Here is a 72,089-nt window from a genome sequence, read left to right as displayed (position 1 = left end):
AAACTTCTTACTAAAGAAACCAACATACCTTCATTTTTTTATTTAAAAGAAAGGAAGTCTCCACTTAACAATGGCCTTTTGGAATCGTTAACAGTTGCATCCAGAATCACATCACTGAGTAAGCATATTTTAACACTGCAAAGAGCTGATTGAAATGCTTGAGACCCCGACTTTGCCTGAAATTAGCAGAACCTATTAAACCATTAAGTGCGTGAAGGCAAGAATATTGAACACCTCAAATGGTCGTTGTGTTTAAGATGTTTGAAGCAGCACCTTTGTATTGACTCCTATGGCAAACGGTTAGAGCTGTTTGCAGGATGTAGGTGATTGTTTGTGATAAGTATAGCTGATTTAAGCTTACTTTTTCAGTGCAGTAACGTGTCTGGCCGCTTCCCTGCATGAACAATGTCCAAGAGCAGCAATAAAATATATATAAAAACACTTGTTTACCTGTTGTATTGTCTGGGGGGGAATGCTGGCCTGGATGTGAGAGCTACTCTGTTCTTCATCAATGTCTGCATAATCCATAATTCAGGCCTTAGTTTATCAGTTTATCTGAAAGGTATCAACTACAAGAATACAACACCCCTCAGTGCTGCACTGGAGTCTCAGTGTGGGTTATGACCTTAAACCCTTTTAATGGGGCTCAAGTTTGCAACCTTGTGACCCAGAGGTAAGCGTGCTACCAGCTGAGCCTCGCTGACACACAGATTGTTAGTGGGTTAGGAAAGGATGTCAGGGGCATAAATGATTATTTCAGAGTCTGTTCTCTTCATCTTTTCTGGAGTTATGAAAAACATATTCTAATTGCATTGTTCACATTTTCCCTTTGTCAACGTTACATCCAATTTCATGAGCTCCATTGTTCGAATTGATAGAGGAAAGGGAAGCAATTCCTCCCTATGGTTAGTGTTATCCGGTAAATCCTGAAGTTTCAGATCATAATCCACACTAACACTCCAGCGCAGCACTGATGGGGTGCCGTATTCGTGGAGGTGAAATCTTTCATTTAAAATGTTAAACTGAGGCTTGTCTTATGGACTATGTTGACATTGATAAAGAATAGCTTAAATACCACTTTAATTTCAAGGATACAAATTATTGCTTTCTGTTGTAACTGAGGGAAGGGGTGAGCAGAAATTTCTCTTACATATTAATGAGTTCTTATTGTTGATCTAGAATAAGTTCACTCAGGGTCTGCTTATACAATGGCGAGGCAATCAGCCATAGTGCTTGCAGTCTGTAGAGAGTACTAGAGGGATGAGGTTGAATGTGAAACATCGGACACTAAATGAAATCGTTAGTTGGATTTGGACAGCACTGTGTCAGGGTTCATCCATTCTTTGTAAGTGAAATTGGTAAATTTCAGCAATCATCCAGGGGTACACCTAGGTAATACGTTTTCCTTTAAATCACATTATGCAAATTGATCAGCAAAATTCATTTCCGTTATGCGTATTAACAACTGCCTGAACAAAAGCCAGCTCTGACTTCGGACAGCATTCAAACTCATGTTGTTCTAGGACCGGTCTGTCAGGAACATGAACTGTGAGATACAGTACATTCAGTTACAGGCAGGAGAGGGAGACAGCACCCGACTGTCCATAATCAGTGTGGTTTAATTCAGATAAAGCTGAGGCGTGTTCCCAAACCCCCGTGGTCGATTGTTATAAAAGTCACTCGCAGCAGAATTTTCATGGATTTTTAAATCAGGAGTACTCTTTATTGGCATGCAGTTTCCCCAGCAGTGTTTATGGCAACTTCACACACACCAAATACAGGCAAGAAAGATACAGTAAAAGAAAGGAGTTTCACGTAATACAAAATTAAAACTAAACAGAATTGTTAACAGTTCATGGGTTTGTAGGAGTCCAGTGAGAGGAGCTTTTCCACTTGGGAACTGAAGTTCAGACGAGTTCAGATAGCTGAAGACAGGAGTTTCTTCGAAATACGAAATGTACAGCAAGTAGACAGTCTTGATAATACTTGTAGCTCGGGGACCAGTTTCCCTTTTCCAAGCAAACCCAGGATCTTTCGGAAACAGGCTTTCAAGGAGGCTTTAAAACTTTAAGCCTTGTGGCTTGGTAGATCGCTAGATGTTATAACCTGATCTCAGCAGTGATGTTCCTTTTGAAGTTATTCCTGTATTCTGCAGTCTGCTGCAAAAAAAATCAAGCAGGACTTTATAATAAAAGGCTTTCAAAAATCAAAGAGCTTTAGTTATGAGATGGCTGGCCATTGATACACAATGGAAAGCAATCGATAGTATGGTTATATTAACGAAATAGTTTCCATCTCCCATGGTCAGACCCATCAGTGTACAATAGAGGTCCTCAGCATTTCCTTGTGCAAGATCAGTTTCATTAGATCTCCTTTATTGCCTGACAGATCGGGAGTCAGAAAGTCTGAAGACTTGTCCTTGTTCTTTTGAAGTAAATCCGGACAGTGGCTGATGTGACATTCCACAAGAATGTTGCATAGACATGTTTATTGTAATCCACTTTTAGAAGCTTCCAGAGGCTTGGCCAACATGCATTTCTAAACATCAGGTGATCTGTGGTAGCCATCTTAAAGATCCTTTTTGAAGAGGACATACAGGTTTTTTAAAAATTTGTAATGTCCTCATGTTTGACATTTCCAAGCACAGTTATATTTGATCAATTCTTTGTCAAAGCTGTTTTAATCGGACCAGGATTTCGCCAGGTTGGATATATGTTTGGATAAATATGCGAATGTGTGTCTAATTCTAATTATCTCAATCCAAATTCATAGTCCATTTTTAAAGTTGCTTAGATAGGATTTTGTAGTGGTAATGATGGTGAAACTGATGGCAATGTCTGGAATCCACACATGTGTACAATAACATGGAAATCTAGAAGTTGTTCTCAGTAAATCTCTGCTTCTCTGGAAGGTGTGCTGTGAATTGATGAGGACTTCCATACTTATACTGTTACTCTCACTGTAAACCTCCTGAAAAAGTTACACTTTGTTGGATGAGATGTTTCGAAGGGTGTACTATTCATATTTACTGCTAAATCCTCTTACTAGCCCTAAAAAGCTAATTTCACATTTGTGGAACATCAATTTTTTCCATTATGATAAACAAATTCTTTATATTAAAAAAAACCTTTGTGTGTGATATTTTAGCTTCCATCTTAGTCGAATCAGAATAATTTATTTCACTTTCTGAAAGTTCAATATAAAAGTGAAGGATAGTCAGTGCTATTAACTTCCTGATTTGCAATGTGTGAGATTACTTCAGTGTGATGGCCACTTACTTGCTTGCAGACACCAGCATGCCAAGAGGTCTCCTTGACTTGGAGTCAAATTTAAATTGCTGTCAGGAAAGAGAACCTCTCACCACAGAGATTGTTCAATCTGTGTGGACAGGTTACTTCAATGTCAGTAGCAATTCAATTCAGCCACGTCCCCTGTCCAGACTCGATGGGCCGAATGGCCCCCTTCTCCACTGTAGGGATTCTATGATTCTATCAGCAATATTAAACTTTTACAGCGGGCTGTGGAAAGAAAGAACTAATTTAATCTATTTGAGGGAAAAAAAAGTGTACAGCATAGTCATAGAAGTTGTCATTGATGGCATTAGCTACAGGGGCTCAGTATGGTTGGTGATGCAGAAATTTAGACTGAAGGAATTTGAAAAGGGATGAGCACGTTAGGTGTGCATCCAGCTACATCTTCAATGTGCAACACTACCAGTTAGCTTAGGCCCCCTCAGGAACTTATTGGGAGCACAGCGTGAACCCCTACCATACCTTCTTCATCCCTCTTCCTGAAGTTAAGATCGGTCCTTAAAAAACAGTGATTGCTTTTTACACAGAATAAGCCAATCGTGAACCACTCTAACTCCCCAATGCTATGAATGTAGAGGTAATACTGCCTCCATAGCTTTCTCTTTCTCTAACCAGGCTTTACAAGCACAATGCACAAGTGATCACATTTCTCAGGTGGGAAGGCGGAAGATCATGACCACAATTTCACACCACACTGAATGTGAAAGAGTTGGTAGGCCTGAATGTATGTTGGGCCACCACAATGATGTTGCTGCTCTTTGGTATTTGGTGGATAAGACTGGCACTTGGTTATTCCTTCTAAGTACATCAGATACGTGATTAATATATTTTCTGTCAACAAAGGCGCACCAGCAGGGAAGTTGCATTTATAACTGTGTTGTGTAAGTTTAAGTTTATTTATTAGTGTCACAAGTAGGCTTACATTAACACTGCAATGAAGTTACTGTAAAAATCACCTAGTCGCCACACTCCAGTGCCTGTTCGGATACACTGAGGGAGAATTTAGCATGGCCAATGCACCTAACCAGCACGTCTTTTGGACTGTGGGAGGAAACTGGAGCAGCCCTGGAGGAAACCCACGCAGACACGGGAAGAACGTGCAGATTCCATACAGACAGTGACCCGAGCTGGGAATCGAGTGTGGGTCCCTGACATTGTGAGGCAGCAGCATTAACCACTGTGTCGAAGTTTATATGGTCATACTGGTGAAATTATCTTTATGGAAGGAAAGCAAATGGGATTTCCTGCAAAACTCTTAATTTTTTTGAGATTTTGTTTTCTATTCAGCAGAATATATCAGCAAAGAAGTTCCATTGGACAGTTTTTAGTTCTACCGGGGTCACTGAGATACCTGAAAGTAGTCCCAGGAGATCTGCCAAGTAATGCAAAATTTCTCTTTGATTGAGGTTAATGATCCCGCTGATGACCATTTTAAGGGTCCACTATTAAATAGTTTTCCAGGCACTTGATCAGGGCCATACATGCTCCTAATTAGATGTCACTTCCTTACTGATGAAAAAGACTGTAAAATAAGGGCATTTATTATGATGCCTATGTGTGCCTTGTCCTGATGGGTTTCACAATTATAAAATGCAGAAGTGTTTCCATTAGTATCATTATTGCTTTAACAGAGTCAGTTTCTATGGAAATGAATAGGGAAGAAGAAATAGCTTTTGAACAACAGAACACCTAAACAGAGTAAATATTTTGCTGGTGCACTCAGGATAAGTGAATTTACTCACGATAAGATAAATTTAGCTCCGGTACGAAGGAAAGCTTTGTTTCCCCTATTTTTTTCCATCTCCACCTCTCCATGAGGATATCCAGTAGGAAGCTAAATGTGTGGATTTATGGGAGGAGGCAATGTACTTACCCAGATGAGGGGAGAACATAGAAATGCAAAATAGGGTGGTTCCCCAAACTGCCCTCCATCCCCTCCATAGCTGATAGCTGTGTTCATGTAAAATCATATAGCATTGATATTATCCATGTGTACTTGTGTTTTGTGTTAAAACAATCTCATTGAGGTAGCAGCCCAGAGAATCAGTCATATTTTGCAAAGTAGTGGCTATTTTTCCAACAAGACTAATGGTGCATCAGCTTAAGGAGAGCTGTTTACATGCATTCCTCCCACAGGGAAGAGTTAAAATTAATTGTATGGGTTACAGGATTGCACACTCAATCCTTTTTACCTCACTGTATTGGTAAATTTGCCTCATTTAGTGTGTAGCATCCATAAGGAACATTGCACAATTCCTGTGCAATACCCATTGCACAAAAGAAAACTGGAATTCATTTGTGTCTGCTTTTGGCAATTATTTTTGCCTTTGCACTCTTTAAGAGAAAAGCAGAACATCTTTGTATATACATTTAATGGAGCAGGCTACAGTATTTTTTATACCAAGGTTACGGTGTTCCCTTGACTATGAGAATAAATCCTGAAACCGGCAATTTATTTTGTACTGCAAGCTATGACTGAACCTTGTGAAACATTTTCAGTACTTCTCGACTCTTTCCATTTTCAATATCGTTGCTTGAGTGCTTGTCAATGGTGCATGTAGTTCACTAAAGTGGCTATTTCCTTATAATCCACCGAGTCCAGTTACAATGTTTGTTCAGGTATTAAGGAAGAATTGTCATTTATGCTCAAGCCCCTAATTACCCAATTTGTTATATAAATTGTAACTTTTCCCATTTTGTGTTGATGACAGAATCATTTAGAGGACGTTTGAAGTGCAGATGCTGAAAAAAATTGATTCCATACTCTTACCCTTTGGTTGAGTTTCTTAATAGTCCCTAGAGTGAAAGCAAGACAAGTTCATTGCAGGTTTCCGCAAAAGTTATTTTTTACCATCTGCTTGTATGAGGATGCAGTTGTGTATGTTTAAACAGCACAGTTGAGCACCCTTCGGGGCTGACTCTGCCTTGCCGCTTCCCTCTACTTGGAGCCAATCACAATATGTCAGGAACCTTGGACATTTCCTATTCCAACACCCCTAATAATTCTCTTCCTCAGCTGTCGAGGGCTGTTTTTGTTAGGAAGTCAACAATGAGTGGGTCGAGGCTGGCCTGGAATCTGCCCTGTTTAAGAGAATAAACGACCCCTCCCCCATACACCTTTGTAACACTGATATGTGGAGGTCACATCCGCCAAATCACACATTTGTGACCCCACCATGGAACACTTATGATATTGCGAACACTTATGACAGGCTCTGTGTCTGTTTCGATTCGAATGCTCGCTCACCTTGTTGATATACTCTTAGCAGAAGCTGTATGCCTTCACTACATGTTTGGATTTCAGTAATTAACTGTGAACAAGCAGAAATGTAAACCGATCACAAAACAGCCCCTTATCCTCTGGGTGCTGTGCAATAGGAGTTGTTTTGATTTTTCAAAGTGCAAAGCATTTGCTAAAAAAAACGCACTTATCGCAGCACTGGCTGCTGACAGCTGTATGAAACTAGAGCATAAAAGCTCGTTTATGTCTTTAATGACCCACATAATGATGGAGCAAGTAAGTTATTCACAGTAACATACCATGGAATAATCTGAATACCCTAATGTATGGTGCCGGTAGATTAAGAAACATCTGTTCTTACCTTGAAAATAATGTGTTCTTAGTAGGTCTTTGGTTACACTTACTGCAGTTGGGAAGTTTTAATCCAATCAAAGGGAACAATGCTTTGAACTGGATTTACATAACTGAGAAGTGATGCATTTTAACTCCTAACGACTTGCAACGTGAAACAGTTCAGATTGAAATGCAATTTTAAGAACAAATACTTTTTGTGAATTTTAAAAAAGATAATTTCACAGTGTGTCCCACAGAAGTGTTAACTGTTCTATCTTGTAACTGAATGAAATGGTAAGAACATTTATTTCTTTGTAAGTTTCAATTCATGAAGACTTATTAATGAATTTACTGGATGTGTATGTCTGTACATTAGTACTACTTGATGATAGCATTTCACAGATTGCAAGAGCGATTTCTAATTCTGGGATAAATTTTGACAAGGGTCAAACAGTTTGAATTTTTGGGATTTGCGCTACCCTCAATTTTCCTCTACCCCGTTCCTTTTTTTTACTTATGGATTTTTCTTTATTCCCATTTCGAGAACAGCTAGGACCATGGTATGCAGTAATTAAAGAATCAGATCAGGAAGCACTTAAGGAAAGTATGAGAGTAGAAATTTGTAGAGAAAATTTCAAGTGGAAATGTGTAAGGGGAAGTTTAGGGAATGGCAATGCATCAGGAGGAGGCTCACAGTGGACATCGGTAGAGATAAGTGCAGAAATGTGCTAAAGGACAGCTGAGAAGGAAGGATGAAATTGGAATTCTCTGAAGGTAAAGGGAAAATGTGTCATGGGACTGCTTAAAGTGAGGAATGTGTGCGGCTTATGAGTGGAAGGGAGGATGGAGAGTGGAAATGCTTATAGTGAATGCTAAGAGAGAAAAACGTGTAGAGCAGAGGCTGAGAATAGGGTATGTTTCATGGAGAGTGGGAAATGTTGAAGGGAAGCCTGAGAGTGATATAAAGATAGAATTTAGGTGTACAACATGTATACAAAGGTGAGTCAAATATTTGGGGTTGAGAGATAAGAGTGGGAAATATGCAGAGGAAATGTGAGTGTGTGACACATTTCGAGGGAGAGCAGACAATATGTGGAGAGAAGATAGATAGCAGAAATGCATGGCAAGAAGGCTGGCAATGGAAACGTGTAGAAACAAAGCCAAATGTGGGAAATCTGTAAGAGGTAAAATTAAGAAAAAGAACTTGCAGGAGAAAGGTTTAGATGGGGAAATATTTATTTGTTAGTGTCACAAGTAGGCTTACATTAACACTGCAATGAAGTTACTGTGAAAAAGGAAAACTGAAATTAGGCAATGAGCAAAAAGGATTTTGAATGTGAAATGTCTCGAGAAAAAATAGACTATGGATATGTGCAGAGGGAAAGCTGAAAATGAAAAAGGGTAGAGAGGAATTGTTGAGAGTGAGCTTATGCAAAGGAAAAGCTGAAAGTGGCATAGGCATAATTTTAAAGTCTTCTGCCCGAGCTCCATAAGCCCACCCCCACATCAAGGCGTTGTGTTTAAAAGAGTTCCTAGGCTTCACCAGAAATTTCAGCCTGTAAAAAGCCTTGAAAGGCTTACGTGGAACTCACATTTTCCAAGAGGCCTTCTCAAATGTTGGAAAGCATTACTAGGCTACAGTAATCAATCAGGGATGGGTGGATCCTTGAATTGGCTGGGGTTAGTGGGCTAAGGGAGCACCATAGGCAGAGCGAGTCTGGTTTCAGCTCCTTACAAGAGTAGATCAGGGCTGAGTTAATGTGTCAGGTTGATGATGACTCCTTATCAGATCCCAGAACAGCTGCCATTACTGATGTCCTTGCAGATACTGGTGGCTCACTCTGAGTATGTAAATGACCAAGAATTTGGGACAGCATCGAGCAGGAATTTCACGCCATTGCATTTGTGACAGTGAAGTGCAACCTCTAGAATTTTGAGCCACGATATTCACTTTTGGGATACTTCCATGTAAATGCCACAAAATTGAATTTAATTATAAAAGTGCTTCAGGGAAATATTGAGTCAATCTTTATCAAATCCCCATTCATTGGTTACATAATTTTTCAATTGTTCTTAATTGTTGTATGAACTAGTTTGCCTTTGTTTATAATGTGTGAGTCATGCTTCTGAATCTCATGTTTCCTTAAATCATCGGATTTTTACGATAACAAGATATTGCTCATAGGTAAGCTCTAAAATTAATCTACAGGCAGAATTTCAGATATAGGCCTGGATTTCCATCCTCGAGATGGGAAGCGCTTGTCAGGAAAAACCCCAGCTCGGTGTGCCCGCCTCAGGAGAAAGTGTCCACATAGGCAGGATGTTCATTGTTGGGCAGAGGAGTGTATGGACTGGGCCAGCAGACCTGGGAACAGGTTTGGAGGCAGCCACAAGGGCTATTGGCTATCGAGACGGGCACTTTAAATGGTTTATGCTGGTGCTTTGGAATTTCATCCCAGTTAAAACAAAAACACAAAGGCCCTCGTGCTCCAAAAATTCCCCATGTCACCTCCTGCCCCCCATCCACCCCTTATGGCCATCATGCCCCCTATGCCAATCTATGGTACTTCCGTACCCATTGACCCATCATATAGTGAGAACCAATAAACCCTGTCATGACTGTAGTATGTGTAAAAAAAACTTTACAAATAATTAATTCATAATTTTCTCTTCTGTTGAGAAAAATAATTTTAGTAAAAGCTAATCAAAGTGTCAATCACACAGAACCTTTAAAGTAACAAAAGCCCTTGAAAGCCCTTAATCTTGTGTAAACAAACATTGTGAAATTGATAGCAGGGATCAGAGAGGCTGAGATGTCAAACAATATTTTCTCTGGTGCACGGGCATTTTCCTACTCTAAGGGCTGTCAGAGTTCCGACAAGTCTCATTGTGTATACTTAGCTGAGAGCCCAGACAACTATTAGAGTACTGATGAGTTGGTGGAAGGGCAGAGCTAGGCATTGGGGGCATGAGGAAGACCTTTTGAACTTACAATTTATATGCTCCTCTCATGCAGACTAGGGTTCACAGCTCCTCTGAGGTGCAGTGAACTAAATGTCTTAAAAGACCTGGCCCGACTCGATGAGGAGTAGGATGTAGGATGTGCCTGCCCCTGCAGTGAAGCAGGCCAGTGGGGGCTTTTGGCAGGAACCAGCCTGCAGCCTTTAAAGGCACTTCTGAAAATCAGATAGCTTCGTAATGGGGTTGGGAATCCCAGAATTGAGACCCACCCACAATGTTTAAAGGATCCCCCCCAGTCAACTTGGTTCAGTGAAAATCCAGGCCATGATGTCTGAATATGGCAAATATGATAAACTAATATCCATCTTGTTCTTAAGACTTCCCTAAACATTAACATTATTAAACAGAAATAAAACCAAACAAGAGTGTACTTGTAATGATGCACGCTATAAACTTTGTCAGGAACACAGGGTATTAATTAACAAGGAAAAACTGTACAGAGGGCAGCAGATGCTTGACTGCCTGAGAGCAGCTGCCCCAGTGCCTACACGTATTCTACATGCCTTCAGACTGTCTTCTGCCGAAGAGAGGGCTCCACCCCCTGGGGTGTTTACCCACTCTCAGTCCCAATTGGTCCCTCAAGCCAGGTGACCCTCTTCTGCGGTGTTACCCTCAAAGGGACAGTCACCACAGTGCCTGACTTTTCTTCTTTGATATGTGGAATTGAACATAATTTAGAAATTACAGTTGGCAATATTAGTGCAGAAATCCTTAACACCATGATATGAGATTCCTCTGACTGCTGTCCCCAATGCAAACAGTAACAGCTTTTTTGAATAAGTCAATGCCTCTGCTAAACCGACAGACAACACAATGTGAAACGGACCCATTAAGCATTTGTCTGTTTATATCCCCAATGATAATGATCAGATTTGTGCAACCAGTTTCAAGCCTTATAATGGAAGAAATGTATCTAGGTGGGCATAATTCGAACAGGATCTTTAGTGTTAGTTTGTAAATATTCAAACTTCAGAGGCTCTGCAGGATACAGAAATTCCCACGTCCCACCCATTAGTTCTTCAAGTGTCCCTGGAACCAATCAACAATTTGATATGGTTTTAATTTAGAATTATATTTATTTTGTTTGCAATGGGGTTGACATTGCTGGCGAAGTACAAGATTCCAAGAGAATTATGAGTTCGGAAAGACTCTTAAAGTCTCCACATTGCGGGATTTAATTGGTTCTTAAGTGAATCCAGGGTATTTGCCTCAACTAATCTAGTTGGAAGCCCATTCCATGTATTGCTCACTCTTTGTGTGACAAACCTCCTGATAACAGTCCTAAACAGTCCACCTATGGGTAGCACGGTGGCACAGTGGCGGCATGGTGGCAAAATGGTTAACACTGCTGCCTCACAGCGCCAGAGACCTTGGGTCGCTGTCTGTGCAAAGTCTGCATGTTCTCCCCGTGTCTGCGTGGGTTTCCTCCGGGTACTCTGGTTTCCTGTCACAGTCCAAAAGATGTGCTGGTTAGGTGCATTGGCCATGCTAAATTCTCCCCCAGTGTACCCTAACAGGTGCCAGACTGTGGCGGCTCGGGGATTTTCACAGTAACTTCATTGCAGCATTAATGTAAGCCTACTTGTGACTAATAAATAAACTAAACAAAATTAAATTAAATGTATCTTTTTTAAGTGCAAATTTACAATGGGCTCATGCAATTACATTGAACATAATTTTCCAGATTTATTTTTTTCATTCTATTTCCGATCATGAACCTCTGAGGGCGGGCACGTCCTTTCCAGGCTGAAAAGCCTAAATTTTTTCAAAATAAAAACTGAAAGTCCTGGAGAAGTGTTTTATAGAAATCTTCCAAAACAGAGTCATGTTGGACTGGAAACTTTAACTTTGGCCTGAATTCTTAGGATAGTGGGGTTTCCCTTCCTGCCAATCGAAGAGTTCAACTGACTCCGAGTGTCCCGCAGCCATTTCACACTCGACTGAGCGTCATATGGCCCAAGGCTGGACTTCGGCCTCTCACTCAGGAGGAAGTCCCACCTTAGAGAGCTGCCAGTCAATCTGATTAAATGGCAGCTCTCCAATTCCTGTAGCGACAAGAAGACTGAACTTCAGGAAGATGCTGGAGCCTTTGTCCCAGGATTGTAGAACCTGGTATGTCTAAAAGGTCCCACAGCAGCCACTGGACCTTAAAGGGAGAGGCACTCTCACAGTCAAATGGATTCGCTCCCTCCTCCGCCCCACCTTTCTGCCTCAGATCTCAGTCCATTATTTTCCAGGCTTCTGCCATGCCACATAAACCTGCCAGCTTTGAGATGGAGGCTGGGGGAGAAAAAGTTTTAAATGATTAGCCACTTAAAGCCTCAACTGGGGAAAGGGTGGGTGTCCCATCTGAGACCTTACCTGCCCTAACATAAAATTGCTGCAAGGCTGGAGCAGGTAGGGACTCAGAGAGAATCCTGTTCCTTCAATTTTATGCTTCCAACCACCCCCCTCCGTCTCATCATTGTTTGAGATATGACCTACAATGGTGGTGTCATCAGCAAACTTGAAAATCAAGTTGATGGGGAATTGGGCCACACAGTCACAGGTATATAAGGAGTATTGTAAGGGGATGAAGACACAGCCTTGTGGGGCACCTGTGTTGAGGATGATCATGGAGGAGGTGTTGTTGCCTATCCTTACTGATTGTGGTCTGTGGGCTAGGAAGTCTAGGATCCAGTCACAGAGGGAAGAGCCAAGTCCCAGGCCACGTTCTTTGGAGACGGGTTTTGTAGGAATAATGGTGTTGAAGGCTGAGCTGCAGTCGATAAATAGGAGTCTGACATTGGTGTCTTTGATATCTAGGTGTTCCAGGATTGAGTGTAGGGCCAGGGAGATGGCGTCTGCTGTGGACCTGTTGCAGTGATAGTCAAACAGTAGTGGATCCAGTCAATCTGGGAGGCCGGAATTGATTCGTGCCATGACTAACCTTTCGAAGCACTTCATAATGATGGATGTCAGTGCCACCAGCTGATAGTCATTAAGACATGCTGCCTGGCTTTCTTTGGTACCAGGATGATGGTCATCATCTTGAAGCAGGTAGGGACTTCAGATTGGTGTAAAGAGAAGTTAACGATGTCTGTGAATACCCCTGCCAGCTGGTCCATGCAGGATCCGAGTGCTCTTCCGGGTATCCCATCCAGGCCAGTTGCTTTCTGTGGGTTGACTTTCGAGAAGGCTGCTCTGATGCCTGCGATGGTGACATTGGATACAGGTTCGTCCGAGGCTTCTGGAGTGGAGGGCATGCTCCCGTTGACCTCTTGTTCAAAACGGGCATAGAATGCATTGAGCTCATCGGGCAGGGGTGCATTGATGCTGGCAATTTTACATGCCTTCATCTTGTAGCCTGTTATATTTTGCAGACCTAGCCATAGCCAGTGGGAGCCCATGTGGCTGGCCTGGGACGCTAGCTTGGTCCGGCACTGTCTCTTGGCATCTTTGATGGATCTCCGTAGATCATATCTGGATTTCTTGTATAGGTCAGGGCCACCTGACTTGAACGCCTCAGACCTGGACTTCAAGCAAACACTGGATATCCCTGTTCATCCACGGTTTCCGATTGGGAAACACATGGATTTGCTTCTTTGGCACGCAGTCTTCTACACATTTACTAATGAAGTCAGTTACTGCAGTGACTTACTCGTCCAGGTTGGTCGCTGAGTTTTTAAATATTGACCAGTCTACTGACTCTAAGCCGTCTTGTCGGAGATCATCCGATTCCGCAGACCGACACTGCACAACTCTCTTTGATGGATTCTCCCGATTCAGTTTTTGCTTGTAAGCTTTGAGCAGGAGCACAGTCTTGTGGTCTGATTTGCCAAAGTGTGGACGGGCGATAGAGCAGTAGACCTGTTTGATATTTGTGTAGCAGTGGTCTAGGATGTTTGGGCCTCTGGTGGAACAGGAGACGTGTTGGTGGTATCTTGGTAGGACACTCTTGATCTTGGCCTGATTGAAGTCCCCGGCCATGATGAATAAGGCCTCGGGATGTTTCATCTCAAGGCTGTTTGTGGTGGTGTATATTTTGTCCAGCACGATCTTCACGTCCGCATGGGGTGGGATGTAAGCTGCTGTCAGGATAACAGAGATGAACTCCCACGGAAGGTAGTAGGGAAGGCATTTTAGTGTCAGGTATTCTTGGTCTGGGGAGCAGGAACTTGCCAGCATTGCTAAGTCTAGGCACCAAGAGGTGTTGATTAGAAGGCAGATCCCACCTCCCCTCGCCTTGCCTAAGGCTGCTGTATGGTCCATTTGGTGGATTGATTAACCCTCTTGTTGTAGGGCACAGTCCGGTGAAGCAGGAGTGAGCCATGTCTCCGTGAAACAGAGCACACAGCAGTCTCTCAGTTGCCTTTGAAAAGTGAGTCTGGCTTTAAGTTTTCCAGAGATTGGACATTTGCCAGCAGTAAGCTGGAGAGGGGGGCCTTGGGATTGCGTTGTTTCATTCTCACCTGCAGGCCTGCATGTTTCCCGCGCTTCCTGGAGTGACTGCTTCTTTTTGTGCCTGGGAGACGGTGAGAGTAGTTTGCGGTATTAAGGGCAGGGTGTGTCCAGTGAGGTTCTTTGCTTTGGTTGGTGTGTGGATGGAGGATTTGTTGCCTTGTTTGCGGTTGTCCTTGAGAAGATGCTGGTGAGCTGCCTTCTTGAACCACTGCAGTCCATGTGGTGTAGGTACATGCGCAGTGCTATTAGAAAGGGAGTTCCAGGATTTTGACCCAGCGACACTGAAGGAATGGTGATATAGGGGGCGATTCTCCCCAAAGTGCTGAATTGGTGGGAAAACTGTTCTAGATCACAACTGTTTTTTCAGTGCAGCTTCACACTCGAATCCCCGTACTCTGTGCACTGCAGAGGTCACAATCGGGTATATCATTAAAAACCTGGGGAGTGGGGCCTATTCGCGCCAGAGTCCACACAGCTCCGGGACTCTGCACATGTGCAATGGCCCCGATCTGTCAGTCTCCCCGTTTGCTGGCCAGCTTGATCGCTGACCCCCACAACAATTTCCGGGCCAGCCCTGAAACCTCCCCGTCCCGGAGCACCCCGATGTCCAGCCCACCCCCCTCCCACAGTGGCAATCCCACTCACCCCCCGCGGGAGGTAGCCCCCCCCCCTCCCCGGCAAACACTAAGTCTGCCCCCCCAAGTCCGCCCCGATCGCTAGCCTCCCTTCAGCCCAGACCGATCGCTATGCAGAGTGGCAGCAGGACCCCCCCCCTCAACTTCACCGATTGCCCCTAGGCCCCACCCACAATAGGCCCCACCCTCTTGGCACTGCCTGATGCCTGATGGGCAGTGCCAAGGTGTCCCCTGGGCATGGGTACTTTGCCACATGGGCACTTTGCCCCTTGGGTAGTGCCAGGGGGCACAGGCTGGCACTCCCAGAGTGCCCATGCCCAGGGGGCACCACCCCCCTGCCGCCCGACCCTCTTGGGGGGCCCCGATTGCCCCCCCTTTATTCCAGTGGGGTCTCCCGCTAGTTCCCCGAATGTGGGGAGTTAGTCTGAACCCCACTGGAGTGAAGTACTCCTGGCAGGGTGGGAGATTCAATCGGGTCTGGCAAGTTCCCAATAATCACATGCAAAACATATTTAAACTACATTAAAAAAAGATTCAAATCACTTACCTGTCTTCCCACCGGTTTCCAGCGCAGTCTGGACTCTGATTGTTCTCCGGTTCTGGGAGATGTGCATGCGTTCCTGGTGCATGCGCAAATCTCGGAAAAAGGCCGATGCGCTATTCTCCTGACCGGACCCACCAGAAAAGTTGCAGGTCGCGATGGGAGAATCGGGCCCATAGTTTCAAGTCATAATGTTACGTGGCTTGGAGGGAAACCTTGTGGTGGTGTTCCTATGCATCTGCTGCACTTGTCCTTCTACATTGTGGTGGTCCTGGGTTTAGAAGGTGCTGCCTTGATAAGTTTCTGCAGTGCATCTTGTGGATGCTACGCACTGCTGCCACAGTGCAGCAATGTTGGAGGGAGAGACTGTGGATGTATTTTTCAATGAGGCTTTATTGTTATTGTCTATATTTGTTGAATATGGTAAGCATAGGGTTTACTAAAATGCCTCGGTCTCTAACATCTTCCTTAGCTACTTCAGCAATTTTTTTAGGCCCATTTTTCCTTTTTCATATTTTACATTTGCCTGTTTGTGGTAAACCACTGTCGTGCCTTCAGCACGGTTGAGCTGTATATATTGTTGCCACTACTGTTCATATATGAGACACTCCCTGACACCTTTAATTCGGCTGCACCCTTAACTGGAGGCTCCGCCCTCAGGGTATAAAGGCTGCAGCCCTCCCCCTCCGGCCTTCAGTCAGGAGGTCCACATGCTCAGTATTGTCTGTTTATTGTCTGTTCCACATCGTTCCTTTTTTAGTGAATAAAAGCCTTCTGTTTCTGGCAACATCAGCTTTGTCTATTGACCAGACGCACATCACTGTTTTAAGTTTCACCCACCATCTTTAGTCCACTTACTCTATAATTAAACTGCCACTGCTGAAATCGCTGCCTCTCCTACTTGGTGTGGTATTAAGGGTTGATTCACTAGTCACAAATCACTGCCACTCAAATCAAATATCTGTAAGAAAGGATCAGCAAAGCAGCACCATTTTTTGTATCATTGCAACTACTTTTACACGCTCAGGGGAAGGCACTACAACTGTTGTGAGATGTCAGATTGCAACAGAAAGAAATTAAAAGACTTATTGGACAGGATATTGGAGAACTCATCATTCATTTCAAATAATAGTGCCAATCTGGAGGGGAGCCAATGCATGAATAGCCTCATACTCTCTTTACTCAGCTTCTATTAAAGGTCCAAAGATGTGCAGAGTAGGCATTGACCATGCTAAATGTGTGAGGTTCCAGGGATAGGGCGGAGGGGAGGACCTGGTTGGGATGTTCTTTTGGAGAGTCAGTGCAGACTCAATGGGCCAAATGGCCACTTCCTGCTTTGTAGCGATTTTATGGTCTGTGGTCAGTTCCCCACCTCTCAGCCAGGAATGGTTCATACTGTTAGTCTGAATCTGGTGTGGGGATAGATAAAATACATATGTGTGTACCTAGCTAAGTTTGAATAAAATGCCTGAATCTCAGACATTAATTTGTTTTGAGGTGTGCAGTTTAACTCCCTATTTTGTGCAGTGAGTGAAAAACAGATGGAACAAATTTTGTCCACTAAGTACATTGACACAATTTTGAATATTTTGTTTCCAAATACTGTCAGAACAGTTTATTTACGATTCATTAAAAGGAATGTCTTAGGAGCTGAACAATTTTCTCTGGTAACCAGTTTGCATTCTAAATATAATTCAATAAACAGTTTAACAAGTCCAAATTGAAACATTCTGATACTATTCAGCAAACCCCCATTGCTCATTACTTGTTCAACTGAAGCAGTTACCTAGTCTGGGTAAATGGTATTTCAGTGCAAACGTGGACTTTGAAATTACAGCATGCAAATATTAGAACACAAACATTTAGCACATTTGTGTGAAATTCTTTACTCAGCTGTTTTAATGAAGACACTAAACCACAATGGGACAATGCCTCTGTTAAAGTATGATGTGGAGATGCCGGTGTTGGACTGGGGTGGGCACAGTAAGAAGTCTCACAACACCAGGTTAAAGTAGTGGAGAAAGGACACAAGAACATTTGCATTCGGAGTAGGAGTAGGCCACTCAGCCCTTCAAGCCTGCTGTGCCATTCAATGAGGTCATGGCTTATCTGATTGTAACTTCAACCCCACATTCCCGCTTACCCTAGATAACCTTTCACCCCTTTGTTAATCTATCCACCTCTGCCTGAAAAAATTTCAAAGACTCTGCTTCTACTGCCTTTTGAGGAAGATAGTTCCAAAGAACTATGAATGGGGAGGCGATGGCCTAGTGGTATTGTCACTAGACTCTTGATCCAGAAACTCAGCTGATGTTCTGGGGACCCAGGTTCGAATCCTGCCATGGCAGATGGTGGAATTTGAATTCAATACAAAATATCTAGAATTAAGAATCTACTGATGGCCATGAAATCATTGTCAATTGTTTGAAAAACTCATCTTGTTCACTAATGTCCTTTTGGGAAGGAAATCTGGCATTCTTACCAGGTCTGGCCTATCCCTACCTGGTCTGGCCTAAATGTGACTCCAGAGCCACAACATTGTGGTTGACTCTCAACTGCCCTTGGGCAATAAATGCTGGCCAGTCAGCGATGCCCATGTCGCACAAACGAATAAAAAAACTTACAACCCTTTGAGAGAAAAAAATTCTTCTCATCTCTATCTTAAACAGGTAACCCCTTATTTTTAAACAGTGATTCCTAGTACTAGACTCTCCCACAAGAGGAAACATCCTCTCCACATCTACCCTGTCAAGGCCGCTCAGGATCTTATATATTTTAGTCAAGTTTTTTCTTATTTTCTAAACTCCAGTGGAATCAAATCCAGCCTGTCCAACCTTTCCTCATAGTACAACCTACCCAATCCAACTCAGTAAACTGCGTCCAATATATTTACATCTTTCCTTAGAAAAAGAGACCAATACTATACACAATACTACAGATGTAGTCTCACCAATTCTCTGTATAACTGAAGCTCAACTTCCTTACTTCTGTATTCAATTCCCCTTGTAATAAATTACAGCATTCTATTCGCTCTCCTAATTACTTGTACCCGCACACAAGCCTTTTGTGATTCATGCACTAGGACTCCCAGATCCATCGACATCTGAGAGCTCTGAAATCTTTCACTATTTAGATTCTATGCTTTTTTATTATTTTCCTGCTGAAATGGACAATTTCACACTTTTCTACATCATTATCCATTTGTCAGGTCTTTGCCCACTTTAACCTATATCATTTGAACATCTTACTAAGCTACCTATCTTTATGTCATCAGCAAATTTAGAAACTGCAGCTTTGGCCTCTTCATCCAAGTTATTAATATAAATTGGAAAAAATTGAGGCCGCAGCACTGATTCCTGTAATACACCACTTGTTACATCCTGCCAACCGAAAAGACCCATTTTATGCTGGCCCTTTTATCCTGTTTGTTCACCAGTCTTCCATCATGTGCCTTTATTTTTCACAATAACCTTTGATGTGGCACCTTATCAAATGCCTTCTGGAAGTCTAAGCACAGTACATCCACCTTTTTATCCACAGCACATGTTACTTCTTCAAAGAACTCCAATAAATTGGTTAAACGTGATTTCCCGCTCACAAAACCGTGCTGACTCTGCCTGATTACCCTGCATCTTTCCAAGTGCCCTGTTATAATGTCTTTAATAATGGGGACAATCTTACCAGAATTTGGCAAAGCGTCAGGTTCAATGGGAAAACTGACATGGAACTCTCCAGTTTCACAGACCATTTTGCTCTCCAACCTCTTTAAAGAAAGAAAATGAGTGGCTGTGGTTTACGCAGTCACTCTAATGGGGCGGGGATGTTTAGAGCAGGTAACAGGCTCCACAGAGATCGGTCACCATCTTTAAAGGGCGCTCCAATCAGCAATAAAAACAAACTCACCCCTTCCCTTGCCAATCATTGCCAGCATTTCCCCCAACCTGCCCCCCCCCAACAATCATTGCCAGCTTTCCCTCAATAACCCCCTCTCCCTGCTCAGTGATCCCTCTCCCCCACCACACATAGATGAACCACCCCCGCACCCCCCCCCCCCCCCCACCATGGGGCTCCCACTAAGGTCTGGCCCTGGCACTGTCCCCAGCACAGGATGGCACTGTCAGAGCCTCCTCTCCCTGACCACTGACCAAATCAGAAGAGCCTATCCTAAGTTGTGTGACTGCCTCCTGGTCCAAAGCATCCAGGTAACTTTCCCCCTTCCTGGTCAGTCACAGTGTCTGCAGCTCAGCCTCCAGCTCCATGACTGTGAGCCGAAGCTCCTCAAGCCACAAATGCTCACAGCCGACGTATTTGCCCTGGATCATACTGGCCTCCTGGAGCTCTCAGCCTTGACACATATGCTATTCAAAATCTTGAGATGGAACATACCTTAATCACATGATAGGTACTCACCAAACGACTAGCTTCTTTTCCTATCGTAGAATAGGAACCAATTCCTACAGGGAGAGAAAGGTCAAAAAAGCAGAAAGAAAGAAACACCTCGTCATCGAATACTCCCATTCACCAAACTTCCAGATATGCACTCAGTTCCAAAGCTGCACTCATTTGCCATCAGCGAGCACCTTCCAGCTCATATGAACATGTAAAAACGCTGGTGTGGTAGAATTTTGAGACTATAGATTGATACCTCGGCAAATGGATGCTGACTGCATTGGACAGATCAACGGCTGTGGCGTTTGACCTGGGCCTGAGTCACGCAGGACCATATACAAGGCTGGGCCAGGATCTTGTCATAAACATAGAAACATAGAAGGTAGGAGCAGGAGGAGGCCATTCAGCCTTTCGAGCCTGCTCCACCATTCATCATGATCATGACTGATCATCCACCTCAGTAGCCTAATCCTGCTTTCTCCCCATAACCTATGATCCCATTCGCCCCATATGCTATATCTAGCTGCCTCTTGAAAAAGCTGTAGAGTCACATATTTCAAACATTGTTTCTGGGGTTTTTTTTAAAGCATATGTGCCAGCATTGTTGTGAAAGAAAGCAGTGATCCAATCCACCCATCCGATTGGAAGAAAATGTGAAACAACCATTTTATTATGCATTGGATACTGTGCCCCAGAGATTCAATGTATGCTCTTTCAGCTGTTCCCTTCCTCCTAAATAAAAAGGCAGAATGATCCACTGATGTAAAATTGTAAACAAAATTATCCTTAATTGTCACAATGTGACCATCCCAAGTGGAGGCCTACATCTGGGCTGTTTCCAACAGTAACTCCTGTGGCCCAAAATAATCCTGGATAGGAGTTCACTTCCTGTACTTTTCCCCGTGCCATTACCGCCTCCTCTTCCTTCAGTGACTCTTTTCTGCTGGGGCACAGTTCCTGACTTAGCTGTGTTTTTATAATTCCATAACTATGACTGGAATCTCTAAATGCTGAACTGTTCCACAGTCAGATGAGTTTTCTTATTCTAAACTATTATTTTTGTCATTGGGAATGAGAGAACACAATTGCAGATTTTATATTTTTATAGCCTACACAGATACTTAGATTGCAAAGATGGGATAGATGCCGTGAACTCAGCAAATGGCCTGTGCTATGCTCCTGGCCATGTCCAGTGCACCCTGCATGGTGGGTATGCTGTGCATTCTCAGCAACGACAGTTTTTGACATTAAATATTCATTAGGCTGATTTGACACATGTCTTTAAAACTTTGAACGCCTGGGCTAATCACTTTAATAGATAGGATGCAAGACTGGGCGGAGAAGTGGCAGATGGACTTCAACCCAGATAAATGCGTAGTGGTCCATTTTGGCAGGTCAAATGGGATGAAGGAGTACAATATAAAGGGAAAGACTCTTAGTACTGTAGAGGATCAGAAGGACCTTGGGGTCCGGGTCCATAGAACTCTAAAATCGGCCCCGCAGGTGGAGGAGGTGGTTAAGAAGGCGTATGGTCTGCTGGCCTTTATCAATCGAGGGATTGAGTTTAGGAGTCCGGGGATAATGATGCAGCTATATAAGACCCTCGTCAGACCCCACTTGGAGTACTGTGCTCAGTTCTGGTCGCCTCATTACAGGAAGGATGTGGAAAAGATTGAAAGGGTGCAGAGGAGATTTACAAGGATGTTGCCTGGATTGAGTGGCATGCCTTATGAGGATAGGCTGAGGGAGCTCGGTCTTTTCTCCTTGGAGAGACGTAGGATGAGAGGAGACCTAATAGAGGTATATAAGATGTTGAGACTCATGGATCGGGTGGACACTCAGAGGCTTTTTCCCAGGGTGGAAATGGCTGCTACAAGAGGACACAGGTTTAAGGTGCTGGGGGGTAGGTACAGGGGAAATGTTAGGGGGAAGTTTTTCACACAGAGGGTGGTGGGCGAGTGGAATCGGCTGCCGTCAGTGGTGGTGGAGGCAAACTCAATAGAGTCTTTTGAGAGACTCCTGGATGAGTACATGGGACTTAATAGGATGGAGGGTTATAGGTAGGCCTAAAAGGTAGGGATATGTTCGGCACAACTTGTGGGGCCGAAGGGCCTGTTTTGTGCTGTAGTTTTCTATGTTTCTATGTTTAAGGAGGACCACCCCACACTATTTAAAGGGGTTGGCATCCATCCTGCAGGTGAAATGTGTTTGACGTACAACTACTCTTCCAAGGTTTGTGGAAGTGTTATGATCCCAACTGATGTTCGTACTGGATAAGTCAGATTCCAGAGTAGAACCCGGCTTGATAGATCCAAATGTTTATCTTTTGTTTAGAATATGGAGGGCAGCTACTGAACAGAGTTACAGTCAGCTGGTAAATTTCTAGCAAAAGAATAAAGAAGAAAAGGCTAACTCTATTTAATATGTACACAGATTCATAAAGATAACACAAGTTACAAAATCTATCTTGTACTCTAATGTTCACAGTAAGTACATAGTCCATATAAACCAACAGGCGACCTGTGGTCGGATATGCCATACTCTGAAACCAAGGGGGCGATTCTCCCATTGCGACCCCCAAATTTTCTGGCGGGTCCGGTCGGGAGAATCACGTGTTGGCCATTTCACAAGATTCGCGCATGCGTTCCCGACGCATGCACATCTTCCAGAGCCAGGGAACAGGGGCAGTCGAGACCACGCTGGAAACCGGCAGGAAGAAAGGTAAGTAATTTAAATCTGTTTTTAATATATTTTAAATGTGATTGTAGCATCTCCCACCCCACCAGGAGTACTTCATTTTGGCGGGGCTTTCAGAGTAGCTCCCCACGTTTGGGGAACTAGCAGGAGACCCCTTTCGAATGAAGGGGTAGGCAAGCAGGGCCCCCCAGGAGGTTGGGCAGTGGGGGGATGGTGGCCCCTGGGAATGGGCACCCTGGCACTGCCCAAGGGGCAAAGTGTCCATGCCCAGGGGGCACCTTGGCATTGTCCATCGGGCATCAGGCAATGCCAAGGGGGTGGGACCTATTGTTGGTGGGGCCTAGTGGCAATTGGTGAGGGTGGGGGGTCCTACTGCCACTCTGCATGGGGATCGGTCTGGGCTGGAGGGAGGCCAGCGATTAGGGTGGTGGTGGAGGCCAGCTGGTGGGGTGGGGGGGGGGGAGGGGGGGGGGAGAGGGGGGGGGGTCTGCCAGGGGTGTCTGCCTCCCGGGGGGAATCTGCCTCCCGGGGGCGGGGATCTTCCCGTGTGAGGGGGTAGGCTGGGTATCAGGGCGCTCCGGGATGGGGGGCGGTCGGGGCTGGCCCGGGAATTGTTATGGGGGCTGCGATCGGGCCATGGGGGTGGCAGCACTGTGAGGGGTCTCGGTTTGGCCAATGATCGAGCTGGCCAGCAAACGAGGAGATTGACAGATCGGGGCCACTGCGTATGCGCAGAGTTCCGGAGCTGTCAGCCTCTGGCGCGAATAGGCTGCACCCTCCCCCACCCCGGGTTTTTAATGATATTCATGATTGGGACCTCTGCATTGCACAGAGTGGGGAGATTCAGGTCTAAAGTTGTACTGAAAAAACAGTTGTGATCTAAATTAGTTTTCCCACCAATTCAGCACTTTTGAAAGAATCGCCCCCCAAATGACAGATGTCACCCAAAACAACATCTACGGATTTATCATCAACTCCCCCAGATGCTTGTCTGCTTGTCACACTGTGGGCCAAATGGTCTCACAGGAACTCTGTCTTTCCAATCTCCCCTCTTGAAGAACACACATTGGAATCTTTTCCCAAACAATGCATTCTCTTGCATGTCTTCAACGAGGATCCATTTCCATGGTTTTGATCTCTCCCTTCAAGGTTCCTCTCCCTTGGAGCATCACGTACATTCAATCTTCACCTTCCATGCCATCTACCTCAGATACTCAGCTGTGCCAACAGAACATTGCTGCTTCACAGGCCCATAGTAAAGCATTACAGACCTTCAGCTGTCTCCTTAGATCTTCTGGCTTCTCACAAGCCTATTTTGCTTTAAACCTGATTCCTGCAGCTTTCTCTCTTTAAACTTGGAGTTTTCCTCTGCTCTTCACTCTTAACTTTACTGAACAGGATCTTCCCAGATTCCTGTACTTTTCCTTTCTCCAGAAGGTCTTCCCGGGACCTTTCTCCTGTTTCTCCTGGTTTTGGCTTCTTCTTTAGTTTGGGACTTGTTATCTGGCCCTTTTCATGTCCTGTCTGTTCTGGCACCTGTTTCCAACTGAACTGAAACTACTGTTCTGTTTTCTTGGGTGCAGAATGCCAAAGATTCACCACCTCTGAGAAAAGAAATTCCTCCTCACCTTCATCTTAAATGGATGACTCCTTATTCTGAAACTGAGCCCCTTTCCCACGAGAGAGGAAACAAATTTTTAATCTTTAGCATTCAGCCAATTAAACCCACTAGATGCACAGCTACCTCTCAGATCCATAATCAAAGCAAATGTGAATAATGATCTTAAAAGTATACACAAACTTGTGACTTGTACCACAAAAAGTGGTTAGCATTGTGGCCTCACAGCACCAGGGACCCAGGTTCGATTCCCGGCTTGGGTCACTGTCTGTGCAGAGCCTGCACATTCTCCCCGTGTCTGCGTGGGTTTCCTCCGGGTGCTCCAGTTTCTGCCCACAGTCCGAAAGACATGCTGGTTAGGTGCATTAGCTATGCTAAATTCTCTCTCAGTGTACTCAATCAGACGCCGGAGTGTGGCTACTGGGGGATTTTCACAGTAACTTCATTGCAGTGTTAATGAAAGCCTACTTGTGACACTAATAAATAAACTTTTAAAACTCATTTAAACTTATACCTAGCTGCTGCTTCAGGGCCTGCTCCATTTACAAAGATACCAGAGTCACGATAATCATATTTTATCCCTTGATGACAAAAAGTAAAACACTAGGTGGAAATTTAAAGGAGAGTTGTTGCCTCTTTGGGTGTCCTGCACAGTTTCACTTTCCAGCTCTACAGATGTGGCATTTACTCATCATGTTTTCATTGCTTGTGAATTTTCACCTTAGATTAAATTAAAATTCTGGTAATCATTTAAATGAGTAACATCAGATGTAATCAACACTATGATATTTTAATCTTCATTACAAAAGTGTTCAGAAAACATAGGCTTTAGAGATCCTGGCTGATAGTCTCACGGTAATTGTGTGCTCCCTCTGTGAAATTAATGAATTTTATAGCTTATATATGATCTTCATATGAAAATGAATAAATGTTTTTAACTTTAAAAAATACAGCTTTATTTATTAGGTTTCAAGTAATACCTCGATTCTCAAGTTTTAAGTATTAGTAATGTTTTAAAGTATAAGGGACAAAACTGATAATACTTTACTAATAATCGACCCTTTATTCACCATTCCTCATGTGAACCATGACATTTTATAAACTGAACTAAAGTCCAATATCAGATTAATTCCTGCAACTGCATCAGTGAACATTTCATGGAAAACAAATGCAACAATGCTGGTTTAATTTTGAAAGAAAGCATTTAGACAATGAAGTATCTGGTGTGCTGATAACAAACATAAGGCGTTAACTTTCCCTTTTCTGACACCGAGATTAGAGTACAGTTCCTACTGTGCGCACAGCTCCCTCCAATCTTCTCCCTTCTTCTCCAGAAGATGCCAACCCCTGGTGGGGCACCACTCCAGATGCCCTCCGGCACCTCATTTTGAAGAACGCTCACGCTGAGAAATGAATGAATCGACTCCATGGGCATGGGGAGATTCCCAGGGATGCCAGCAAAAGTCAGTTCAGTGCTGCCAGTGGCGAATAGGGCCAGGTCAAGCAGCTGCATCTCCCACATGCCCCCCTCTGAACCTGTCATACTGAGCACTAGCTGTGCTAATCTTGATACTCCTTCATAAGGCTAACCCAGTTCAGGGAGCACCTTTCAACTCTCTTCCCCACACACAGTAAAGCACAATAGCTTTATTATGATTGACTTTTCCAAGATTTTCCAAAGTCCTCAAGATATCTGTCACGTGTTGTTAACTATTTCCCTTTTTTTCCACTTTAGGATGTAGAGATCCCAAAATAATGGATGAAAAGCTCACCACTGCTCTCTGTCAGTCATCCTCACGTGCTGTCTCATACCTACATTTTTTGTGAAAATTAACATTCATATACAATACAAAAATGCTAAAAATTTCTAACATTCCTAACTCAAATATATAAAAAGAACATGTACGATATTTATCCATGTTAGAATGTCTCTCCCTGAACCAAGTATTGTGCTATGAATGATCCACGGGTTTTATGTTGGAATAGGAGACATTGAGCTAATTAAAGTACTAAGCCTTCTCCTCATGCTTTAATTAGCTTTTCCGTCTCTTATTCTGGCACAAACCCAACTGGATCATTCATTCTAGCCACAGTAAACTTCAATAACTGTTACGTATTAGCTGCATTACTGCCGTACTTTCGAAATGTACCTGCTACTCTCACTGCTATTAAGACGAATGCATTTATTTACTTTATAATTCCTGCAGGATTTCAGATGTAGCAAGGACCTTTCATTGCATTAAAATGTACTGAACGCAATTTGCAGTCAAATATTTTGGGAAAGATGAGAATAAATCCAGCCAGTTGTTAACTGCTGTTACCATCCATTGGGACCTCTGCCAAGAGGCTAGGGCAATGGCAAGAGCTGCCTCAGATTTGCATGGTTTGGAAGGGATGGTCCTAATATCTGATTATTAATGTAATGGAAACTGGCTGGTGATAGAAATGGAAAAGATGTGTCCTTTTTTTAAAAACTCCAGTACGTGTTATTATTTGTAGCCTTTCCTTTCACTCGTTTTTCTTTTGTTGCAGATGCCAAAGCAAACATTAGGGATTACTATGGGAAGATGCCAATGTTCTACTTACTGGATAGAGGGTGAAGATTTATTCAAGCCCAACTTTTCAGTCTTGTAAGTCTCAACTTTCTCACTGATTTTTTTTCCCACTCAGCTGTAGCACCAAGAAGGCAAAAAGACAGAAAAAAGGTTCAGCAGATCATTAAAATAAAGGCATGAGAAAAATCTCCAGTCGGTGAAAATGATATGCAATTGACCTTCATGTTATTGCCAAGGAACAGGTTTCATAGTTAAGACATTTTTAAAACTGTCATTTAAGGAACAACGTACATGGGGAATCTGCTGCTCACACTTAAATGAACAATGGGAGATATCTTACACCATTTGGTTTAATTATGCACTTCACTGTTTAAGTAAAAAAAAATTGCCAAGTTAATTACTTTCTCCAAAAAGATGCCTCCATCTTCCTGACACATGCTTTAAGTCCAAAGTATAGGGCACTGTACAATGTAATGCACTGAATCAGATTAGTGGAATTTCCAATTCACACTGATTTAATTTACAAAGGTTCTATGTACGACGCAGTAATATATTTTTAATGGAATCTTTGCTAAATTTTTACTTCGTATTTCATGATTTGCTCATCTAGAATATTGCAATACGTATTGCAGAATGTCACTGAATGCAACTTATTTAAAAATGAATGCCAAGAATGTGTGCATAATGAAATTCCTATTAAGAAAATAGATTTTTAGCAGTTAAGTGGTTAAACTTTACAGGATCATTATTTCCTTTCAAATCTCTGAGTTAATTTATCTGCATGAAACGATGCCTGGAGCGTCTTTCTTTGTATGTGAATTTGACAAAGAAATATAATGTTATGCAAAAGTAGTTTGTGTAATTTGAAATTAATCAGCATTAAAATTATATATGGTGTAATTTATCAAGATTTGTTAATGGCTTTCCAGATTTGACAGTTTTCACGATGGGGGGAGGGAGGGGGAGTATGGGGAGGAGTCAGGGAAGGGTGAACTCTCATAGCAGCCATCACCATTTGACTTCTCATTGATGTACCTTATTGACCAATGCACCTGGGTGCTAACAAAATGGTAAAGACTCATATCATAGTAAAAATCCTGTAAACATTTTGCGCTTACAACATACTGAATTTAGGCCTTGTCTCCAAGTTTTCGTGTCTGAGCAGCTTATTTGAGAAGTCCTATATTCCATTTTGTTAAACAGTGGGACTGCAGTATGTTATAAATCTTAATTCCTGTGCTGGTAATAAATACATTTTCATTATTCAGAGAGCTATATTTCTCCTTCACAGTACTCAGAACTGTGTAGAAGGGGGTCAGATGTGGAAAAATTCAGAAGATGACATTTTTTCTAAATCTTTCCATTTATTAATAAAGCATGGTTTCATCACATTCTTGTAAAGAACATGTTAGAAAGCAATATTTAGCAGCTCAGTTATTATTCTTGTGTATCCTTCAGTTAATTAAAATTTTGAAAACAATGAAAAATTCAAACTTTTTTCTGCTTGTAGATATGAATGATTTATTCCTGTAGTGAAATTACAGTCCTATAAAATTCTGTGGGGAAAAGAGCTCATTATAGATGGAGACTTTATTTCCTTAAAACAAAAGCATTTGCCTTGACGTACTTAGTGCAGGAACTATATTATGACTCGCTCATTGTTAAATAAATATGCTTCTCTATGCATAGGCCAATTCTCAAGTTAACACTTTAAGCAGGCACAGTGAACATTATATTAAAATAATTCATAGTTACAGAAACTTAAAGGCCACTGCATGGAAATACAGAACTGAAGTATATGTTTCATTGTAACATGTGTAAGTTAAATCTGTGATGTACTGTTTTTTTTTCCTGCAGTTGGAACAAAATTAAAGCAGTTTGAATATAACACCATTTCGTCAAAATAAATGGTTGTATGTGTAAAGTATAGAAGTAAATAATCTTGGTCTTATTTCTGCATTATATGCATATTCTTTTAGAGATTTTTGTGTTGAATGACCTGTAGCAACCACAGAAATAACATTTTTCTTTTTTTCCTTTTGAAAGAGCAGTGCATGGTTGATTTCAAAAAAATTAAAGATTCACTGCTACAAATGAATTGGGAATTCAAACAGTTCTGAGTTTTGTGATCAAGACTGGTCACACAGAAAGAGAGCACCCAAACAGTAAATATGCAGTATTTACAGTTTAACCATTATATATTTTGTTGTAAGCCTTTGAGCTTCATTTCTCAGTGCCAAGATTTTTCTTATTTCCACAGGACTGGTAGCTGGTGGATCAAATGCACCGGGACAAGTCATCAAGATGTGTTCAAATCCAGTCAGTGTGAAGATTTATGGACTGGTTCCAGGTTATTGATGTTTAGATTAAAAGTAAATACATAGGTGCATTGTAAAAACTACACATAAACCACACAGGGGTCCGAGCTCAACCACCTAGCAGTGATCTACATTCAAAATGCTATGCTTAATATGCAGAAGAGTCATGTTCAACAAATTATAGGTATCTCAGCAAAGAACGAGACCCTTTGGTCAATCATGACCCACATGGTGATAGCTCAGCACCAGACATATCTTTCAAACCCGGAAAATTGAATCAACTTCCCTTCCAGTTTTCACCCTTCTTTCACCTTCACCTGGTCCATTTCCGAACCTTTCCTCTCATCATCAGTTTCCATTTCTGGGGATGGGCTATCAACAAATATTTGGCATAATCAATGGACTCCCACGGCTACCTCAGGGCTGGTGACAGCACGATACACATGCCTGAGCTGCTGACAGAGGCTGTGACAGCCAAGGTCACAGGTTAGGCAACATCTGTGGAGGGAGATACAGAATTAACAGATGTAATTTCATGTGGCTTTAAGGAGCAAGTTGCAAAGCATTGGGGGCTGCAGCACCAAGGTAGGATGCACAGGAGTGGAACCTCAATGGTGTAACATCCCTTCTGCATTCTCCCAGCAATAGGAAACCTCAGAGGTGATGCTAAGATGAGAGTGGACACCAATTGTGCTAACTGACAAGGAAATTTTGTCTCATTCACATGATGCAGATTGAAATTTAGCATGAAGTTTGGAATTAAATGAGTGGTGCATGCATAGGATCATGGGCCATCAGATCCCCAACCACTAACATCTGGCAGCACTGAGGTGAGGCCTCAGGATCCCCTGTGAAGGTTAACTAGATAATAGTTGTCTCCATTTGTCACTCATATTGGTGCAACAGAAAGGAGAGGAGGTCAGAATATGGTGGTAGGCCTCTATGAAGGGAACACTAGCCTATTGTTGCACTCACAGATGCTACCTAACCTGCTGCATATTTCCAGTATTTTCTGTCCTTACATCTTCAGTACCTTGGCCAGATTGTTACGGCCATTCACGCTGGTAGGATTTGCTCATCCCACTGCAGAGAATGGAGATTTGGCTTGGCTCCAAATTCTCTGACCCCTCTGCAGCTTGAGCATAATGTGAACGACCGGGAAGATTGCACCCCTTATTTTTGTATCTTCAAATCCAGTTCACTGCTCTTTCCTCATGCACTTTGACATTTCACCTTCAAGGGTTTATTTAATTCCCTCTTAAATTTCTTGATTGACTCACTTTTAATAACCACCTGTGACAATGCATTTCATATTGCATTGTTTTGCAAAAATATGGTCTAAACTCTCAAATTTATGTTTTTACAACAGATCTTTAATGTATACATGTTTGTTATTGATTCACTAACCAGCCTTTGTGATTTCTCACCTCAAACTCCTTTCATAATTTTGACTATTTTGATTTGATCTGTGCTCCAGTGAAGACATTTGACTGGTTGTTCAAGTCTGTCATAACTATATTCTCTCATTCCACGTATCATGCAAGTGAATCTATGTTATGTATTTTACCGCTGTTATGATGATTTGGATAACATTTTCCAATGTTCTACTTTTCCGATTGATTTTAAAGCCTCCTCCTTCCTATTGGTTTTTGTCATTTTATGTTAAACCATTCATTTCATCATATTATTCATTCTTCTATCAAACTAAATATCCCTTATGTTTCTCAAAGTGTTTGTTCGAACCATCTTTGTTAATTTGTCATCGACATTTCAGAGTCATATATCATCCTGCTAATAATTAAGGGTAACTTACTGTACCATTTGCTTGCAGTTCTGTGTAAGTCCTGCATCGATTAAGATAAAACTATCATCTTGGAGCATAGCAAGAACAATGATTTTTAATTACATATTTTATCTATCTTTTCACAGGAAAACTATGTCATGATTGGCAACCTAAGGGCCCTCAAGAATAGCATGTGAATATTCTGATCAAAGGAATAAGCAATATTCACAGGGTGTGAGTAGGAGAACCAGATAAATTAGTTCACAACTGAGATTTAATTCTAACTTAATTATACTGAAGTAGTTAGTATTATAAGTTTGGAAATAGCTGATATTATCATAGAATCATAGAAACCCTACAGTACAGAAAGAGGCCATTCAGCCCATCGAGTCTGCACCGACCACAATCCCACCCAGGCCCTACCCCCATATCCCACCCACTAATCCCTCTAACCTACGCATCTCAGGACACTAAGGGGCAATTTTAGCATGGTCAATCAACCTAACCCGCACATCTTTGGACTGTGGGAGGAAACCGGAGCACCCGGAGGAAACCCACGCAGACACGAGGAGAAGGTGCAAACTCCACACAGACAGTGACCCGAGCCGGGAATCGAACCCAGGTCCCTGGAGCTGTGAAGCAGCAGTGCTAACCACTGTGCTATCGTGCCGCCCATTATAGCATAATATAAAATGAGGTGTAACTTAGTCTGCATTGGAACACTGCAATACTAGACCAAGGTCATCTGACAGAAACTTAGGGCATTTATGGGGGTTGCTCATGGTCACTGAGTTCTCACCCTGCATGTACCATTCATCAGACTTGTGCAAAATGTCAACTCGGGCATCACACGATATATAGAACTCGAACATGTGAAATGGTGTTGTCAACTATCAAATTGATCTGACTTATTTTATCTTCTTAGCTCCAGTACAATAAATATTTCAAATTTATCACTCCAAAATCTAATTGCAAACCTTGGTTATTTCATGTGGTCGAGTATATTTCATGCGAGTGAATGACTCAGATTAAACAGCAACAGTAACAATTTACATAGTCTTGTTAATGTAATGAAATGGCCCAAGGCACTTCACAAGAGCATTATAAAACTGAGTATGACACCGACCCCTTAAGGAGAATTTGGTTAGATAGCCAAAGTCTTTCTCAAAGTGGTGGGCTCAAGGAGTGTCTTAAAGGAACAGAGAGAGGTATAGCAAAGGAATTCAATAGCTTTAAATTTTATGCAACTGTCACGGACAGAATGTTATGTGTTGATTTACTGTCTGTGATCGAAGCATTTTGTATGTGAGATGCATGTATTTTCTTACCCTCAGAGCAAGCTGTTCTGTTAGTTTTTTTTAAATAAAGAATGTTATTTATTATCACACACTTGTCCTGGAGATTTAAAAAAATGCAAAGGCTCACTCACTCGACTCACCCACAATAATACTGATGCAAAAATTAGACACAAATTAAGAAACAATGGTTGTCTCAGTCTGTCTTTCATGACAGACCTATAGTTTCTTAGATGAGTTCATGCTTTTAGTTGAAGTGATGGTCTTGTAGGCAGAGGTTTCTCAGTAAGCTGCTTGAGTTTCCAGCAAGTTGGTTCTCAGATGAACTTGAAGGCAGAGTAGGTTGGGGAGCACGCTTCTTCGCTTTCAGGGGGGTTGTTTATTACCTTGGCTGTATTAGCTGTTTCAGAATGTCCAGATGTAATTAGGTATTTGCTTGAGCCTCAGGACTGTAAGGAGCTGACATTGCAAAACGTGGTATGCAGCAGACATTTTAACTCTGTTTTGTTCAAAATTTTGAAGTATTATCTGAAATTTCATAATATATAGGAACGGCACAGTGGCACAATGGTTAGCACTGCTGCCTCACAGTGCCAGTGCTCTGGATTCAAATCCCGGCTTGGGTGGGTTTCCTTTGGGTGCTCCAACTTTCTCCCACGGTCAAAAGACTTGCTGGTTGGGTGCAGTGGCCATGCTAAATTCTCCCTCAGTGTACCCGAACTGGCGCCAGAGTGTGGCGACTAGGGAATTTTCACAGTAACTTCACTGCAGTGTTAATGTAAGCCTATCTGTGACAATAATAATACATTTTTTAAAAATGACATAACTGAAGACACGGCTATGATTATTGGGAGTGTTGAAAATCAGGGATGCTCAAGAAGCCAGAATTAGACCTTGGAATCTTGTGGGGCTAGAAGGGATTACAAAGATGAGAATTTTAAAATCAAGATATTGCTTGAGCAGGAGCTAATATAAGTCAGTGAGCACAGATGTGATAGATGAATGGGAGTTGCTGCAAATTAAGTCACGAGCAGTAGACTTTTGAATGTCCTGAAGTTTGTGGAGGATAGAATGTGGGACACCAGCCAAGATTGCATTAGAAAAGATAACCAAGGCGTAAATAAAGGTTTTGAGAGCAGTTGAAACAAGGTGGAACAAAATTGGGCAATGATAGTGAGATAGAAATAGAGGATCTTAGCAATGTTTTGCATATGTGGTCAGAAGTTCACTTGGGGTTGAATATGACACCGAAGTTGCTGACAGATTGGTTTGTTGCCAGGAAGCGGCACGGAGTCTGTAGTTAGGGAATGAAGTTTGAAGCACGGACTAAAAACAATGACTTTGATCTTCCCAATATTTAATTGGAGGAATCTTTTGCCCATCCAGTCCTGAATGTCAACTAACCAATCTGATAATTTGGCAACTGTGGGGGAGTCGAGAGTGGTGATGGTGAGTTAGAGCCAAATGTCATCAGCATGCATCTGAAAAGCAACTCTCCTTTCCGATGATATTACCAAGGGGCAGCAGGTAGATAGGAAATAGAAGGTAATCAAAGATATATCCTAGGGGGACACCAAAGGTAACAATGCAGGACTGAGAAATGAAGCCACCACAACTGATACTTTACCTACACAGAAAACATGCTGACCTTGGTATCTTTATACCACTTAATTGTAGACTCAAGAATGTGTACTCACTGTAATTATAATTACTGGCTCATGACAGCCTGAATTATTGCCACGACGAAGAGGGTCTCTGGCTGAGCCATGATGTGGAGATGCCGGCGTTGGACTGGGGTAAGCATGGTAAGAAGTCTCACAACACCAGGTTAAAGTCCAACAGGTGCCAGAGACCTGATTCCAGAAGTCCTGCATCCAAACCTGTCCCCCACCCCACCCCTCCCCACCATTTTTTTGCAAGGGGTGAATGGGGTGGATCATAATTTGCGCATTTGTGGTTTATGTAACAGTGTAGCTGCCTTCAAACAGATCCAATTTTTGTAACTGAAATGTCCAAAACATTTCAGGAGAAGGTCTAAAGCTGGTGGAGTTCTTTGGAAAGGCAAAGTATTCTTTTTGACATGTAGGGTACCCTTTTGGATAGGTCCAGGGACACCTTTGGGAGAGGTAAGGTGCCCTTTGGGAAATGACAAGTTCTCACTGGGATTGTTAAAAGTAGACACGAACATAAGAACATAAGAACATAAGAAATAGGAGCAGGAGTAGGCCATCTAGCCCCTCGAGCCTGCCCCGCCATTCAATAAGATCATGGCTGATCTGACGTGGATCAGTACCACTTACCCGCCTGATCCCCATAACCCTTAATTCCCTTACCGATCAGGAATCCATCCATCCGCGCTTTAAACATATTCAGCGAGGTAGCCTCCACCACCTCAGTGGGCAGAGAATTCCAGAGATTCACCACCCTCTGGGATAAGAAGTTCCTCCTCAACTCTGTCTTAAACCGACCCCCCTTTATTTTGAGGCTGTGTCCTCTAGTTTTAACTTCCTTACTAAGTGGAAAGAATCTCTCCACCTCCACCCTATCCAGCCCCCGCATTATCTTATAAGTCTCCATAAGATCCCCCCTCATCCTTCTAAACTCCAACGAGTACAAACCCAATCTCCTCAGCCTCTCCTCATAATCCAAACCCCTCATCTCCGGTATCAACCTGGTGAACCTTCTCTGCATTCCCTCCAATGCCAATATATCCTTCCTCATATAAGGGGACCAATACTGCACACAGTATTCCAGCTGCGGCCTCACCAATGCCCTGTACAGGTGCATCAAGACATCCCTGCTTTTATATTCTATGCCCCTCGCAATATAGGCCAACATCCCATTTGCCTTCTTGATCACCTGTTGTACCTGCAGACTGGGCTTTTGCGTCTCATGCACAAGGACCCCCAGGTCCCTTTGCACGGTAGCATGTTTTAATTTGTTTCCATTGAGATAGTAATCCCATTTGTTATTATTTCCTCCAAAGTGTATAACCTCGCATTTCTCAACGTTATACTCCATTTGCCATATCCTCGCCCACTCACTCAGCCTGTCCAAATCTCTCTGCAGATCTTCTCCGTCCTCCACACGATTCACTTTTCCACTTATCTTTGTGTCGTCTGCAAACTTCGTTACCCTACACTCCGTCCCCTCCTCCAGATCATCTATATAAATGGTAAACAGTTGCAGCCTGAGTACCGATCCCTGCGGCACGCCACTAGTTACCTTCCTCCAACCGGAAAAACACCCATTTATTCCGACTCTTTGCTTCCTGTCGGATAGCCAGTCCCCAATCCACTTTAACACACTACCCCCAACTCCGTGTGCCCTAATCTTCTTCAGCAGCCTTTTATGGGGCACCTTATCAAACGCCTTTTGGAAATCCAAAAACACCGCATCCACCGGTTCTCCTCCATCAACCGCCCTCGTCACATCTTCATAAAAATCCAACATGTTCGTCAAGCACGACTTTCCCCTCATGAATCCATGCTGCGTCTGATTGATCGAACCATTTCTATCCAGATGCCCTGCTATCTCCTCTTTAATAATGGATTCCAGCATTTTCCCTACTACAGACGTTAAGCTGACCGGCCTATAGTTACCCGCCTTTTGTCTCCTTCCTTTTTTAAACAGCGGCGTAACATTAGCCGTTTTCCAATCAACCGGCACTACCCCAGAATGCAACGAGTTTTGATAAATAATCACTAACGCATCCACTATTACCTCTGACATTTCTTTCAATACCCTGGGATGCATTCCATCCGGACCCGGGGACTTGTCCACCTTCAGTCCCATTAGTCTACCCAGCACTGCCTCTCTGGTAACATTAATTGTATTAAGTATTTCTCCTGCTGCCAACCCTCTATCGTTAATATTTGGCAAACTATTTGTGTCCTCCACCGTGAAGACCGACACAAAAAACTTATTTAAAGACTCAGCCATATCCTCATTTCCCACTATTAACTCCCCCCTCTCGTCCTCCAAGGGTCCAACATTCACTCTAGCCACTCTATTCCTTTTTATATATTTATTAAAACTTTTACTATCATTTTTTATATTAATTGCTAGCCTAGCTTCATAGTCTATCCTTCCTTTCTTTATCGCTTTCTTAGTCTCTCTTTGTTGTTTCTTAAATTTTTCCCAATCACTTGTTTCTCCACTATTTTTGGCCACTCTGTACGCAGCTGTTTTTATTTTAATACTCTCCTTTATTTCCTTCGTTATCCACGGCTGGTTCTCCCTTTTCTTACAATCCTTGTTTTTTGCTGGAATATATTTTTGCTGAGAACTGAAAAGGATCTCCTTAAAAATCCTCCACTGTTCCTCAGCTATCCTACCTGCCAGCCTGCTCTCCCAGTCTACCTTAGCCAATTCATCCCTCAACCTATCATATTTCCCTCTGTTCAAACAGAGGACACTGGTTTGGGACCAAACTTTCTCCTCTTCCATCTGAATCAGAAATTCGACCATATTGTGGTCACTAGACCCAAGAGGGTCCTTCACAATAAGATCCTTAATTCTACCTACTTCGTTACACAATACCAGATCCAAAATAGCTCGTTCCCTCGTCGGTTCCGTAACATGCTGTTCAAGGAAACTATCCCGACAGCATTCTAAGAACTCTTCCTCCATTCCACCCTTACCGACTTGAGTCTGCCAGTCAATGTGCATGTTGAAGTCCCCCATGATGATTTAGAATCACAGACAGTGATTTAAAGTTAACAAACACCTCAGGAAGCCAGCCAAGGATCGCGACATCTTTTAGATAAGGGAAAACCTGAGACTAGGAGTAGATTAGTCATAGAAAGAGCGGGAAAATATGAATGCAGGAAAACCGATTAGCACCTGAATGAGTCGAAACCAACTATTGATAGCCACAGACATAGGAAATGTACCCATTCATAAGAACAATACTATGTTAAATGTTTGTATCTGCCTATAACGATGCAATAATGTTCAAATCTCCAGACCATCTATTGTGTAAAAAGTATAAAGATGGACCGTTCCTGTCATTTTACTGAGAGAAGGTTTGCTACTGACTTGTGCTTTGTCTCCACGGAGCTCCGTTGAATAAACTGTATTTTTGGAACCTTGAGATCTGACAACTCGTGGCATTTTTCCCACAACAATTGGTGTAGTCGGCAGGATCCTCTTACTGGTGAGATAGATTGGCCACGATCGGATCCGGGGTAGAGATCACAGAATCTGAGAGTCAGACCGGGTCAAAAATACAGTTTACAAGGGGGAAACTTAAAGGGTATTTGTACTGTGTATCTGATATAGTGATGAGTACTAACTGCTGATAGTAATAAGTAACTGTGACTTGTGCTGATCGACAAAAGGACAAGGTAGTGCCTGTCTCAAAATCTCTGCCTTAGACTGGCTATTAAGAGCAGAAATCTGCCACGTGAAGGTCAGGAATTGAAGTGAGTGAGCGACAACAAGGGCACTAAGGATTGTGAAGCACAAGGGGCAGAAGTCAGTTTAACATCAAACTCTGTAGTGGCGAACAGACGCAGAGTTGCCATCTGATTGCATGAAAGTTTGAAAAATTGTTTTAAAAACGAGTGTGCATAAAAAGTGGATAAGTTCACTGGAACTGTTAAATAAAAGGGAACTGTCAGGCTGCTGGAACTGTCAAGCTGCCATGAGTATAAATGTTTTTATATGGGGTTAAGCATTGAATGAAATGTTTATTTTATGAAGGATTTATATAGTTGAAGGAATGTAAAGATAGTGAATGCGTTTTTATGAATGAATTTTTTAAAATGGAGTCTACAATAGACGTACAGAGCTTTATTTCATTTAATCTTTGCATGGAGCCTGAGGTCTTTCCATGATGGATACTTGGTAAGTTGACATGGAAGGTGCTTGGACAAAGGGTAGGGGGCATGGGTTCGCATGAGTTGGCATTAAGTTAGCTATAAAGAACCATGAGGCTGGGTTGGGGCATAGGTTAACATAAGGATGATAAAGAGATGTGGAGTGCTGGCAGAGGGGCATGGATTAGCATAAAGATAATAAAAGGTCATGGAGGTGGATAGAGGGACATAGGTTGGCTTGGATGGGGCATGGGGAAAGTGTGGGAGATGAGGCCCGATGGGATTTTAAAATTTTTTTACAGCTGACTTCAAAAGAACTAAAGCAGGCCTTTTAAACAACCCCCGCTCCCCCACACACCCAGCAGTACCTGTGATGGCCTCTTTCTGGGGATGGCGAGCCTGACTCCAGTTAACACCCCTGCAAAAATGGCCAAATCACCTTGGGCCAAATCTTCAGTGGAATGGCAAGTACCATCGATTGCCACTCGGCTCAATTTCACTTACCTTAGTCTGGAGCTGCACATCTCTCATCGGGGTTTCGGACCCAGGCCTGCTGAGAAATGTGAAGCACACTTGCTCCTGGAATCCCGTTCGTGCAGTGTAGCCACAGCAGAGAAGTTAAGCTACACCCCCTTTTTATGGCCCCTGCTGCAGTAAACCGGTAAGTTTAAAGATAAGTGGGTGGGTTGGGGTTGGGATATGGACATCTCTGGCTAAGCTAGCATTTATTGCCCATCCCTAATTACTCTTGAGAAGGTCGTGGCAAGCCACATTCTTGAACCGCTGCAGTCCATGTGTTGTAGGAACACCCATAGTGCTGTTGGGGATGGAGTTCTAGGATTTTGACCCAGCAACAGTGAAGAAACAGTGATATATTTCCAAGTCAGGATGATGGGGCAGCACAGTGGTTAGCACTGCTGCCTCACAGTGCCAGGGACCAAAGTTCGATTCCCAGCTTGGGTCACTGTCTGTGTGGAGTTTGCACATTCTCCCCGTGTCTGCGTGGGTTTCCTCCAGGTGCTCTGGTTTCCTCCCACAGTCCAAAGATGTGCGGCTTAGGTTGATTGGCCATGCTAAATTGACCCTAGTTTCGGGGGGATTAGCTAAGTAAATATGTGGAGTTACGGGGATAGGGTGGGATTCTTGTCGGTGTTGGCTCAATGGTCCGAATGGCTTCCTTCTGTACTGTAGGGATTCTATGATTCTTCTATGTGTGACTGGGAGGGGAACTTGCAGGTGGTGGTGTTCCCATATGTCTGCTGCCCTTTTCTTTCTAGGTGATAGAGGTTGTGGGTTTAAAAAGTTTTGTCGAAGGAGCCTTGGTGAGTTGCTGCTTTGCATCTTATAGATGGTACACACTGCTGCCACAGTGCATCAGCGGTGGAGGAAGTGATTATTGAAGGTGGTGGATAGGGTACCAATTAAGTGAGCTGCTTTGTTCTTGGACAGTATCAGATTTCTTGAGTATTGTTGAAGATTGGTTGGGTGGGAGCTCCCAGGAGGTCAGGAGGGGTCATGTGGATGGAGGGGGTGGTTGGAGGGGGCGCAGGGATGTTAGGTGGCCAGAGTGTGGGGTCAGGTGGTCAGGATGGGGGGGTCAGTTGTTAGCTTTAGTCGGAGTATGGGTGTTTAATCGGGGATGGGGGAGTAGAGGGTGTTGGCACGTGGGGTGTTAGTCAGGGGTTTGGTCAGAGAATGGTCAGGGTTGAGGTGGTTAGTTGGCGGAGTCAGGACAGTGGCACAATGGTTAGCACTGCTGCCTCTTGGTGCCAGGGACCCGGATTCAATTCCCGGCTTCGGTCACTGTCTGCGCAGAGTCTGCATGTTCTCCCCTTGTCTGCGTGGGCTTCCTCCAGGTGCTCTAGTTTCCTACCTCAGTCTGAAAGGTGGATTGGCCATGCTAAATTCTCTCTCAGTGTACCTTTACAGGCACCGGAGTGTGGTGACTTGGAGATTTTCACAATGACTACAGGGGCAATTCCCCCAAAAGTGCTGAATTGGCGGGAAAACTGTTCTAGATCCCGACTGTTTTGTCAGTTCAACTTCTCACTCGAACCTCTCCACCCTGTGCACTGCAGAGGTCCCAGTTGTGAATATCATTAAAAACCGAGGGGGGCGGGGTCTATTCGCACTAGAGTTTGACAGTTCTGGAACTCTGCACATGCGCACTGGCTCCGATCTGTTAGACTCCCCGTTTGCTGGCCAGCCCAATTGCTGGCCAGCCTGGGACCCCCGCAGTGCTGCCCCTCCAGCGCCCCCCCACGGCCCGATCACAGTCCCCACAACAACTCCCGAGCCAGACCTGAGCCCCCCGGCCCGGAGCACCCCGATGTCCAGCCCACTCCCCCCAGCAGTGGCGATCCCCCCGCCCCACTCACCCCAGCAGCACCCCCCGCCCTGGAGTCAGACCCCCCCCCCCCCCCCCGGGAGGTAGACACCCCTCCTGACAGACCACCCCCACCCCGATTGCTGCCATCCCTCCATCCCAGAATGGCAGCGGGACCCCCCCGCCCCACTGATTGCCCCCTAGGCCCCACAATAGGCCCCACCCCCTTGGCACCGCCCAATGCCTGGTGGACAGTGTCAAGGTGCCCCCTGGGCATGGGCACTTTGCCCCTTGGGCAGTGCTGGGGGCACAGGCTGGCACTGCCAGGGTGCCCATGCCGAGGGTGCACCACCCCCCCCAGAGTGGTGCCCCGGGGGGTGGTGCACCCTCCTGCCGCCTGATCCCCTGGGGGCCTTGATTGCCCTACTTTCATTCCAACGGGATCTCCCGCTAGTTCCCCGAATGTGGGGAGTTAGTCTAAACCCCGTCAGAATGAAGTACTCTTGACGGGGTGGGAGATTCAATCGGGACCGGTAAGATCCCGATAATTAGATTTAAACGACATTTAAAACATATTTTAAAAAGATTCAAATTACTTACCTGCCTTCCCGCCAGTTTTCAGTGTGGTCTGACCGGCGACTGTTCGTCGGTTCTGGGAGATGTGCATGCATTCCCAGCACATGCGCAAATCCCAGAACAAGGCTGGTGACGCACATCTCCCACCCCGACCTACCAGAAAAGTTGCGGGTCGGGATGGGAGGATTGTGGCCTACATTGCAATGTTAATGTAAGCCTACTTGTGACACTAATAAAAGGGAATTGGGGTTAGTCAGAATGGGGACTAATAAAGATTGTCAGGAGCTGGAGGTATAGTTACCCAGGAGTTAGAACTGCTTTTAATCCTTCTAACTTTTCCTAGGTAACTATCCTACTAAGTGAGTCAGAACCATCCAAAGTCTCCAACTTTAAGTCGGAGTTTTGGAGGGTTCCAGACATAGGCTAATTGAAACTTTGCAGGCAATCCCCATGCAGTCCTTACAATGGGAACATCCTAGTGGGGTCATCCAGCACATTCTCCAGGGTACCTCTGGGGTCCGGCCCCTGGGGCAACAGAAGATCTGGACCCAAACAGAGAAAATGCGGGAGAGACTCAGCACGTCCGACAGTATCTGTGGAGAATAGAGCCAACGTCTTGAGTCTGGATGACCCTTCATCAGATCTGAAGATTTAGACTGCTGTCTGTACTGAGAGGCGACTTACATGAGTCAGCTTTCTGTTTCCGTACTGACAAAACTCATTTTAAATGCAGAATGATCTGAATAGACTGGATCTGCTGTCAATATCCAAACAATGAGCCAAAGGAAAGAGATGCTTGGTGCTACTCCAGACACTCATGGCAAATAAGGAACAACCTGAGACATCTCATTCAATGATGAGATGTTTAGAAGGCTGAGGGGGGATCTTATAGAGACCTATAAGATAATGAAGGGGCTGGATAGGGTAGAGGTGGAGAGATTCTTTCCACTTAGAAAGGAAACTAGAACTAGAGGGCACAGCCTCAAAATAAAGGGGGTCAGTTTAGGACAGAGTTGAGGAGGAACTTCTTCTCTCAGAGGGTGGTGAATCTCTGGAATTCTCTGCCCACTGAAGTAGTGGAGGCTACCTCGTTGAATATGTTTAAATCATGGATAGATGGATTCCTGATCGGTAAGGGAATTAGGGGTTATAGGGATCAGGCGGGTAAGTGGAACTCATCCACTTCAGATCAGCCGTGATCTTATTGAATGGCGGGGCAGGCTCGAGGGGCTAGATGGCCTACTCCTGCTCCTATTTCTTATGTTCTTCTGTTTAAAAAAAATAGAAACCAGTATTGAAAACATAAAATGAAGGTTTCACCTGAAACATGAACCAATTTTTGCCTTTCAGCCTCGGTGTGACCTGTTTTGCACTTCCAGCATTTTCTTTTTATTTCATAGAATTTCTGCAGTGCAGAAGGAAGCCATTCGGTTCATAGAGTCTGCACCCACAACAATCCCACCCAGGCCCTATCCCCGTAACCTCACATACTTACCATGCTCATCCCACTGACACCAAGGGGCAATTTAGCATGGCCAATCCACCTAACCTTACACATCTTTGGATTGTGGGAGGAAACTGGAGCACATGGAAGAAACCCGTGCAGACTCCACACAGACTGGCACCGGAAGCTGGAATTGAACCTGGGTCCCTGGTGCTGTGAGGCAGCAGTGCTAACCACTGTGCCACCGTGCTCACCCTTGTGCATCGTGCTGCCCATGTGACTACATTGTTTAGCCATTTTATAGAAAAACAGCCTAATCAGAGGTTTAAAAGCACTCCAATGATAAATTATGTGTGTTACTGCAGTTCTGGTCTTGTTTCTCAAAATAACATTACATTGAGAATTAAAATCAAAAATTACAGATTTCTACCGTAGACTAAAAATTATTTTCCTTTGGATTTGCAGGATAACCAATGTTTTTGGAAGATGCGCAGAGCTGCTTTGAGATCTATAGTCAGCTGAAGTCACTCAGAAGAAAAAGTAGCTGCTGGTATCAGCTGACAGTTTAATTGCTGGTGCTTTGAATGGCTAAGTATAAGCCAGTCTAGTCCACAGCTCTATTAAAAAATTTATTGACCAACTCAAATGCCTATTGACTTGAATAGAAAATACTGCATAGGTTTAACTTCACTTCAGATGGACGTGCTGGTGTTTTAGGAATTTGCTACTTCATCATTTAATTATAGAAGTGGCTTAATTTCCTGCATGCGACATTATATACGGCCTCATTTACATCTCCTGTTTTCAATGAATCTTTTTCGTGTCTGAAATCTGCATTTGTGAAAGAAATAACAAAATGAATTAAGCTTTTAAAATCAGGAAACAATGCACTGCTAAAGAAAATATATCACCGATTAAAATGTAGATGGCATCATATCATGAATTTAAAAGCATTCTTCCGCCAATCTGTCTTTATTTTGGATGGTCATTATTTTACTTTATTAATCTGTACATGGACCTATTTTATCTCATGAAAAATTGCCTTTGGTTCATTTTCTTCAGGAAGGTAAAGGTTTAGGAAAATACCTGGTCAAGAATGGCCAACGTATGTTAGACAGAAAACTCAGGAGTTGCATTCAATTATCCATGGGAGCAAGGACAAACTTTGCAGATTTTCTCTATCTGGACAAACATTTTGGATAGACACCATGAGAGAGCACATTGTACATAAACTGGTTGCAAGGTTAGTTTGGTGAACTGGATGGTATTTTCTTGTTCTTGAACTAGGACAGCATGGGACACTAACTTAAAATACTCAACATAAAGTGGGGGAAACTTTCACCTTCTCCTGTGCCTAAGTTGACAAGGCAGATAATCCAGCAGTTATAGAATCCAGCTGATTGCCATTCCTTCATTCATTTAACCGTCAGATTTTCCCTTGCTGCCTTGTCAGAGGCAAAACCTCTGTCTGTCTCTCATAAAGCAAATGCTAGTCAGGTGTGGCGACAAAGGTAAACTGGAAAACCAAAATATAGGTTGCCTCTTGCCTTGTTCAGGACATTCATAGAACCATATGGTGGGAATTAGAGGATGGAGGGCAGAATCTCACCACAACTTAAAAGACCACCACAGGCACCCCCATTCAATTGAGGATGGTGGCCCATCTGTTAGAGCTGCTGGACCAGTCACAGAGCTAGGAGCTAGGCAGCTTCAATTTCAGGAAGAACAGGGCATCACCATTTGAGGCGCCCTCATAGACAACATAAGTGTTTAATTTACTGTGCTGTGGGCCAGGAAGGTGGGACCCGCTGGTCAGAGAGTCCAGCAGTGATGTTGGAGCGACAGCCATTGTCCCCAGGAGGTCTCTCCTTGGACCTTGAAGCAACCACTAAGGAAGGATCCTCCCCCACCCTGGTGCCCACTGGGAGCCTGCCAGTGTTTACCTATAACACCAACAAAATACCAACAGGAAGTGGCCATTAATTAACCAATTAATTGGTTTAATAATTGGCCGTACATCTTCGGTTGGCAGGTATCTGCAATGTTGCCATTCCCTCTTCTGGGCATATTCCATGGCAGTGGGAAGATGTCAGGCTCCCCTCCAGGCACCTGCCATTTTACAAACCTTTCACCCTCTAGTCTGTCTCCAGGGGGCTGGTAAAATCCAGCCTGCTGATGTGTTTGGGATTTGCAAAATTGAACTTTTGTAAGTTCAAACACATGCATAGGTGACATTTCCCATCCTATTTGTCCTTGAGAAGGTGGCGCTAAGCAATCTTCTGGTGTAGGCACACCCATAGCATTTCATGGAATGAGCTCCAGGATATTGATCCAGCGACAGTGAAGGAACGGCAATATATTTCCTAATCAAGATGTTTTGTGACTTAGCGGGGAGATTGCAGGTGTTCCCATTCACCTGCTGCCTTTGTCTTTCTATGTGATAGAGGTCAAGGGTTTGGAAGGTGCTGTCAAAAAGAAGCCTTGATTCTATCAACTCATGTTTACATGTGAAGCAGTCAGAAACAGAAATTATATCATAAAGGGTATTCACTGATCACTGTTGGAATATGCTGCACAATATCTACCATGTGATGTTAAAGTTTATTTATTAGTGTCACAAGTAGGCTTACTTTAACACTGCAATGAAGTCCCTGTGAAAATCCCCTAGTCGCCACACTCCAGCACCTGTTCATGTACACTGAGGGAGAATTTAGCATAGCCAGTGAACCTCACCAGCACGTCTTTTGGAGGAAACTGGAGCAGCCAGAGAAAGTCCATGCAGACACAGGGAGAACACGAAGACTCCACGCAGACAGTGATCCAAGCTGGGAATCGAACCTGGTACTATGGTGCTGTGAGGCAGCAGTGCTAACCACTGTGCCACCCATCAAGAAAATAGCAAAAAAATAAGGTCATCTATTCAACCCATAAAACCCTGAAAGCTGACACTTGTTCAACAATGAAGTATTTATTATAAAATAGGATTTGTCATCCTCATGGTTGTTTAGCTTAACACTATTGCAGAATATTCACCAAGTAATTATTCATTTTCCCAAGAACTGAAAGGTTGATGTTCACGACAGAATGGCTACAATGCTAGAAAACATTGGAGCTAAATTTCCAGCCGGTTATCTCGAAGAAAGGTCATCTTACGTCTATCTGGTCTTCTTTAGGTAGCAAGGTAGCAGGTGAAGACAGGCATGCTCACATGCATGTGTGATTCTGGAGCCTTTTGCTCAGTAGTAGATCCTGAGGCCCATGATGAACCTTTAGAACTCTTGCCTTGTTCAGACATGACTGTGCAGGATAAAAAACAAACAATAACGGGAAAGGGATACTTGCTGTCCAGTAAGAGAAATCGATGAGAGCCCACGACTTCATGCAACAATGTAACAGAGCAATCACTGGAATGCAAAATACTCAAGGCAGCTTCTAGCAGTTAACTATGGAAAGAGAAACAGAGTTAATGTTTTGAGTCCAATATGACTCTTTGGAACGAAAAAAAGAGTCATATTGGACTCGAAACGTTAACTCTGTTTCTCTCCACAGATGCTGCCAGGCCTGTTGAGTTTTTCCAGCACTTTCTGTTTTTATTTCAGATCTTCAGCATCCGCAGGATTTTGCTTTTATTCTAGCAGTGAGAGTTTGGGTCAGGCCAACTTGCACTTTTCAGTAATTTATAATGTGCAATACTCTGAGGTATTGCACAATCTCATTATCATTATTTTTTTGCATATTTAACTACAGTTTTTTAATTAGATGTATTTTATTATTCATGCACATAATTTGACTGTTGCTCATGCAGCTCTCTTGTATATATATAAAAAAAACATTCCAACTTTCCTGCTTGTGGTCCTAAACTGACAAGTGGTTCGACTCTCCACTACAGTAATGGCTCTCTTTTAATTTAGCTAATAGCTATCATGTTATGTACCTTTATAAATTTGCTAAATTCATAGCACTGGGAGTTGTCTCTCCATGCGGTAACTGTAAGTAGTTTGCTGTGTTTGGCTTTCGCATAGAACTGTTTGCTCAGGGTATGGCTCCTTGATGTATTATTAAAATTGGTAATGGACTCCAGGGACTCTTTCTGGTTATAAGCCTTCATTTTCAGTATAAACCATGCGTTGTTTTCATCTTTCCTCATGATTGTTAATGGCAGTGATGATGAGCAGGGTGTTTTTTCCACTACCTTTATGAGAGCTGCTTTATTATGCAGTAGAAATAGCCAAGCTGCTGATTTTGTTTAAGGTTTTCAATTATTTATTTGACTGAACACATCTGTTACTGGCAAAGACCCAAGCATGGACCAGAGCTATTACTAGTTTACACCTGCTGAACCACAGCCATAGATGTGCACATGCAACCGCAAATCTGAATGGGTATTCTGACTCTGTTCTCACATTTTATTTTAATGGTACAAGTTGCACAATTTTTCCAGCCATACACAGGTCAGATTTTACAACGATTGTAAAAGGATCGAGCCATCCTTTAAAGTAATATAATTTAATGAAAATATTTATTGGAACAAAGATTGGTTTTCTCATTTTGACCAGTTTGAATTCAGGAACATTAACGATCCCCCCCGCCACCCCCTTGATTATGTAAGGGAGAGACTGAAACACCAGTGCTTTTTCAACTCAATTTTTCCCTGGGCTCTTAAAATATTCTAATAGCCCTCATGCTTATCAATATGACAGTTCAAGTTATAAATTTTCACAGGTAGCCTTTAACTAAAATGGAAACTAGTAGTAAAATTGCAGATTCCAGCAATATGGGCAAGTTCTGTGCTGTAGACTGACACCCACTGGGAGCTGAAGTGAGAATCATTTCACTTATAAACCCTCCTCTGCTAATTTCCGCAGTTTCCAAAATTTGTTTCAATCTACACGGCACAATGGTTAACACAGTTGTCTCACAGCACCAGGGACCTGGGTTCAATTCTGGCCTTGGGTGACTGTGCAGAGTTTGCCTTTTCTCCCCGTGTCTGTGTTGGTTTCCTCTGGGTGCTCCAGTTTTCTCCCACAGTCCAAAGATGTGCAGGTTAGGTGGATTGGCTATGCTAAATTGCCCCTTAATGTCCCAAGATGTGTAGGTTAGATAGATTAACTATAGTAAATGTGTGGGGTTACGAGGATAGGGCAGGGGAGAGGACCTGGGTAAAATACTCTGTCAGTTCAAACTCAATGGGCCGAATGCCCTTTTCTGCACTGTACTTCTATGGATTCTATGGTTCTACATGTAACACCTATCAGAAGTTACTTTGGCTAGAGTGTTTAAATATTGGTTCTAATGTGCTGTGGGATTTTCCCTGCTGATCAATCAACTATTGAATCTTAGAGATTCTGATCTCCCACTGGAATTGAGGCTGGAGAAACAAAGTACCTCATCTATGAAATTTCATCTCTGCTGTTCATTTTTCTACTCATTCCTTTGGATACTAATAACACCGGGAACAATGGATAGTGTGGGACAAGACAAGATCAGTGGAGGACAGATTTTGGGGACAGCTTAGCATTTTTGAGGGAAGATTGGAAAGCTGGAATGCTGGAAAGGAGAACTAAGGAGTAAATGAGAGAGCCGGGTCAAATTGCCCCGGAAGACCTTGGAAGGTCAATCCAGGGTAAGGCGTAACGTCCATTTTCCTACCAGCTGGGCCTTTTCCCAAATCATACTTTTTGAGGCTGTAGATGGATTGTGCAGGCATGTGTGCTATTGATTATACAAATGTAGCATTTATCTCAGGCTGCAGCCCAAATAAAAATTGTTCTTGTGTTCTTATTTTAGATGGTTTTCTCTACTGTAATCAATTGCAGTGGGGAAATTCCAGTCTTTTAGATATTCCTGATGCCCTAAAAAGTACTGGATACCTGAGATGTATAGGTATCCCTTGTGCCCAGAATTACTAAAGGGAGAAAAAACAAGAATTATATTGCATTATGTGTTTGACTGCTCCCAGGCATTTACAGTAAAAAGATAAAAAAGAGCTATCAAGTCCTTCGCTCAAAATACATCAAGAACATTTTGCAAATTTAGCTCCATTGAATCTAGGTTTGCTAGGAGTGTGGTTAAAGACTTGAACTGCAATCTGAGTGTGCAGCCAGAGAGAGTTAATGGAAAGGAGTTCTTGGTCCAAGACCAAAATGATAGATACAGTCTTCCTAAAATCCAATTGTTGGAAATTCTAACTCATCTGGGGTGACTGTGCAGGCTGGAAAAGAAGCCACTCTTGGAGACAAGCTGCATCATGTAGAGATGGGACCACACATGGACTGTAACACTGGGGTGAACCAAAGGTGGCAGTTGGTTGCAGGAGAATGGTGCAAACTGTGTCAAACATTTTCAGGAGGATGTAGAGGACAGATAAAATATGATAATCTCAATCACAGAGCATACCGGTGATCGTTTTGACCAGGGCAGTCTCTGTGCAGAGTGGAAACCAAATTGAAAGTATTTAAGCAAAGAACTGTTGCAACATATTCAAGAACCTTGAAGACAAATGGAAGGCCATAGATGAGTTTGTAATTGGAAGGGTCAATGGTAGGCTTTTAGAGAGGGGGATTATGGTTGGCTTTAGAGAGGGAGATTATGGTGGGCTATTGAAAAAGGGACAGTACCCGAACGGAAAGAGACACTGGTAGTGACAATAAACACTGAACCAGGAAAGGAAGATGAGTAGTTAGAAAGAGAAAGCAATCAAGCTTTAATTTGAGGGGAGGGAGTTTGAAGATGCAGTTAATCATGAGATATAGGAGCAGAATTAGGCCATTCGGCTCATCGAGTTTGCTCTGCCATTCAATCATGGCTGATATGTTTCTCAACCCCTTCTCCTACCTTTTACCCATAACCTTTGGTCCCCTTACCAATCAACCTATCTATTTCTGTCCTAAATACACTCAATGACTTGGCCTCCACAGTCTTCTGTGGCAATGAATTCCATATATTCACTACACTCTGGCTGAAGAAATTCCTCCTCATCTCTGTTCTAAAGGGTTGTCACTTTACTCTGAGGCTGTGCCCTTGGATTCTTGTCTCTCCTACCAATGGGAACAACTTCCCCACGCCCACTCTATCCATGCCTTTCAGTATTCTGTAAGTCTCAATGAGAACGCCCCTCATCCATCGAGTACAGAGCCAGAGTCCTCAAAGGCTCCTCATATGTCATAGGTGTTTTGTCATCAAACAGCTATAGAGGAAAGGAAACTGCACTCCATTTTACTGGACTGAATTCAATGCAAGCTCTTCAAATGTGAAAGAGCAACATCATAATACACTGCAACAACCAGTCCATGCTCTCAATTACTTAAGTAAATAATGGCAGCCAGGCCCCCACAGCAGTTCAAACTGCAAATACACATTTCATTACCAGTTGATGTTCAAAAGCTCTTTGGGGAAGGATTTTGTAGCAAATTGGTGCTTCCTAGAAATGTTCTGCTGTAAATCTCCACTTTGTTAAACTGGGCAAACAGTGCATTTTCCTACAACTGTGCAGTGTAATGTTTCCTGAGGCAGATGCAGCACTTGTATCATTAATGGCACAGATGCCTGCCCAGACCATTCAAATGCCCCATGATTTGTATTTACAGATGGTTATGTTTATGTTTTTTGTAAAGCCGAACCTCACAAAAGGAATTCAGAAGGTCCAACAGATGGACATTGTACACTTCCTCTTAATATCGATTATCATACTGTAATTAGAAATGTAATAGAGGTTGAAACAGTAGCCCCATAAAAGGGAAAAAAACAAAAGGCCTCACAGACAAGTGTGATAAAATCACATTGTTGTAATTACAATGTTTCAGTAAGTTTCATTAGGAAGGGACAAGTGGTTGAGACTGGGGAGATAATAGCCAGGTCAGAGTAATAGCAGCCAAGCTTTGCTTTGTCAGGGTCATGGAAGGTTCAGTGATGCAGGGAAGCTTCCCCTTGATCCAAATAATCCACTAGGGACTATGCTAAAAACATTCTTCATATTGTGGGAAAGCAGTGACCACCATGGGAAAATTAAGACTGGACAAGGATGTTGACATGACCTGTGGAATTAAGGTGCTGCAACACTTGGCCGCATTAAATTATTCACACTAGATTCTCTGCTGGATAGCGTACTCTTAGAACGATTCTTATATAGCTCAGTGCTCGCCTCTTGAATATTATTTATTATTTACAAAATTCAATGCCTCACCAGAGGCAATGTGTATGGAAATTTGCCGATTCTGGAGCAAGCATGTTACAGTTTAGGTAAAATATTCATGTATTAGCATTTTCTTTTTGCTTCATAGTGCAATAATCTGACATTTGGTTTAAACTTTATTTCCGTCTTTAGATCGAACAAACAATCTTTGCTGCTCCATTGGGGAAATAAACCATGATTTAACTACAATGCCATCTAAATAAAATGTAAATCTAATTTATAATGTTGAAAATCCAGGATTTGTAAGTTGGCTAATTCTTTTTTAAGGTTGTTTTAATGATGTGGGCAATGCGAGTTATACACATCTATTGCTCATCCTCAGTTGCCCTGAGAAGAAAGTGCCTGCTATGCTACTTCAGAGAGCATTAAAAGAATCAACCATGTAGCATGGGACTGGAGTCATGTGTAGGCCTGATCAGCTTCCCTTCCCTGAAGGACATTAGCACAAAAAGTCTGAAGCTCTCATGGTCAATTTTCTGGTCCAAACTCACAAATTACTCAATTTGTTGAAGTAAATTCTGTAACTTACCATGGTACAATTTGAACTCATTACTTGTGAGTTGCCAGTCCCATAATTTCTGAAAACACATGAAGATCATCATCTGGAAAAAGCCTGAGTATCTGCCTTTCCTTGCTGATGACATGTTCAGAGAGTGACTTTAAGTATTAACTTGTTACTTGGATCTAAGTGTTGTCAGATGTTGCAGTGCAATGGCAGCATCAACAAACTATGAACCATACAATCCATTGCCCCCACAAAGCGTCATGGTCTGAATTGCAATGTTTAATACATCAGGGCCTTGTGTGGATCAGAATCAGGTACTACATTGTAGCAGGAACTGATGTGGCATTCAGAACATGCTCACATCCATATCATCCCATAAAACAGGAAAAGTGAACTGTCATTATTTCTTCATTTTTCACTTATAGGATCATTTTTCTAAAACTCAAATGAAACCAGCATGCTTGCAGACTTTTTCTGGTTAAATATGGAATGCCCAACAATAGACTAATTCTAAACCCATCCAACAGTTTAATAGGCGATTTACTACTAAGAAATCCTTTGGAACAAAACCTAAGTGCATTAAAGTCAGACAGTAGGCTTATTACTCCAGAGACCCATGAAATGATAAATTACCCATTTTTAACTATAATTAATACTTAAGGCAGTGTTTCCTGTGATACATGCTGAATAGGCTATTGTTCGTAGCTTCTGGAGTTGGTACCTTCTTATAATGTTGTGTGTCTAACTGTGATTTGTTCTGAAGTACCCAAGTACTCTCTTGGAGTGGATAGAGGCAGTAATTTGTTTGCTAAGCCTGTCTCAGGAACCATACATCATTTGAGAAAACAAAGCCCCATTGCAGCTGATACGATCAGTTTCCTCTATCTGTGTTCCTTTTTTTTCCCCACAGTACAAGTCCGGTCTCTCAAAATGTTTTCCTTGTGATAATTTGTGATGGTCATGTTCCAGAAGTCAGGGCAAAACGCATCTATCTTAAGCTGAATGTTGGACTTTTATTTTCCATACATTGTGTGCTCTACCACTTGAGGAAAGTTCTTTGCCAACTTTTATTCTCAGTATTCCTTTGTTTGGTTTAATTTTTCATTTTGTCTAAGAAAACAAGGTTTGGGAAATTAATCACCCTTGCCGTAACCACCAAGGGAACAAGGACCACCACAGAGCCTTCTATTATCACAATGCACAAAGTCTTCTACGCACAGCAGCAAAAGAATAAATGTCATTAGGAACAATAGTAATACATAACTGTCATTGAAAACACATGCAAACAAACTTTTAATAGCAAACTGGACTGATGGTTGATAAAGGTGTCATTTCAGCCTTCATTACTTCGCGTCATGGATACTTGATATCGTCCTCTTGCCCACACTAACCGTCTATGCATTCGCTTTTGGGATTCAGCATTAAAAAAAATTTTTCTAAATAAAAATATAAAGCAACTTTGTAAAATGCAACAGCAGTATGGTAGTTCTTATGGAATAATTAATTTTAATGTGTCCCCCCATTTCATATGTTATCAGCTCTTCAACGCATTTTGGTTAATAAAAATCAATCCCAATGTTTATTGGAAAAAAAAGCATTTGACAAGCAAAGAAAAATGGGTCTTCAAAGTGGAGCCTGGAGACATTAGGCACTGAATATCATGGCTAACATATGTACACTTCAGTCAAAGTACTCATCTCCTTGACAACTTTGTTCAAAGCTACTATTCTCAGTGATTTTTTTCATTAATGCATTTCATTAAACACTTGATATATAATCATTGCTAAAACTGATTATCATTAAAACTTCTTTTGCAGAATCCCATTGCTTTCACAAATATTTGAAGAAATAAACATTCATACTGGTAGTCTCGCCCTTAGCTGTTTATAGTTGATGAAAATTTGGGGGTTGAAATAGCTCCTGTTGTATTTCTTGTCGGAAAAAAATGGAGCAACATGTGGAGAATGTTCTGACTGAGTGTTTCTCCATGTGCGCTACTCTCCAGGTTATTGGGTTTTGGAAATAGTCTTTGTGGTAACTGATAGGTTTTCAGTGCTTTATTGTGACCTTACTAAAACGCAATTAAGGCGAGCTTGCACAATGTTCCACAGCCTTGGATTGCCATGGCATAGATCTACTTTAGTGCTCAGGAGCTGTTGCTAGAATAGTGGAAGGGAGAGCAAGGCATCGAAAGTGAACTGAACCACATCAAAAGAATATGTGGTGAGGAGTGGGGTGGGGGGACATGGGAGAAGCAGAGACAAATGTACAAAGTAATTTGAAGCTCAAGGAAAATCCTGAGCTATTGTGATGAGAAGGTTGGCCATGCGAAATTGACCTTTATTGTCAGGGAGATTAACAGGGTAAATGTGTGGGGTTACAGGATAGGGCCTGGATGGGAATGCTGTTGGTGCAGGCTTGATGGGCCGAGTGGCCTCCTTCTGTACTGTAGGGATTCTATTCTATGATTCAATTTTATGATTCATATAACCACAGATGTAATGCCGATGACCATGGCATTAATGCCATGTGTATAGATACGTTTATGTTACTGTGTGGTTCACCAGGTTGATACTGTGAAGGTTCACCAGGTTGATACCAGAGATGAGGGGTGTTGATTATGAGGAGAGACTGAGCAGATTGGGTTTGTACTCATCGGAATTTAGAAGGCTGAGGGGGGATCTTATAGAGACTTATAAGATAATGAAGGGGCTGGATAGGGTAGAGGTGGAGAGATTATTTCCACTTAGAAAGGAAACTAGAACTAGAGGGCACAGCCTCAAAATAAAGGGGGGTCAGTTTAGGACAGAGTTGAGGAGGAACTTCTTCTCTCAGAGGGTGGTGAATCTCTGGAATTCTTTGCCCACTGAAGTGGTGGAGGCTACCTCTTTGAATATGTTTAAATCACGGATAGATGGATTCCTGATCGGTAAGGGAATTAGGGGTTATAGGGATCAGGCGGGTAAGTGGAACTGATCCACTTCAGATCAGCCATGATCTTATTGAATGGCGGGGCAGGCTCGAGGGGCTAGATGGCCTACTCCTGCTCCTATTTCTTATGTTCTTATGTTCTTATGTGGGCTAAATTGGATAGCCACTGAAAATGGGCACAGGGAGGTGGTTAACTAGGCATGTTGATTGTGATGCAGAGCAGCACAGCAATTTCTTGCTATCTGCTCATTTCAATGATTTCACTGTCCAGCCAACACCAACCTAATTGGCTGAAAGAATTAACAGAGAGTCAATACCATGAGCGCTAACCCAATCTGCAATGCTTAAAGCTGGTCTGCACCTCTTAAGGGAGAGAAGCATTGTGGTTGGAGCTGACAGTCATTTAAGAAGTAACTCTGACTGGGGGAATATTGAATAATGGCATAATGTAGGGGAGAGGGGCTCCAAGGTTTTCAGTTGCAGCACTGGAAGTCTTTGTGGAAGAGGTGGAAAGGAGAAAAAATGTCCTATCACCACAGGAGGCCCTCCAGGTGCATATTCTGAAGGCAGTGGGAGCAGTTAATAGTGGAAGACAACGCCAGGAGTCAAGCCCTGAGGACATGGAGAAAGTGACACATGAAGTTCAATAGTCTCATGTGGGTGGTCAAGGTCAGCGAATGTATCCTATGCCATAGGACTGAGATCAGCACTTCAATGGTGCATTGTGAAGCCTGCGGTCAGTACCAAAGAACATGGAGAATTCTGGAATTTACTTCATTCAGGGATTTGCACAGAGCCCAAAACCCATCCTTTCCCGCATGGAAGTGGTGACCAACTCTGTCCGCACACTGTGGACCCAATGATAGGCAATGTTGCAACTTCCATTCCACACCATCAGCTTCCACTCAATAGGGCTAATTTTTCCGTTCTGCCTGCCACGGGAATCGAAGCGGGAGAGGGGCGGACCATGGAAAGGTCCTTTACCTTGGGCAGGATTTTCCTGTTTGGAGGCTGGAAAATCCCATCCATTGTCTCAGTACTGCAGTGGATGCCGAGACTGATATCATACAAAGTCAGTTTGCTGCCCTGCATACTCTGATTGTTGCTCATGCATGTTGATTCCATTATTGAAAAGGGGCTTGCATGTTGTAACTACAGTCCAGGAATCTGATTTCTGATAGATGACCTCTTGTGCTGTCTCAGGAAGACAGCAATCATTCTCCCGCCATTGCCATGGCTATTTCTCTGCAAGAAAGTCCCATTCCCTCGCCTTTTCCCCATAACCTGCAAATATGTTCTCTTTCTGTAATTATCCAATTCACTTTTGAAAGCTATGGCTGAATCTGCCTCCAGCACACTCGCAGGCAGTGTATTCCAGATCGTAACCACACGCTCTGTAATGAAGTTTTTCATCATATCGCCCGTCTTTGTTTATCTTGTCATTCGCCTTAAATCAGTGTCATCTGGTTCTCAACTCCTCAACCAATGGGAACAGTTTTCCCTGTCTATTATGTCAAGAAGATCCCTCATGACTTTGAACATCTCGATCAAGTTCCCTCTGAACCTTCTCTGAGGAGAATTGCCCCAACTCCTCCAATATATCCTTGTAACTGAAGTTCCTCATCCCTGGAACCATTCTTGTGAATCTTTTCTACACATGGTCTAATGCCTTTGCAGCCTCCTTAAGATGTGAAAGCCAGAATTGGACAAAATATGCCAGTTGAAGCCAAATCAATATCTTATGAAGTTTCACCATAATTTCCTTGCTTTTGTACTCCAGGCCTCAACTTAAAAATCCAAGGCTTCCATGTGCTCATTAACTACTTTCTCTGCCTGCCCTGCCACTTTCAATGATTTGTGCACATTTACCCGCAAGTCCCTCTGCTCCTACATCCTCTTTAGAATTGTACCCTCTATCTTATATTGCCTCTCCTCATTCTTCCTGTCAAATTGAATCATTTGACACTTCTGCACATTAAATATCATGCCATGTGTCTGCCCATTTTACCAGCCTGTCAATGTCCTTTCACATTTCTCCTCACAATTCGTAATACTTCCAAGTTTTGTGTCAACCACAATTTTTTAAATTGTGCCCCACATACCCAAGTCCCCTTGATACCCCCGATCATTAATATAGATCAAGAAAAGTGGTGATTCTAGTACCACTCCATGGGAGAACCTCACCACAAACATTCCACCACTCTGAAAAACAACCATTCACCACTACTCTCTGTTTCCTGTCACTCAGCCAACTTTGGATCCTTACTGCCACTTTCCATTTTATAATATGGGCTTTAATTCAGCTGACAAGTCTCTTGCGTGGCACTTTAGCCTTTTGTAAACCACATCAATTACAGGACCCTCATCAATCCTCTCTGTTACCTCATCAAAAATTGCAATCATTTCCAGTGGATGTTTACTGCTTGTACGTGCTAACACCCTCACCATTACTCACTCCAGTGCAATTCTTCCCAGAAGTGTGCACCATGGAACTATATTAGAGTTCAGAGGAAATGAATGGGTGCAAATGATCCTAATTTCAAATGAGAAAGGAAACTGAAGAGTAGTGCAGTACTATATAGTTCAAAACACAATATTGCATTGTGAAAGATCATGTACACTAGATCAGAATACTAGTTTAAAGTTTATTTATTAGTGTCACAAGTAGGCTTACATTAACACTGCCATGAAGTTACTGTGAAAATCCCCGAGTCGCCACACTCCGGCGCCTGTTCGGGTACACTGAGGGAGAATTTAGCATGGCCAATGCACTTAACCAGCACAGCTTTTGGACTGTGGGAGAAAACCCAAGCAGACACAGGGAGAACGTACAGACTCTGCATGGTGACCCAAGCCAGGAATTGAACCCAGGTCCCTGGTGCTGTGAGTCAGCTGTGCTAACCACTGTGCCATCGTGCTCCCCTTACTAACCAAATTGCTTTAATTTACTAAACGTACTGGCACACAACTCACGGTTACTTTGGCACAATTGCATTTTATTTTCACAAATTTCAGACAGAGAAAGGGTCACTGTTCAAATAGAGTGAAATTAGCACAGAGATTGACTGCCAGTTTTGTAGCCAATTTTGTTCCTTCAACTGTATTAATAAAATATTATTTAGCAGTATCCTGCTGCAGATTTTTTGAACTAAGAATTCTTTATTGTTTATCAGTGATACCACAGAACAACTTATATTTTCATAGCATCTTTAACCCAATGAAACATCCCAAAGTGTTTCACTGGAGCATTATAAAATAAAGTATGAAATGGAGCCAATGAGGAGGTATTAGGTCAGATGACCAAAAGCTTACTCCAAGAAATAGGTTTCAAGAAGTGTCTTCAAGGGAGGAAGTGAAGTTGAGAGGTGTAGGGAGGGAATTCCAGAGTTTGGCATTTAGGTAGCTGATGTCGCAGCCACCGATGGTGGAGAAATTGTGACTGGAAATGCACAAGAGGCCAGAATTAGTAAAGCTCAGCTATCTCGGAGGATTGGGGGGGATTACAGACACAGCGAGGGGCAAGGCGATGGAGGGATTTGAAAACAAGGATGATAATCTTTTCAATCAAGGCATTGCTTGACTGGGAGTCAATGTCGGACAGCGAGCACAGGGTTGATAGGGAAAGAGGACTTGTTGCGTGTTAAGATACGGACAGCAGAGCCTTGAATGACCATAAACTTATGGAGCGTAGAATGTGGATGACCTGCCAGGAATGCATTAGAATAAAAGCATGATATTGAGAATGCTGGAATCTGAAACAAAAACAGAAAATGTTGGAAAGTCTCAGCAGGTCTGACAGCATATGTGGAGAGAGAATAGAGCCAGTCTGGATGATGAAGGGTCATCCAGACTTGAAATGTTGGCTCTATTCTCTCTCCACAGATACATTTGAATAGTCAAGTCTAGAGGTAACAAAGGCGTGGATGAGGATACAATTAAGATACAATTATATTTTACGTGTAGGCTTGAAGATTGGATCTCAGTTGCTATAGTTGATTTCATGCTTTTTTTAAACATAGTGGCTATGCAGTAATTTTGTGCCTGAATCCCATGCAGAATTGATTACAGTGATTGATTGTAAGCATAAAAATATTTTGTTCTTGTTATTTTCTGGTATCTGTTACTTAGAAGATGCTGCAAGATCATAGAATGATACCGGCACAGTAATGATTCATTCCTGTATTATTTACAGAGCAAAAGGATGAAAGGTTTACTGTTACAATTAATAAACTTTGAAATCCTGAATTTCAGTGGCACGAGTTCAAATATTAAGGCTGACACTTCAGTGCAGTACTGAGGGAATGCTGCACTATTGGAGGTGCTGTCTTTTGAATGAAATGTGAAACTGAGGCCCCAGCTGCCTGCTCACGTATAGGATCTCAGTGCATATTTTGAAAAGGAGCAGGGGAGCTATTCCCTGGCAAAAATAGATTATCAGGTCATTATCACATTGCTATGTGTGGGAATATTGATGTACAGGTATTGGCTGCCATATGGGCAGCACGGTGGCACAGTGGTTAGAACTGCTGCCTCACAGCGCCAGGGACCCCGATTCGATTCCTGGCTTGGATCACTGTCTGTGTGAGTTTGCATGTTCTCCCCGTGTCTGCATGGGTTTCCTCCAGGTGCTCTGGTTTCCTTCCATAGTCCAAAAGACGTGCTGGTTAGGTGCATTGGCCATGCTAAATTCTCCCTCTGTGTGCCCAAACAGGCGCTGGAGTGTGGCGACTAGCAGATTTTCACAGTAATTTCATTGCAGTGTTGGTGTAAGCCTACTTGTGACACTAATAAATAAACTTTAAAAACTTTAAACTCCTACATTATAACGACCAGACTAAAATTACTTAATTGACTCTAAAATGCTTTGATAAGTCTGGTGGTTGTGAAAAGTACTATATAAGTGAATAAGTATATAGATACAAGTCCTTTCTATTTCTGTGTGAAACTGATCATCTTTACCAACTCACTGACGCCGAGGCATGTGATACATTTTCATCTTCACAGTTTACAAAATTGTAATAATTTCTCATTTTGGATCTGGCGATTAACTGAATCAAATGGACAGGGCGAAGCATTGTTACAGGAAAAATATTTTCAATAGGTCGTAGCTGTTGACAAAAAGCAGCACTGTCAGTACAGGGTTGAGTGAACACTGGTGCCTTCTGGGTACACTAGATTTCCCACACTTTCATCTGAGCCAATGAAAGGAAGAAATAACACAGCGGAGGCTTTCACACTACACAGCAGCATTAACAACGCTTTATAGATTTCAGCTCGTTAAGTCCTTCATTAGCAGCTTAACAAATGGCTCAGCAGGATTATTCCTGGTGTATTTCCATTGGCTGAGCTGTTGTTTGCGATTGCTCATGAATTCAACCATGCTGAAACCTTACTGTTTAAAATAGTGTTCCTGTGACTTCATTATCAGGTCAGGCAAAGAGTGGGACACATTCTTGATTGCTTTTCTTTTTCTCTAAACAAAAGGATCAATTTCACCCTTTGAAGTGATTGACAAAAAAAACAGTGAATTACTGCGGTACTGGACTGCACTGTGAGGCATGAGGAGCCCTGCGAGTGCTGTGGGGTGATTGTTGAAATTTTATTGTATAAAATGTTACATCAGTTAGGAAACGTACTGGAGTATTGTGCAAAATTAATGCTCATCTGAATAGTCATCTCCATGCAGTCTGTTTGATAAGACGAAGAAATGCAAATTTTATATTTTCATTCGACATTAAAAAGGTGAGAGAAAAGTGAAAATGGCGGTAGTACAATTAGCCAATGTATTTCAACTTCTAGCCCGTGCTGAGTTGGCTGATCACAGCTAGACTGACAATAGAGCACTACTTAATGTTCCTTAATGTGCATGAAGAATAAAAATCAGCTCACATTCCCCTTTTCAAACAATTATCCAGTGTCCCCCTTCTGGAAATGTCAATCAAAGAGAGGATTGGGTCTAACTGTGATTACCATCATAGTCGAATGGCCTACCTACTCTTAAGAGTAGATTTTATGGCTCCTTGCTGCAGGTGAGGTGCCTCACATGCCACAAGCATGAATTGGAACGTCTTAAACCTACTTCCCATGATTTTCCAATGCACGCTCATGGCATGTGAAGTACCTGTTTGGGGTAAGGCTCAGTACGTCAACCCTTAATTCCTATACACATAAAACCTGGACCATTCACTTGAGACTAGCTGATAGTTTAGGACATTTTCAAGATTAGGCATTTTCCAGGAGACAAGCAAAGAAATTGAACAAAAGCAGAAAATCTTTACGGAAATCATTTACTTCCATTAGATTTTGGAACAAAGCTGATTTTTAAAAAAAATGATTGTATGAATTAATATTGCCAAATGTATGTATTTACTTTGATGCCATTTCTCAAGGCAACAAATAATAAGAATAAAATGCACATGAGTGTAAACAGTTTGACAACATGGACTAAAATTTCCTCCAAATAGGAACAAGCGTGGGGGCGAATGGGTGTGATAATTCCTGCCACCGACCAATGTGTCAGTTTTCCGGCAGCGTCCTGCACCCAGACCATTTTCCTCATGGTGGATTGGGGGTTGGAAGAGTTAACTAACCACAAGCAGCAAGTAGCCAACTGATGTATGTAAATGGTCCATTAAAGCCAATAGTCAGAGGCTGACTGGAATTTTCTAGTAAGCCTGTAGGTCCTCTCCTCAGAAACCTTCCCCGCTACTTGCGCCTGGGCCCTGCAATAATACGTCAGCTGCCTGGAGGCCAGGGTTCAATGCTCCCTGCTGGTTTTGAGTCCCTCCTACCTGCCTGTTTGCAGCTGTTGCCAGGTCCCCTCCACAAGGGTAGTCCAGCTGCTAAAGCCATTTTTAAATTTAAACATACATAATGAGGCTTTGCTGAGAGTCCAGACTCCCATAAAAGCTTTTACTTTGTTGACACAGCTGGAATCAAGGAAATACTATGGCGGATTGACATCTTTAGAATGTTATAATAAGCCATTTTTTTCTGTGATCTCCTTTGTCAATTGCTAATTAGTTATTTGCACAAGATGAAGAGATGTCAAATGCTTATAGCTTCTTCTGTTGATACTTTGAAGGTCCAGTTGATTAACACTTTTACAGAATTGCAGCAACTGAATTTTGTTTTTAAAGAAGATAATGAATGGCTGTTTTTAAGCAATTCCACACGTGCCATCATTAATATAGGGTACATTGAATCTGTACAGAGTGCTTGCTGGGTAAATGGGCATACAAGTGTCATGCATTGGCATGGAGGGTATGAGAGGCCATGGGGATAAATGGGGGACATGAGTTAGCATGGAGGTGGCATAGTGAGTGGATGGAGTGTGAGGAAGTTTGAGGAGTGAAGGCTATAAGGCCTAAAATGGGAGCGAGAAGTGAGACAAAGCAAGGTGAGTATTATTTAACCAGCTTGCCTTGGCACTTAGCCACCTTCGATTTGCTTCCAAGATGGCGGGCTGACACCTAAACCACCCCTGGATCTAACAGGGCACTTTTTACTGGGGCAGGTCTGCCAAATTGGGAATAGAAAGAAAGGATAGACTCATCAGCATGGTGTCTTCGGAGCTAGAAGCCTATTGCTCAAATATCTGCTAAAAATGTTGAAAAGAGGCCAATGTAGAATCATTTCAAATCTCTCTGGTCAAGGCAAGTTTACAACAAGGACAACATTGAGTAAAACTTTTGATTGCATGCTCCTGGTACCTGCTAGGATTTCACAATGAGAAAATTGATCCTCTGGAGAATAATTGGAGCTAAATTGGATAGTCCCCAAAAATAAGTGTATGGATCAAAAACGTGATTAGACCACGCCTGTTAAATGCAATGCAGGCAGCATGCCAACTTTGTGCTGTCTGCATTTCATTTGAATGATTGCCGTGTGCAGCCAAAGGTAACCCCTCACAACCAGCAATATCACTCAGTGTGCAACTTGTTTTCACTGCTTAAAGCTACCCTGCACCTCTTAACGGGGAGGAAGTGAATCTGACCTGGGAAGCTGCAAACATGCAAGAGAGTTGGTCCCAAGGTTTTTGGATGCTGCACTGGAGATCTTGGTGGAGGGGGTGGATAGACGGAGAGATGTACTGCAACTGGAGGGGGCCAAGAGGCTCTCTTCACTTGGTCTCAGAAGGTAGTGAGAGTAGATAACAAGGGTGGTCAATGTCAGGAGTCAAGCCCTGAGGACCTTGATGGACTATTGCAGTTCAGTGAGCTCACTGGAGTGATTAAGGCTGGTGAATGCACCTTCAAATGTCATACCCCGTCAATTGCCCCATTAGCTTTAAATGTCAATCAATTCACCACACTCAACACTCACCAACCAGCAATATCAATCATAGTTCATTCCGAACATTCATTGCCTCACCTCACCCACACACACCTAGCATTGCTGCAGCCCTCACATCCGCATCCCACAACTCTCGCACACTGACAGCTATTCAATCAGGATTCAGTGAGGCTGGTTGCACACTTTCTGACACACCTCCCTCCCTCTTCCATGACAAGGTGGTGCATGACTAGAGGCAGCAGGAACTAACTGGAGCAGATGAGTATGGCTGCACATCCTAACCCTCAAGAAAGAGACGGTATTGACCAGTATTCGGACAACTGTTGCTGAGGCCGTAGTCATTAGAGGGGCTGAAAGCAATGAGGATTTTGGTATCTACATACCTAATTCTCCTTCTTATCCCCAGCATCCCATGCTTCTTCTGATTTACAAGCTGCAGACCATGGAAGTATGCACCTCCCAATTTCACTCTCCTTCACGTACCACATCTTAACTTTACTTTTTCCTTTCAGACACCCAAGTGATGCAATATGGTCAGGCAGTGGAGAAACACCAAGAGCTTCAAGAAGGCAGTGATGATGACGAAACTCCACTGTTACTTGACTTTGCAGCCATCAGCTCAGATACTGATATTTTCGAAGGTTAATGAAAGGCTGGCTCTGCATGCGCTGATACAGGCGGCATTGGGAGACAGTTCCGTTTTAGATACGCAACTTGAAACACGCCACAGCCTGGGCCCAGACTTGGCATCATCACATGTGGCGACCGTGTGGTGAAAAAAAGGGGGAAAAACCCAATCAGCTACTAAATTCGATCCTCCAGCAACAGCAGAATAACTAAATGGCCTTAATAAATTGTTTTAACATGAGATACGGCGAAAGTTTGAAATGGCTCAGTTACGTGGCGGGCATCCAAAAACCCAATCAGTGCTAGAAAGCTCAATTACTGTTACTGTAGCACCAAATAAAAAAATTTAAAGCAAGCCTCTCATAAGCTGAAAACAGCAGTAGATTCAAAATTCACTTTGCCAGAATGATTTGGACAGAAGAGAGGTTCAGAACAGTTACAGAATTGGGCACTCTGGAGGAGGGGACTTTCAAGATACAGAATGGCATCAGGATTAAATAATAAATCAGAGGCTGAGCAATACATTGTTGTATTCAATTGGTGCAATTGCTGATGATATGGTAGACTGAGAAGCAATTTATGAATCATCTGACAAATTTGGAGAGGGCATAAACTCTGTTGACAGTTACTTTAACCTGCAGAGTTACACAATTTTAGGAAGAGCAAAGTTTAATGGAAGGATCCAAAAGCTTGGAGGACCTGTGGACATCTTCATCAATGACTGTTATTGATTGACAGAAGGCCGTGAATGTGGTGATTTTAAGTTTGAGTTGATATGAGGCTACACAGTAGTTGGGGTACCGACAGTACCCTTTCTGACCTGCTTTCTGACAAGCTCCCACTGTAAAAGGCTGGGACACTTTGGGAAAATGTGCTAAACATACAGAGAATCACCAGTGAATCTTTACATAAAAATCCATAAATGAAATAAAAGACTCACATCAAGATGAAGAGCAATAATGCTTCCGAGGCACGATTAAAGATGATGTGGAGATGCCGGCGTTGGACTGGGGTAAACACAGTAAGAAGTTTAACAACACCAGGTTAAAGTCCAACAGGTTTATTTGGTAGCAAAAGCCACACAAGCTTTCGGAGCTCTAAGCCCCTTCTTCAGGTGAGTGGGAATTCTGTTCATGAACTCTGTTTTTTTTGCTACCAAATAAACCTGTTGGACTTTAACCTGGTGTTGTTAAACTTCTTACTACGATTAAAGATCCCAGAGATATCTTCTGGAATGCGTCAATGGGTGCATTATTCATTTCAAATCAGACACTAGAGCAAGCATGACAGTCATTTCCAACAGAAAACCATGGTTGGTTAAATAAGTAGATGCAGAGCAGATGCTTCCTTTTGTGGGGCAATCTAGAACAAGAGATCATAAGAGTTTTAGGATAAGGGGTGACAGGTTTAAAACGGAGATGAGAGGAAACTACTTCTTTAAAAGGATCATGAATCTGTAGAATTCATCACCCCAGAATGCGGTGGATGCCAGGACATTGAATAAATTTGAGGAGGGGATAGACAGATTTTTAATTAGTAATGGGTTGAAGGGTGATGGAGTATGGGTAGGAAACTGGAGTTGAGGCCAACATGAGATCAGCCATGATCATATGGAATGGCGGAGCAGGTTCGAGGGGCTAAATTGCCCACTCCTGCTGCTTGTTCTTATGTTATGCTCTTATGTTAAGCCCATGGCCTTACATCTGCCATGCTACAACCACTGAGGAGCATTAGACAGGCTCTAAGGGAATGCATTGGGATGATTATTAACTTCTGGATGCAATATGGCATGATTTCATTTATAAATTTGTTTCAGAATGTTTGAGTTTGATTTTTATTTTTGGTTTGGCCAAGCAGCTTCCAGTCAGTGGCAGCGGGGAGGTGCGGTGTTGGGAAGCTGGAGAATGGGGAATTGCAGTTGCTGTTACTGGTATAATACTCAGGTTAGTTCCTCATATTCAGCCCAGCCGTCTGGTTTGCTTCCATCCTTTGTTAGGGACAGTATTTGTGTAGTCCCTTCCAGCCAGTAATCAGGATGTTTGTATATAAGGTGTGTGCATTTCCTTATCCTTCGAGTGAATTTTCCCAATTTAAAATAAATTCGAGCTGCAGGCTTTTTGCTGATTTAAAAAATAAAGATTATTTATTATTTCACACTTGCCTGGGTGGGATTTTACGGCCTTGCTTGAATGATACTGGAAAATCCCGCCCGAGGTCAACAGACATTTTCATTGTCCGTCCCTTGCCCGCTCCGATTCCGTGGTGGGTGGGGCGGTGAAATTCCAGTGACAGGGTGTGAATTTCCTGACCCGCTGCACTGCTCGAGCAGTGTGGTGAGCCGGGAAATTTAAGGGGGGACGGCGGGGGGGGGGGTGAATGGGATTAGCAACTAGCATCCGGCTGGTCGCAATCTTCCCCATCCATTTTTTACAGAGTAATCAGCCTCACCCCGGGGAACAGGGCAAGGCTGATTACCATATGCAGAAGCTGTTCTGCATCTCTTTAGCGACACAACACCAGGTTAAAGTCCAACTGGTTTATTTGGTAGCAAAAGCCATTAGCTTTCGGAGCACTGCCCCTTCGTCAGGTAAGTGGGAGTTCTGTTCACAAACAGGGCATATAAAGACACAAACTCAATTTACAAAATATTTGTAAACATTTTGTAAATTGAGTTTGTGTCTTTATATGCCCTGTTTGTGAATAGAACTCCCGCTTACCTGACGAAGGGGCAGCGCTCCGAAAGCTAGTGACCTTTGCTACCAAATAAACCTGTTGGACTTTAACCTGGTGTTGTGAGACTTCTTACTGTATTTACCCCAGTCCAACGCCGGCATCTCCACATCATCTCTTTAGCGAGCCCAGGATTCAATCATCGTTTAGATACAGATGAAGTTTTTTTATTCATTCGTAGGACATGGGCGTCGCTGGCTGGCCAGCATTTATTGCCCATCCCTAGTTGCCCTTGGAGGGCAGCTGCTAGTCTATTAATCAAGAAACTCAGCTAATATTCTGGGGACCCGGGTTCGAATCCCGCCATGGGTGATGGTGGAATTTGAATTATATTTTTAAGAATCTGGAATCAAGAATCTACTGCTGACCATGAAACCATTGTCGATTGTCGGAAAAACCCATCTGGTTCATTAATGTCCTTTCGGGAAGGAAATCTGCCGTCCTTACCTGGTCTGACCTACATGTGATTCCAGAGCCACAGCATTGTGGTCAACTCTCAACTGCCCTCTGAAATGGCCCAGCAAGCCATTCAATTGTATCACCGTTTCAAGAAGGCAACTCACAACCACCTTCTCAAGGGCAGTAAGTGATGGCCAGCCAGCGATGCCCATGTCCCATGAATGAATTACAAAAATCCAATGTGCTCATGCTTGTACTAAGCATAACTTCCTTTCCCTCCTGTGTATGCTCCTATTCCTTAGCTGCTCACCATACAGCTGCTGGCAAACAGTATGCCCTCATGATGGTGAGATCATGTGGCATGCAGCAGACCACCACGAAACTTGGCATTCACTGTGTTGAACACTGTGGGCCTCCTCCAGAGGGATCCAGACAGTGGAACCATTGTTTCAGCATGTCAATGTTCTGCTCTATGGCATTTCATATGGCTGCATGACTTTCACTGTATGGAAGATGCACACATTTGCATGGGGTGCACACTGGAGTTGTTAACCATGTGGACAGCAGACAGCCTTTGTTATCCAGCGACCTCATTGTCAAGGTCATGCTGTACTGCAGGGGAATTCCTACTCTTGCACACATATCTTGGAACAGCTGGTTTGTGGAGAAGCCTTGGGTCAAATAAAAGTCCTTCAGTGCCTGCCAAACCACTCCTCCCAGGTTCTTTCAACTCGAAACAACTATAGAAAGCACCAAACACTTGTAGAATCCTAGCAACAACAAGAAAATATCAACCAGTGCTAACTTGTAAGTAGTTGACTGTCCCTTTAAATATTGCTGGTGGGTGGGTGGGATAAGCACAGTAAGAAGTCTCACAACACCAGGTTAAAGTCCAACAGGTTTATTTGGTAGCGAAAGCCACTAGCTTTCGGAGCGCTGCTCCTTCGTCAGATGGAGTGAAAATCTGTTCTCCAACAGTGCACAGAGACACAGAAATCAAATTATAGAGACAGGGAGGGAATGCAGGAGAAACGTTTCCGGTCTTGGGACGTACACAGCCGGAAAATCACATCAGCAATGCCATGATCTACTTCTTGGCACAATGCCACGTGACTTCACTGTACATGCGTTGAATGTCCTCAGCAATATGGCATCTGGCGTGATTCGTCCCACAATTATATACCCGTGCTGAGGGCAGCACTTTGGAGCTCCAAGAGCACCCAAAAGGCATCCAACCTCTTACTCAAAATGTTTTAGTTAACTTTCTTAAATCTTACCCACTTTTGACAACAATTTACAGTTAAAATATACCAGACAAAGTATTAATTCACAGTTGCCAGAAAGTGGGTCATACTACGGGTTATGAATCATATCCTAATGATGTGGAGAGCACAGGCCTTGGCTTTCAGTTGGTAAATTTTAAAATAGGAGCCCTCCGTTCTGAACTGCAGTAAATTTATAAAGTGTCTGACAGATCCATTTTGAAAACCTGACATTGCAGTGTGTTGTTGTTATACTGGACACTGTGTCCAAACCAAGTGGTATGAAAGGGTTCCCCTGATGGGACTCTCGTGTGGGAGATGATTCAAAGTTAACTTAATTTGTTTTGCGGCAGAAGCCACTTCACGGTGATGCAAATGTATTAGTGAAAGTACATCCTTACTTTATGCAAAAACTGAAATCAAGTAGTTCCTGTTTACTCACCTGACCTGTAAATTAAATCTCTATAATTTGTATCAAACAGTTACAATTCATGGGGAGTTGACAATTACACTAATTTGGAAAATCAAGAGGCACATCTGACAATGAAGTGAAGTTACCCATCAATTTACAGCCAGGTCTTAAGAATTAGGCCTTCGATGCATTCCACACCTTTTGTTGTCTGAACGTGGGTCACTCAGTAATACTGCCAAGGGGCAAAGAGTGCAAGTTCACTTTGGATTACTGGGTGCACTGCAGGTGGGAAGATAACTTTTTATTAAATGAAACAGCTTGCTACAGACAGTAGTCTCACTAAAATTCATAGGAAAAATCTGATCACGTAGCAAACTATTAAGACTGCGCCCCAGAACTACATACGAACATACAAATTAGGAGCTGGAGTAGGCAATTCAGCCCCTCAAATCTTCTCCACGATTTGATAAGATCACGGCTGATCTGATTTTTCCCTCAGCTCCACTTTCTTGTCTATACCCAATATCCTTTGACCGCCCCCCCCCCCCCCCCCCCCCCGCCCCAACCTCCGCCACCATGTTAACCAGGAATGTATCAAACTCAGCCTTTACAATATCCAATGACCCTTCCTCTAGTCTCTGGAGAAGAAAATTCCACAGATTACTCTCTGAAAGAAAGAAAATTCTCATAATCTCCACCTTAAATAGAAATATTTTTAAACTGTGCCCCCTGGTTCTAGTCTGTCCAACCTTTTCTCCCAAGATAACCCCTCTATTCCAGGAATCAGTCAGGTGAACCTTTTCTGAACTGCTTCGAATGCTATTATATTCTTTCTAAATTGCACACATACTCCACCGACAAGTCTCCGGGTCCTGATGGATTTCACCCTAGGGTCTTAAAAAAGGTGGCTAATGAGGTAGGAGATGCATTAGTGTTAATTTTCCAAAATTCTCTAGATTCTGGAAAGGTTCCATGAGAGTGGAAAGTAGCAAATATAACCTCTCTATTCAAGAAGGGAGGAAGGCAGAAAATGGGAAACTATTGGTCAGTTAGCTTGAGATCTGTCATGGAGAAGGTGTTATAATAAATCATTAAGGAGGCTATATCTGGGTACATAGAGAAACTTAAGGTAGTTGGGAAAAGTCAGCATGGCTTTGTGAAAGGAAAATGTTTAACCAGTTTATTGGAGTTCTTTGAAGGAGTAACATGCAATATGGAAAATGAGGAGCCTATAGATGTGTCATACTTGGATTTCCAGAAGGCATTTGATGAGGTGCTATGTCAAAGGTTAATGCGGAAAGTAAAACCTCCTGGTGTAAGGGGTAACATATTAGAATGGCTATAAGATTGGCTGGCAGAAAACACAGAGTGTGCATAAATGGGTCTTTTTCTGACTGGCAGGATGTGATGAGTGGAGTCCCACAAGAACCTATACTGGGGCCTCAACATTTTACAATTTATATCAATGACTTAGATGAGGGGAGCAAAGGCATGGTAGCTAAATTTGAGGATGACACAAAGATAGGTAGTAAAGTTTGTTGTGAAGAGGACACAGTGAAGTTGCAGATGTATAGAACAGGTTGAATGAAATGAAATCATAGAAATCATAGAAACCCTACAGTGCAGAAGGAGGCCATTCGGCCCATCGAGTCTGCACCGACCACAATCCCACCCAGGCCTTACCCCCAAATATTTACCCGCTAATCCCTCTAACCTACGCATCTCAGGACTCTAAGGGGCAATTTTTAACCTGGCCAATCAACCTAACCCGCACATCTTTGGACTGTGGGAGGAAACCGGAGCACCCGGAGGAAACCCATGCAGACATGAGGAGAATGTGCAAACTCCACACAGACAGTGACCCAAGCCGGGAATCGAACCCAGGTCCCTGGAGCTGTGTAGCAGCAGTGCTAACCACTGTGCTACCGTGCCGCCCCAATGAGTGGGCAAAAATCTGGCAGATTGAGTGTAATGTGAGAAGAAAATGTGAAGTTGTCCATTTTGGCAGGAAGAGTAAAAAGCAGAGTGTTACTAAAATAGAGAACAAGTACAGAATTCTGAGGTGCAGAGAGATCTACTTATTCTAGTGTCACAAAAAGTTAGTATAAAGGAAAGCAAGTCATTAAGAAGGCTAATGGAATGTTATTCTTTATTACGAGAGGCCACAGCCACGGAAATGACAGAAAGAGATGGTTGCAAATTACAAGGGAATTATTTATCTGAGCAATCCACTGGATTTCAGCTGGATCCAGGGCATCACAGCCAAGTTAGAGTCATAGGGGTTTACAGCATGGAAACAGGCTCTTTGGCCTAACTTGTCCATGCCACCTTTTTATTTTAACCACTAAGCTAGTCCCAATTGTCCGCATTTGGCCCATATCCCTCTATACCCAACCTACCCATGTAACTGTCTAAATGCTTTTTAAAAGACAAAATTGTACTCCACTACCACCTCTGGCAGCTCGTTCCAGACACTCACCACCCTCTGTTTGAAAAAATTGCCCCCTGGACCCTTTTGTATCTCTCCCCTCTCATCTTAAACCTATGCCCTCTAGTTTTAGACTCCCCTACCTTTGGGAAAAGATATTGACCTTATAACTGATCTATGTCCCTCATTATTTTATAGACCTCTATAAGATCACCCCCTAAGCCTCCTACACTCCAGGGAAAAGAGTCCCAGTCTATCCAGCCTCCCCTTACAGTCCACAGTCAGAAATGTAAATGCTTGGCAGCTTCCAATCATTTCCAGTCAAAGTGCCATGCCTGTGGAAAAGTTGGTCATATCGAGGTGATATGCAGCAGTAAAGGAAACAGAAAACCTCCAGGTTGTGGTAAAGCTTCAGGTTGCAGCATGCACCAGGTTGAGGTTGTGATAGTTCTAAAGCTGATTCAGGAGTCTGGAAATCCTCGAATGTGCATATGATAGCTGTGGAAACAGAAGATGATATAAAAGCTGTTCTCAGTCAGAGAGCAAGAAACCAGCACATGGAAGATGAGAGTAAAAGGATGAAGATATAATACCAATGCCCAGCGTAACCATGAAAGTCAGAGATTCACAACTTACTTTCATCATTGGTACAACTGGAGCAGTGTCTGTAATCTCAGAAGAGTATAAGAAATCCCCAAGTCACATTCTCTTATGCAAAACTGGTATGAAACTAATTAATTATTCTAATAACTTAATTCCAATGTTAGGCCAAGTTAATGTTAGACTGCAACATGATAATACACCCTGTTACTTGCCATTGATAGTAGCCCCCCTGATGGGAAGGAATTTTCTTGAGAAGATAAGTTAAACTAGGCGAGTTATTTATGGTGAGGATCAATAAGGGTATATCTGACACTATGGAAATGCTAAGAGAGAACGAAGTGGTCTTTGAACAAAGAGGATTAAATGACAAAATTAGCCATCACTATGATATTAAATGTCGTACGTCAGCAGGTTATGAAGTTGCAGACATTCTTTTGAGATTTCCCGTGAAGGTTGATTCATTTTTAGCCACTGAGTGGTTAATTTACATATATAAATGACATAGCAGTGTCTGCCAGAGAAATTAGTGAAAAAACTCACAAGGATGTGGGGGCTGGGCTGGGGCGACATGGTTAGCACTGCTGGTTCATAGCGCCAAGGACGCAGGTTCAATTCCAGCCTCGGGTGACTGTGTGGACTTTGCACATTCGGCGTGCATCTGTGTGGGCTTCCTCCGGCTGCTCTGTTTTCCTCCCACAGTCACAAAGATGTACAGATTAGGTGGATTGATGATGCTTAATTGCCCCTTAGTGTCCCAAGATATTCAGGTTAGAGAGATTAGTGGGGTAATACGTGGGGATACGGGGAAAGGGCCTGGGTGGGATGCTCTGTCAGAGAGTTGGTGTAGACTCGATGGGCTGAATGGTCTCTTCCTGCACTGAAGGAATTCTATGAGGTGCACAGCAGAGCACTCAATTATCGTGAATGGCTGGCCAAAACAGTGTGATGATCAGGAATTGTAGGATAATTTGACCTGTAGAAATGAACTGAATGTTGATCAAGGCTGTCTCCTTTCGATTTAAGAGTCACTGCTCCACCAAGTTTTAGAGAGATTGTTAGAGGAAGATCGCACTTGGATAGCCTGTATGAAAGCAGTGGCAAGAAGCTATTTTTTGATATTCAAAGGTAGAAAGAGATGTTGAAGAGTTGGTGAAAATTTGTGAAGTGTGTCTCAGAATGAGAAATGATCCACCCAATTTGTTCCATGGTAAACACAAGAAAGCCGTGGAAAACAAGTACACATTGAAGTAGAAGGGAATGATAACTTTGTCCTGGTTGACAGCTATAGCAAGTGGATAGTGGTTGAATCTATGCCCAATTCCACAAGTTCCAAAACTGTTAATGTTTTGAGATGTTGG

The sequence above is a fragment of the Mustelus asterias genome, chromosome 4 (genome assembly GCF_964213995.1).
Source record: "Mustelus asterias chromosome 4, sMusAst1.hap1.1, whole genome shotgun sequence".
In the NCBI taxonomy this organism is placed as follows: domain Eukaryota; kingdom Metazoa; phylum Chordata; class Chondrichthyes; order Carcharhiniformes; family Triakidae; genus Mustelus; species Mustelus asterias.
The sequence above is the reverse complement of the archived record's forward strand: the minus strand, read 5'-3'. Positions refer to the sequence as shown.